At 44.9% G+C, this 60948-nt stretch overlaps 1 protein-coding gene across 1 annotated transcript; it reads right to left on the reverse strand.

The window, feature by feature from the left end:
* Positions 1-3871: 3871 nt before the first annotated feature.
* Positions 3872-59294, reverse strand: GLT8D2 (glycosyltransferase 8 domain containing 2). The gene is made up of 11 exons (XM_040344253.1): positions 59142-59294; positions 58991-59043; positions 54022-54063; positions 53831-53923; positions 43005-43170; positions 41154-41271; positions 38253-38337; positions 27736-27848; positions 17680-17846; positions 14437-14549; positions 3872-4370 (listed from the first exon to the last, which is right to left on the reverse strand). Exons 3-11 carry the CDS (start codon positions 54038-54040, stop codon positions 4204-4206), a joined length of 1041 nt encoding a protein of 346 aa, XP_040200187.1. The 5' UTR covers positions 54041-54063; positions 58991-59043; positions 59142-59294; the 3' UTR covers positions 3872-4203.
* Between the last annotated feature and the right edge of the window lie 1654 nt (positions 59295-60948).

Consider the following 60948-nt stretch of genomic DNA (forward strand, 5'->3'; position numbering starts at 1 on the left):
CATACACACGATCGGAATTTCCAACAAGAACTTTTGTTGTCGGAAAAATTGAGAACCAGCTCTTAAACATTTGTTGTCGGAAATTCAGGGGATCTGCAATTAGCGGACCTTCGGATGTTGCAAAACTACAAGACCCATCATGCCTCTGCCTCTGGGTGTCATGCTTGTGGCTGTCCAGTCTTGCTATGCTTCGTGGTACCTGTAGTTCTGCAACAGCTGGAGGTCTGCTAATTGCATATCACTGCTTTAAAGGTTCATTCCATTTCCTGATCAATAGGTGGGTAAAATTTGACATTAATTTTTGGACCACGGTGACGACAACATTCAAGGGGGCAGGACGGAAAACTTTTCTTTAATGAATATCTAACAGTTGATGTAGCGTTTGTTCAGTTAAAGCGGAGGTCTGCCAAGTCAGCAGCTACAAATACTGCAGCTGCTGACTTTTAAAATAAGGACACTTACCTGTCCAGTGCGCCCGTGATGTCGGCACCCGAGGCCATCCTTTGGTCCTCGGATGCTGCTGCTGCTGCCATCTTCGGTAAGGGAATTAGAAAGTGAATGCCACTGGTCCCTGCTGTCTTCTGGGACCTGTGTGTCTCCCAGAAGACAGTGGGGGGGGGCACCAGACGTGGCGTAGACGGCAGCAGATAATGCAGGGGTCTATGCCCGAAAGTGGGTGCAAATACCTGTCTCCCTCCCCCTGAAAGGTGCCAAATGTGACACCGGATGGGAGGGGACAATCCAGAAAGCAGAGGTTCCATTTTTGTGTAGACCTCCGCTTTAAGTCCATTTGTTAAGTGTTAAAAACGCACTACATTTTGAACTACTTTAAACGACATTCATCAAGCCACTGAGAATGTACTGAAAATTTTCATACCAATTTTAGTACAAATGTTTTGTTTACAAATCTATCTAGTGTATAGCCACAGTACACTGAAGCAGAGGGCAGTTCCTTAATGTATGGCCAACAGAAGCTTGATAATAAATCTGATATATTCTATTATAAAGTTTGTTTTGGATAACTTTCAAAGCTCGCTGTTGTGCTGGAAGCCATCTTTCTGTCTTTTCCACTCATATCTTAACCCAATGACTTTTAAATGTGCTCCCTGAAAACGAGAAATGTCCATATTTTGCATATATTTCTGTGCATGTGTGCATGTATGTATCTGTGACTTTTTATCTGAACATAGAAAACAAAAAAAGCAATAAGAATTATAAAGACTAGTTAAAAAAAACAGCAGTTTATGTATTTACCTCTTACCTCTTAGTCATTTTTCCATTCATTTCAGATTTATGTTTCTTTCATGTATTATTAACTATGTATTATTGTAAAAGCTGTTTTCAGAATATGTTGGTGTGTTATAAATATTTCTTCTTATTAAAGAATAAAAACCACTATTGGTGAAAAATGCTTTAATTTTTTTTTTTTTTAAAACAAATTGATGTGTCAGTTAAGTTATGAATAATCTTTAATACTGGAGAAAAAATGCTGCAAACAAGGTATGTGGAGCAGATAGAATCAGCACTATGGCAGTAGTTTAGAAAGGATTAGAGTGGGTTTACATCCACTTTAATATTACACATACACACACTTCATGCTTCCCGCTTTATGGAGATGCTGATTTCATTTTCCAGCAGGACTTGGTGCCTACCCACACTGCCAAACAAGTTTAATCTAGTTTAAAGCGGATCTCCACTCTAAAGTGAAGTCGCGCTGATCGGCACCCTCCCCCCCTCCGGTGTCACATTTGACACCTTTCAGGGGGGAGGGGGGTGCAGATACCTGTCTACAGACAGGTATCTGCACCCACTTCCGGCCCTAAGATACAGGCAAAATACGGGTTTTTCCCTTGCTTCCCGTCCGTCCCCCGTTGTATGCTGGGAACACTCGGCTCCCAGCACACAGCGGGAGCCAATCGGCTCCATATATATCAAATATATGTGTTTCACTTTTTTAATTGAATTCCTGAAATAAATTACCTTTCCGATGATATTCTAATTTTATGAGATGCAACTATACATTTTTACATAGGTCCAGCGTGGGTCAATGTAACTATGTAAAAATATACCATGCCTGGATTAATCTTTAAATACCTAAAAAAAAAAAGATTAGATTAGGCAAATATGCCTTGAAATTTTCACGTTACTGTCTCTCCTCCAATAACAGGCTCAAAACTTTGGCCTACACATTATGAATCGGTCTCCAACGGCAAACCACATATTGAGAAACTCGCGCTGTATAACAGTCGATACCGATATTTGCTTTTCCATATAAATTGACCCCTCAGTCATAAAGTGCACCTTTAAAAATACATTTGGTCAGAAATTCCTCCTGAAAAACAGGTGCATTTCCTGGTATGTGAGGGTGCCTAGGCATTCATGTACCAACAGACCATTGGCTGTATGATGTCTAAGGTACAGCTGCTTCTAACTGCTAGGCCAGTGAGATTTGTGATGTCAAAAGAACCAAGATGGCCACCTTCACACATAGAGACAGTGTTAAACCAGGCAGTGGAAGCTGTGCCTCAAAATGAGATATACAAGGATTAGTCCCCAGAATTCCCTTTGGGCTTCCTGCAGCTGATCTTTTCCCAATTTCTGACTTACCATTCCTTATTCTGTTCTGTGTCTCTTTATGGAGGAGGCCATCTTGTTAGAGGCAAGGCTTTGCTTCCTCATGTCAGAGCCTCCAGCAAAGAGAACATTGAACACAGTTGCAACAGTACCAAACCTTACTCCAAATCTCCCGAGATTAACAAAGGTTTAGAATCATCTTCAAACAGCATAAATGTGGGAGTAATCTTTCATAGGTAAGCCTGTATATTTATAAAAATGTAGGGCTGACTATTCAATTTCATATTTGAGCCCAATCATAACTGGTAACACTTTCACTATTTATGATAGCCCAGTAGAATACAGTATCTACCTCCCCTATACTAGTCACAGTATTTTTTTGCCAACTGAACTAAACTTGTGTTTCCACTAAACCTCAGAAACTATTAGCAAGAGTATAGAGTTGCAGCTAGAGATGCACTATATTGTCAAAACTATTGCAACGCCTGCCCTTTACATGCACATGAACTTTATTGGCATCCCAGTCTTATGCTGGCCATACACTATACGAAAAATCGGGCGAAATTCGGTCATTTAGACAGTTCGTTCGTTTTTCGGACAAAGAATGGGCACAACATCGATAATCAATGGGACGTTTTTGAGCCGAAAAAACAAAGTTTGGAATTTTTTTGACGAACAAACGATAAATTCAAAGGTTAATGTGTTTCCTGTCCGAACTGTCTGCTCTAGGTATATGTAAAAAAAAGCACCAATTTGTTTATTTTATTTATGTCCTCTGAACGATTTATTGGTCATTACATGATGGCACCATTGTTTAACACTCACGGTCGAATGTTTGTTTTTTCAAAAATTGGTTTGGCCGATTTTTCGTATAGTGTATGGCCAGCATTAGTCCGTAGGGTTCAATATTACGTTGGCCCACTCTTTGCAGCTATAACAGCTTCAACTCTTCTGGGAAGGCTGTCCACAAGGTTTAGGAGTGTGTCTATGGGAATGTTTGACCGTTCTTCCAGAAGTGCATTTGTGAGGTCAGGTATGATGTTGGACAAGAAGGCCTGGAACGCAGTCTCTGCTCTAATTTATCCCAAAGGTGTTCTATCGGGTTCAGGTCAGGACTCTGTGCAGGCCAGTCAGGACTCTGTGCAGGCCGCTGCTCTGCGTGTCCATTCAGACATGGAGACGTTGCTCGGCCCCATCCCCTCTCTCTCTCTCCTCATTGACTCACTGGCTGTGATTGACAGCAGCAGGAGTATCTCAGCCAATGAGGAGGGAGAGTCCCCCAAAAAAGTGAATGATCACATGCACATTGCTGGATCAAGGGGGAGCTCAGGTAAGTATTTGAGGGGCCTGCTGCACACAGAAGGTTGGTGGGCCTGCCACTTACCCAGACCTATATTGTGGATAAGAATCTTTGATGTTTCTTTGATTTTGCATATTTCCAGGTCAGTGATTTATAAAGGGCAGAAGACATTTTGTTAGGATAACAGCCAGCTAACTATAGCATTTTCAGAAGGGGATCTGCAATGGCAGTCTCTCTCATGACAGGTGTACTTTAAGCAGCACAGGTACTCTTTATTGTCCTCAGCAATATACCAGCTAGTAAACAACCTTGGGGAAGTCAGCTGTGGGTCACAGTTTGTGGATCTGGAACTTTCCTGTGGGGTCTGGAATGAACCATCTCTCCCAGAGTTTGCTGTGTGAGCTTGGGATTTGCCAAGGTTTGTATCTTCCATTCCAGTGAAGTAGCTTGGCATCACCAAGGACACTCTCAGATATCTGATCATCTGGACTCCATCCTGCAAAAAAAAAAAAAAAACATACTGCTACTAAAGAAACAGCAGTCCATTGGAAGGAAGATTTTATAACACTTATAAATCACATGATAATTGGAGCTCCTCTTTAAGCTCATAACTGGAGTACAGCCTTAAAAGAGTAGTATGGGTGTTTTTTTTTCCTCAATTACCTAGGTGGATGCAGCATTGGTCCCCCCCGGCGCCTCTACACTGAAAACCGAGCGATCGAACATCACTGATCACTTGGTTTTCACAGCTTGATGAGCAGAGAGCTGTAGACTGTTAGTCACAGCTCTCTGCTCTTCTCCTTCATCGCTCACTGGAGCAATGAGCTGTGGAGGGGGCGAAGCGGCCCTCTCAGGCTTTCAGCGGCTTGCAATCCGGGTGTCAATCCAGGCAACTGGCGGATCCAGAATCGGTGGTCGGGATGACGCGGTGCCTGGACTGTTTGAGTGTGTGTTTTTTTTTTAGTTTTCCATTCTATGTGGATTAAACAAGATGTGTCTTTTTTTCAACCAGACTAACTTTGTAACTATGCAACTATATATTAGGGTGGCAGTATCGATTAGATTGTGAATATTGTTACAATTATTTTGCTATGAGGCCAGATTTCCTTTGAGATGAAAAAATCAGGAGATATCCATTACCATTTACTTTCAGAAGAAAGTCCAATTTGTCCTGAAGACACAAAGTAATTGCAATATGTACAGTTTTATTAACATATGTAAAAGTTGTAAAATTTTGTTCAGGCATTAGGATTTGTTTACCCACCATAAAGGGGTAAATAATATGTATTTAAAATTAAATTGATTGATTCCATGTTTTCATTAACCCCTGCCCGCTGACTGCACACATATTTGCGGCTTCATTGAAGTGGGATTTTTTCCCGTGATGCAGCATATAAGCATATCTCTTCTAGTGCTGGAAATGCGCCGCACAGCGCGCTCCCAGCACAGAGACGTACTAACAATCAGGACCTGGTACACCTGATTCCGGGGCACCTGATCAATCTGATAGCCTCTGATTGGCTATAACAGTCGGCCTTTTGACTGGGATCAAGTGTAGAATTTGTTCTTATTAGTGTCCAGTAGGGGTGCTTTGCTGTCATTCTGGCCCTTTGGTAGGAATGGCTGGCTGTATAGTATCCTCACTGGTATGATGGGGCCATTAGGTTTCCTCCTCCCCTGAAACTGGGGGGGGGGGAGGGGGTCTCTCTTCGGGAGAGCCCCTCGACCTAGTACTCAGTGGTCAGCTTCGTCTGGCCATGAGGAGAGGGGTCCACCAGGCCTTTTGGCTAGATGGACCAAGTTCATAAAACCTTGTCCCTGTCAGGAGTCTTGCGCCTCAGGGGTTTAGAGTAAGGTCCTACCCCCTTCTGGGGGTGTACAAGAGCACACCCTTAAGTGCACTTTTTTGTTCTTTTTGTTTTTCCCACCACCGCGGATTTAAAAAAAAGTGATCAGTCAATGTGAGCCCACCCCTGTGTTTACTACCTCTTCTGAATGGAGTGGAGATATGTTGTAACTTCCTCTCCTTGCAGGAGATGAAGATGTAAATAAAAAAAATGTGTAAAAAAAATAAAAGAAAATAAACAATCAAAAAAAAAAAAAAATGGTGAGAATGGTGAGTTTTTGAAGTTGTACATTTATCCCACAATTGTTTTGGAAATTAAGATTTTTTTTTTTTAAATTGTCATATGAATTTATTTCCCACACATGGCATAAGCATACTTGCAATTACACCTCAAAATATAGTCAGCTACTCCTGAGTATGGGGATACCACATGTGTAAGACTACCTATAACATTTTTAAAGGCCCACATTTTGGAAAGCAAATGCCCATTCATGGTTTTAGTAGTGCAGTTGTCAGCAGACGATGATTGGGACTGGTGTCTCGCATAGTCAGTACAAAGGACTGGTGACGGCAGCAAGCAGGAACATGGTCCATACAGTGCAGGCAGCAGGCTGAAATGCAGGAAGCAGGCAGGAACATGGTCCATAAATAGTGCATGTTCCTAGCAGCAGGCAGACTCTTTGACAGTTAAGGTGGCAGGCAGAGTCATGGTTGGCCAGAGTCAGATGGCAGGAGACAGAAAAATCAGGCTTAGGGACTTGGTCAGGTAAGACCTGCATACAGGGGTAGAGGCTTCTTTCCACCCAAATGTCTTTGAAGCCTCCGGTCAGCAGACCCTAATCCGAGAATTACAAAACCTGAAGAAAATCGGAAACTTAATTTTAATTCAATTATTCTGGAGCACCCCTCAAATACATGAGACCCCTGTTATCTTGAATCCCGGTGGCAGCGCAAAAGAACTCTTCAGGTGACAGGCAAAAAGCATGGTCGATTAACAGTCCGTTCACGTGAAGACAGAAACATGGTTGATAGTTCAGAAGGCAGGCAGAGGCATGGTCAATGAACAGTCCAGGTCATACAAGGAAATAGCAGATAGCGGACATTGGAAAAATATCTTCACTTCATGTATTCTTCACTAATAGTGTAGTGATGTATGGTAGATATGGAAGTACTCTCCAATACAGAGTCCTGACTGGGAAAGACATTGGGGACAGAAGTATCGGGTGTCACAGCGAATTCCGTTATCACAACATCTTCTTTGGGGTTTGGGGAGGATATCGGGGAAAAGTCTTTCATAAAGTCTGATCACTGAATTAAAGTGAATTTGTTCAGGGGCGTGGCCCTCTGTATAGAGAAGGGTTGTAACAATGTCCTCTTGGTATTTCATATCCACCCCCCCTCCCACCTTGAATTGGTCGTGTATGCATTTTGGTTTCTGGATGGGACCCTTTCTTGTTCGTAGAGTTGGGCAAACAGTTCGAGCTGAGCAAAACTTCAGGCCGAACATCACCTGTTTGCCCGCTCGGCAAACACCCACATTTTCGGGTCGGGGGGGGGGGGGGGTTCGTCAGGATGTTCAGTGCATTCTAAGCCTTGATTGTCAAAGCTTTGCCCAATCAGGGCACAGTGAATAGCTGGATAATAAAAAAAAAAACATTGGCAGGAATAGAATTTTTGTTTTTTAAAAACGGCATGGGAGTCCCTCCAAAAATCCATGCCAGACCCTTGTCCAAACATGTAGCCAGGCAAGCCAGGAAAGAGGGGGGACGGGTAAGTGCCCCCTCCCTCCTGAACTATAACAGGCCACATGCCCTTAACATCGGGAGGGTGCTTTGGGGAGGGGGGCTTTGCATGTTGATGGGAACAAGGGTCTCATCCCCACAACCCTGGGCTGTGGTTGTGGGGGTCTGCGGACAAAGGCTTATCGGAATCTAGAAGCCCGCTTTAGCATCGGGGCCCCCAGATCCTGCCCACCCATATTGTACCCCTACTCATTCACCAAAAAATAAATACATAAAAACACACACACACCCCAAAGCCTCTTTTCCCCATCTCTTACCAACAACCCTGAGCTGTGGTTGTGGGGGTTTGTGGACAGGGGGCTTATCAGCATCCGCAAGCCCCCTTTAACCTATGTGAATGAGTATGGGTACATAGTACTCCTACCTATTCACCAAAAAAGTGTCAAAAATAAATAAACACACATTTTTTGACCATTTATTTTCCTAAAAAAAAAAAAAAAAAAAACCCTGATGTAGATCCATTGTTAATCACAACACCACCGTCGGATCTGAATTAAGAAAAAAAAGCTCTGCCTGTGACGAAGGATAACCGCCTGCTACCTGCTCTGCCGCTTGACCGCTCTATAAAGGTAAGGGGCTGGGCCACCTGGTGGCACTGTCTGTCTGGAGTGCAAAACCCCTTGTGCATTACCACCATACAATTTAATAAATTCCAAAAAAAAATGGATACTCACAAACATAAAAGATCAACAGGCTTGTAATTTACAGGTGAAACTTGAACAATTAGAATATCATGCAAAAGTTAATTTATTTCACTAATGCAGCTTAAAAGGTGAAACTACTATACAAGATGGACTCATTACATGCAAAGCAAGATAGTTCAAGCCGTGATTTGTCATAATTGTGATGATTATGGCTTACAGCTCATGAAAACCCCAAGTCCACAATCTCAGACAATTTGAATATTACATGCAATCAATAAAACAAGGATTGTACATAGAACAATATCAGACCTCTGGAAAGTATAAGCATGCATATGTACTCAGTACTTGGTTTGGGCCCCTTTTGCAGCAATTACTGCCTCAATGCGGCGTGGCATGGAAGTGATCAGCCTGTGGCACTGCTGAGGTGTTATGGAAGATCAGGATGCTTCAATAGTGACCTTCAGCTACTCTGCATTGTTCAGTCTCATTTCTCTCATCTTTCTCTTGGCAATATGGGGTTCAGGTCAGGCAAGTTTGCTGGACAATCAAGCACAGTAATCCCACAGTCATTGAACCAGGTTTTGGTGCTTTTGGCAGTGTGGGCAGGTGCCAAGTCCTGCTGGAAAATTAAGTCAGCATCCCCATACAGGGAGTGCAGAATTATTAGGCAAATGAGTATTTTGACCACATCATCCTCTTTATGCATGTTGTCTTACTCCAAGCTGTATAGGCTCGAAAGCCTACTACCAATTAAGCATATTAGGTGATGTGCATCTCTGTAATGAGAAGGTGTGTGGTCTTATGACATCAACACCCTATATCAGGTGTGCATAATTATTAGGCAACTTCCTTTCCTTTGGATAAAATGGGTCAAAAGAAGGACTTGACAGGCTCAGAAAAGTCAAAAATAGTGAGATATCTTGCAGAGGGATGCAGCACTCTTAAAATTGCAAAGCTTCTGAAGCGTGATCATCGAACAATCAAGCGTTTCATTCAAAATAGTCAACAGGGTCGCAAGAAGCGTGTGGAAAAACCAAGGCGCAAAATAACTGCCCATGAACTGAGAAAAGTCAAGCGTGCAGCTGCCAAGATGCCACTTGCCACCAGTTTGGCCATATTTCAGAGCTACAACATCACTGGAGTGCCCAAAAGCACAAGGTGTGCAATACTCAGAGACATGGCCAAGGTAAGAAAGGCTGAAAGACGACCACCACTGAACAAGACACACAAGCTGAAACGTCAAGACTGGGCCTAGAAATATCTCAAGACTGATTTTTCTAAGGTTTTATGGACTGATGAAATGAGTGTGAGTCTTGATGGGCCAGATGGATGGGCCCGTGGCTGGATTGGTAAAGGGCAGAGAGCTCCAGTCCGACTCAGACGCCAGCAAGGTGGAGGTGGAGTACTGGTTTGGGCTGGTATCATCAAAGATGAGCTTGTGGGGCCTTTTCGGGTTGAGGATGGAGTCAAGCTCAACTCCCAGTCCTCCTGCCAGTTTCTGGAAGACACCTTCTTCAAGCAGTGGTACAGGAAGAAGTCTGCATCCTTCAAGAAAAACATGATTTTCATGCAGGACAATGCTCCATCACACGCGTCCAAGTACTCCACAGCGTGGCTGGCAAGAAAGGGTATAAAAGAAGAAAAACTAATGACATGGCCTCCTTGTTCACCTGATCTGAACCCCATTGAGAACCTGTGGTCCATCATCAAATGTGCGATTTACAAGGAGGGAAAACAGTACACCTCTCTGAACAGTGTCTGGGAGGCTGTGGTCGCTGCTGCACGCAATGTTGATGGTGAACAGATCAAAACACTGACAGAATCCATGGATGGCAGGCTTTTGAGTGTCCTTGCAAAGAAAGGTGGCTATATTGGTCACTGATTTGTTTTTGTTTTGTTTTTGAATGTCAGAAATGTATATTTGTGAATGTTGAGATGTTATATTGGTTTCACTGGTAAAAATAAATAATTGAAATGGGTATATATTTTTTTTTTGTTAAGTTGCCTAATATTTATGCACAGTAATAGTCACCTGCACACACAGATATCCCCCTAAAATAGCTAAAACTAAAAACAAACTAAAAATTACTTCCAAAAATATTCAGCTTTGATATTAATGAGTTTTTTGGGTTCATTGAGAACATGGTTGTTGTTCAATAATAAAATTAATCCTCAAAAATACAACTTGCCTAATAATTCTGCACTGCCTGTAGAGCTCGTCTGTGAAAGGAAGCATGAAGTGCTCCAAAATCTCCTGATAGACGGCTGCGTTGACCCCCGGACTTAATGAAGCACAGTGGCCCAACACCAGCAGACAGGGCCGCCATCAGGGGGGTACAGGCAGTACAACTGTAAGGGGCCCGGAGGTCCCCAGGGGCCCGGATGGCAACCCCCTTTTTTTTAGGGGTCCGGAGGTTCCCAGGGGCCCGGAGGCCCACAGGGCCCCAGATGGCAACCCCCCTTTTTTTTATTTATTTTTTATAAAAAAATATATATATTTTTTAATATATTTTTATTTTATTTTTTATTAAAGGGGCAAATTTGTATTATTTTTTTTAGGAGTCCGGAGGTCCCCAGGGGCCTGGAGATCCCCAGGGCCTTGGATGATAACCCCCCTTTTTTATAAAAAAAATATATTTTTTTTATATATTTTTTTATTTATATATATATATATATATATATATATATATATATATATATATATTAGTGCTGTCAAACGATTAAAATTTTTAATCGCGATTAATCGCATTAATGTCATAGTTAACTCACGATTAATCGCTCTAATTTATGACGAATTTCCCCACAAATATCGCACAATTCTGCAAGTGATTATAATTTATTATCGCTGTTTTCTAGCTGATCTAAAACCATTTTTGACATAAAGGGACACTTTTGGACAATCTACAGTTTTTCAGGCAGAAAGAATAGTTTTTATTTTATAAAAGAACATGTAGGGCACTGGGCAGACCACTAGGGACAAGGGGGGTGTGTATTTTTTACATACAGTACTGTAATCTATAAGATTACAGTATACTGTGTGTATTGTGTTTGTTTACTTTTTTAAATTTGGCGCCGTTCTCCGCTCCCGTGCGTTGTAACGTCGCAGGGAACGGAGCTCGGCGGCACACAGGCACTGTGAATCGAGCGAGGAGGACCCGCCAAGCGAGGAGGACCCGCCAAGCAAGGAGGACCCGCCAAGCAAGGAGGACCCGCCAAGCAAGGAGGACCCGCTCGATCACACAGCGGGGTGGCATCGCTGGATCCAGGGACAAGGTGAGTAACTTGTCTGTGAATCCAGCGAAAAGGTAAGCCGCGCCGCGCCGCTGCACACTCTGCATGTCCACCCGAGGGCTCCTGCGTTAATCGCGCGACAAAAATATTGACGGCGTTAACATGGGTTTGCGTTAACGCCGTTAATATCGCGTTAAACGCACAGCCCTAATATATATATATATATATATATATATATATATATATATATATATATATATATATATATATATATTATTATTATTAAAGGGCCCAGAGGGCACCGCATATATTATTATTATTTTATATTATTTTATTTATTTTTTAATATATATATATATATATATATTTTTATTAAAGGGCTCAGAGGTCCCCAGGGCCCCATGTGGCAAACCCCCTTTTTTTTATTATTTTTTTATTAAAGGGCCCAGAGGTCCCCAGGGCCCTGAATGGCAACCCCCCCTTTTTTTATAAATGTTTATTTTTATTTTTTTATATTTTTTTACTTTTTTATTTTTTATTAAAGGGCCCAGAGGTTTCTTTTTTTTTATTAAAGGGCCCAGAGGTCCCGGATGGCAACCCCCCTTTTTTTGTAATTTCTTTTTCTAAAAAAAAAATGTGTATGTATATATATATATATGTATTTTTTTAAAGGGCCCAGAGGTCCCCAGGGCCCCAGATGGCAACCCCCCTTTTTAAAAATAAATACATTTAAATATATTTATATTTTTTCTTTTTTTCTTTTTATTAAAGGGCCCAGCCAGAGGTCCCCAGATGGCCTTTTTTATATATATTTTTCTTTATTTCGTATTTTTTTGTAAAGCCCCCCCCCCGCTTCTCAATTCGTGGCAGCCTCAATTTTAGGCGGCAGCAACCCCCCCCCCCCCCCGGTTATCTTCTCCAGGGGGCCCATGCCTGAAGCTGTGTAAGGGGCCCCATAATTCCTGATGGCAGCCCTGCCAGCAGATGACATGGCTCCCCAAATCACCACAGACTGTGGAAACTTCACACTGGACTTCAAGCATCTTGCAGTGTGTGCCCTTTCCATTCTTCCTCCATACTCTGGGTTCTTCGTTTCCAAATGAGATGCAAAATTTGCTCTCATCAGAAAAGAGGACTTTGGACCACTGAGCAACAGACCAGGTCTGTTTTTCTTTAGCCAGGTAAGACGCTTCTGACGTTGTTTGTTGTTCAGGAGTGGCTTGACAAGAGGAATACGACATTTGAAGCCCATGTCCAGGATCCGTCTGTGTGTGGTGCCTCTTGATGCACTGACTCCAGCCTCAGTCCATTCCTTGTGAAAGTCCCCAACACTTTTGAATGGCCTTTTCCTGACAATCCTCTCCAGGCTGCGGTCATCCCTGCTGCTTGGGCACCTTTTTTCTTCCACATTTTTCCCTTCCACATAACTTTCTATTAATGTGCTTTGATACAGCACTTTGGGAACATCCAACTTCTTTTGCAATTACCTTTTGAGGCTTTCCCTCCTTATGGAGGGTGTCAATGATGGTTTTCTGCACAACTGTCAGGTCAGCAGCCTTTCCCATGATTGTGATTCCTACTGAACCAGACTGAGAGACCATTTAAAGGCTCAGGAACCCTTTGCAGGTGTTATGGCTTAATTAGCTGATTAGAGTGGGACACTTTGAGCCTAGAATATTGCACCTTTTCACAATATTCTAATTTTCTGACATTGTGGATTTGGGGTTTTCATGAGCTGTAAGCCATAATCATCACAATTATGACAAATCACGGCTTGCTTTGCATGTAATGAGTCTCTCTCATATACTGTATTAAACATGGAACTAGGTTTGGGACTTTGAATGAGGCATGTGGATAACACATGCCTCCATCCCTGAAAATTGAAAGAGAGAAAGGGTTGGGACTTTAAATGAGATGTGTGTTGATGCAAACAGTATGTATAAGTAAATAAATAAAGTTGTATAGCGTAATAACCAGGCTCAAACTTACCAACCAAATTGCAAGCCAAATTCAACTGTCTAACTTAGTATGTTAAAATCAGAGGATTGGTTGCACACATTTGCAAATATATGGATAAGCCAGACTCAGCTTACAAGGCTCTCTGCATTCCTGTGGTCCTAGCTAAACTTTTCTAGATTTCTCAGTGGAGGCATACAAGTGCTAATGAGTAGATGGAGAGCAGGTGACTAGGGGTGTGTGTCACCAGCCAACCTCCATCTAAAAAAGGTGTGGCAATAAAGAGCACTGGAAAAAACGCATAAGGGTAAATGTATAAGCATCAAAATCGCATCTCCATCCCTATTGGTAAACATGGAACTAGGTTTGGGACTAGTTTCACCTTAAGTTGCATTAGTGAAGTAAATGAACTGGGCCATTGTATTTTAGTATATAGCCACTGTTCATTTGGTTATACATAATTTTTGGTAATTTGCAAACACATATAAATTCTCATATATTTGTGTTTTTTCTATAACAATTAGCACGGTTTGCACAGATAATTTTTTCACCTGTGGGGGAAGCGCAGATTGCCCACGCTTCACAAGTAATACAACTAGGTCTTGTCTTGCCTTCAGCTCAGATTGGAAAGTAAAGGAAAAGCAGCAAACTGATGTTCTCACCTCCAGGTCACTCTCCTCTCCCTTCCTATCAGCATGCGTCTTGTTAGCATATAAGCACTGGAGCACAACAGACTGGCCCCTGTTGCTGCACTTCCCTCCCCAACCTGAGCTTTGCTGTACAGGGAATATCAAGAGGTCAAATTCAGGTATTTACACTCGTTGCTTTAAAAAAAAAAAAAATCTGCCTGGAGTTCCGCTTTAAAAGGTGATTGCACCCTCTGGCGTCACATTGTTTTAAGGGTGCGAATTACAAGAGGGGATGAACAAAATTACAAATATTCGGGTGGGTAGCATAGTTCATCTATGTTTAAAATTGAGCAGATAGGTTTAAATTCTATTTTAATGTTATTGAATTTTGTATAAAAGTTACATCATTTACCTAAATAGTATTCCTGCATAATGAAAGTGAGAGTATACTCACCCAGATGTCTGATGTGCCAGTTTGGAGTGATTGGGGAATATTTATCGTGGAAAACGATAAGCATGGGTGGAGTAGCGACACCTCCTCCAACAGTACTGCTGTATAGATTCTCTCTGAAAGAAAGCATTATTATTATTAGTGTTGCTAATAAACTGTCTGGCGATTGATCTTTTTCACACTCACTACAAAGTACATTTATAAAGCAGTGAAATGTGACATTCACCAAACATTCACTGCACGGTATCCTCCGGGGGCATGTGTTTTAAACAAATGTGATTTGTTCAATTTAAATGTAAATTGTAGCGCTATAAAAGAAACTATCAAAATCCAAAATCACTGTGGTACATTTGCCTTTCACCTACCATATTCTCAATAACTATCATAACACTTCTGCAGATTGACCAATCACTTTATAAAGAAATCTGTGCGCAAAATTCGCCACTAGATGTTGGAGACTCACCAGATAGGAGGACCTCGCATGTATAAAGGTCAATACTCAGTTGTGTCAATAAAGAAAATGCAGGACTCCTATGTCATCTGGCTTCCCAGTGATAGGCAGCTCTGATGGGCACAAATAGGCTGCACTGGTTGCCCCTGATGAGGCCACACTGATGGCCACTAAGAAGCTGCACTGTTGGGCACTGGTAAGGAAGCACTGATTCAAGCACTGATGGGCACTGATAAGGCTGCACTGATGGGCAGCACCAATGGGCACTAATAGGCTGCACTGGTTGCCCCTGATAAAGGCTGCACTGATTGCCACTAAGGAGCTGCACTGTTGGGCACTAATGAGGCTGTACTGATAAGGCAACACTGATTCGGGCACTGATGGGGCTGCACTGATGAGGCTGCACTCATGGGCACTGATAAGGCTGCACTGATGACACTGCACTCATGGGCACTGATAAGGCTGCACTGGTTGTCACTGATAAGGCTGTACTATTGAGCACTGATAGACAGCACTGCTGGGCACTAATAGGCTGCACTGATGGCCACGAATGAGGCTATGCTGCACTGATAAGGAAGCACTGATATGGGCACTGATGGGGCTGCACTGAGGGGCACCGATGGGCTGCATTGATGTGCACTGATAAGGCTGAACTATTGGGCACTGATGAGGTGGCACTCTTAAGCTGCACTGATAGGGCTGAACTAATAAGGCAGCACTGATGGGCACTGATAGGCTGCACTGATGGCCACTTATGAGGCCACTTGATACCCACTTTTAATGTACAGAGTGGAAGAGGTGGAGCTCTAAGAGGAAAGGTGGAGCCTAAATAAGAAGGGGTATAGTTTACAGATGGGGTTGATCTTTAACAGGAAATGGGTGTGGCCTTGACAGGAATGGGTGGGCCATATTTTAATTAGGGGGTACATGTGTTTAGTCAGGCCTAGGGCAGCACAAAACCTAAATACACCACTGCTTCCCACCTCTCTTGATCCATAAGGATAAAGGGTACCAGTTGTGGTCGCTCCAGTGGCGATCACTGCAGTGGGGGCTGCTCCATTAGGGGTTTCATAAATCGACCGACCGAACTTGGGGGGGTCAGATGGTTTGTTTGCTGCCCCTCCCAAAATTGGAGCACCAGCCGCCACTGAAGGGTACTCTCCCAGAACAAAAAATAGAAAGAGAGGCTCCAAATGATGCCAATTAAAACATGCATTGCACTGTGTTCATAGTCCATTAAAAATAAATACGCTGCCTTAACATAACACATGACACATAACACACTTAAAGAAAAACTAAACTCAGGACACTGTGCCTAAAAAGGTAGACAGAGGACAAAGGACTAGTCACTAGTACTGACTGTGGTCTCTCTAAAGCTGATCTTTTCCTATTACTGCCCATGCCTTGTTCTGCACTGTGTCTGTATGGAGGCAGCAATTTTGGTAGAGTAAAGAATAGTGTGCACAGTAGTGACATCACCAAATCTCACTTCAAATCTCCTGAATCTAGCCATCAGAGGCAGCAGTGCCTTAGATCTCACATTGAATATATACTGTACATTTACATGCTACTAGAAGTGACACTGACCCTTACCAAAAACAGTCAGAAAAGATCAGTAGGGGAAAAAAGTGTCAGTGGCGTCCACCTGTAAAACCCTTCCTGTTTTGGAGGTCGTCTCATTTTTGCTCATCTAATGCACCTGTTGTTACTTTCATTAACACCAAAGCAGCTGAATCTGATAACAATCCCCTCTGCTATTTAACTGGCCAAATCAATATTCCAGGAGTTATATTGACTTGATGCTATACTCTGATTAAAAAGTGTTTAAATGTTGTTATTGACATGACATGTATTAAAGCTCAACTCTGGGAAACCTAAATATGATCCCTTGCAGTGGAGCCGTTCGGGCACTGCATGTATTGATTGCTCATTTAGGACTAGGCGACATAGAAAAGAAGATCTACTTATCTGGTCCTCTGCTCCTCCGCACTGATAGACAAATTCCCACAACATCTTCTTCTGCATTCTCCAGTGCTCTAAGGTCCTGATGTCTTCAAGACCGATGCAGGTTCCACCGATGTCCTAATGATGATGAAGAACAGTCCAACCACAGAGCACGGGGTGGAGCTGTCTACCAGGGGGGCAGAGGTTTAAGTAAGTGCTTCTCCTCTTCCCTAGACTAAATGAGCATTTAACCCATGCAGTGTGGGCAGGGCTGGACTGGGACAGAAATTTGGCCCTGGACTTCATCCAGACTGTCCCACTTTGATAGGTCTCTCCCCTGCCGGCCGGACAACTCCCGCACCCCCCCCCCCCCCCTGGCCACCCAAGCCCCCATTCCCCCTTCACTAGCCACTAGCCGTTCTACTTTATTAGAGTAGAAGGGCTGGTACTGCTCCCCTTATAGGCAGTACCAGTGGGGAAGCTAGACATTATTTCACCCGGGGCAAAGAATCAGTTCGGCCCCCCCCCCCCCATGGGACAAGATTAGGTAGAAGTGAGAAACTCCCAGGCCATAGCTGTTGAGCCAGCTGTCTGTGCCCTCCCCCCATGATCCTCTGTCGTCCCCCCTGCTCCTCTGTTCCCCCCAGGTGAGCGCTGCAGGGAGGGAAAGACAGAGGAGTGGAGGGGGGCGGCAGTCCGTTGTCACTGAAGCTGGCCCACTGAGCCATCGGCCCACCGGGAAACTTCCTGTAGTCCCAATGGCCAGTCCATCCCTGAGTGTGGGCACATTCCCACTTCAAGGGATAATTTTCCCAAAGTTGGGGCTTTTTGGCATGCATTAGGTGACTTACTCCACATTTTTCTTCATCCATTTTTCCAGTTTCTTTGTGATGTGCTGTTGCCTCCACTCAGTCATGTTGGCTACAAATACTCCTGGGTTAAAGGAACAAGTGCTAGGGCTTATGCCCAGCTTCTGAATAGACTTCTTCCTGTAGTCTAGAAATCCCATTAAACTGTTCTGCAAGAGAAGACACATGACTAATGACCACTGTGCTTTGGCAAACAAACACCATTTATGTTTTGTTGGGTATCTTTGTCTAAAGCCTAAAGTGGTTAAATACTTCTGCTGCCCATGTACCTCCAGACCTATTGATAAATCCGAAACTCAGGCAACTAATTAAAACAACATTTTTTTTTTTTTTTTTTAGGGCTCCACGTTAATGGCATTTTGTAAAAAAGGTTTAACACAAATCAATAAAATCTGACACCCGTTAGTCGTAAATTGTTTGTGTCATTCCTCAAGGTACCACTTTTTCTGGACAGCTTGGCCTGGTAAAGGAATGGTCGGATCACAATGTGAAAATAAAGAGACAAATAGAAACAAATGGAGCCACCACATCTAGCAATTGGTAAGCTACAATATACAGGGCTCCCAACTGTCCCTGATTTCGAGGGACTGTCCCTGATTTGGAACAAAGTCCCTCTGTCCCTCTTTCCTCCTCATTTGTCGCTCATTTTGGTCTGACCTATATAGTTGTATATAAAATGCACTTCTTTCTTTCAAAAGGTGTTTCCCAGTGCTAAACCTTTCATCCAAACCATTCTGCATTTGTAAATTTTAAAAATCAATATAAAGGAATAGTAGTGGTAAAAAGTCCCTTGTGGATTTAATTTACCTTTTTTTGGGGGGTTAATTCTCCTTTATGTTCTATGCCTACATACCTTTGCTAGTAGGTGTTCCTCATTCCCATCTCAAAATGTTGGGAGGTATGAATATGTGGTGTCCCAGTACAGGTATTTGTTGTAGTCCCTGTCAGATTGAGGCTCTCGGCTTGTGGGATCTCCCCTGCAGGGACTCAGATAGTTATGATGTGATTTATATACTGTTATGGTTGATAATACGTTTATTAGGTGTGTATAGCTTTAAGAGGTTTAGTCAACCATCTCATGTTAAGTCAGTGTATTAGAGTCAGGAGGATTAAATGCTAGATAAGACCTTATTGTGTTATGTTATCCTACAAGGCAGTCTCTATGACCCACAGCTCTCAACCAATGAGCTTCAGCCTCATCAGGCCCTTATAAGGGATTGTACTTCCTGTTTAAGCCAGTCTAATGCTTCCCTCAGTTCCTGGCAGAGCAGAGCAACACACAGTCAGAAAAGCAGTGCAGGCCTGAAGCCTCCAGGATAAAATACAGCAAAGAGTGGAGTATCCCTAAACATTACAGAACCAGTACTTCAGCTCATTTATCGGATCAATCCGTTATTCCGGCGAAAAGCCTCAAGTCTACAGACACTTCAGTAAGTGTATCTATTTTTCAGCCTAGTTAAGCATAGGCCCTGAATTACTATCCGGCTTTTGCAGCCGAGTATATACAGTATATGATCAACTAAGCTCAAGCATTATCAGCTGTGTGATCCAGAGACTGCCTGCAGAACATTTTGACACTCTGTTTAAAGCTGTGAAGATTTTGACACCTGCCTTCATGCCAGTAAAGCCTTTGTTGTTTTAACCCCCTGTTGTGGACTGTGTTATTACCATCCTAACTAGCGGGGATACGGAGGCCCCCGGAGCTGTAGTTTCCCGGGGTATACCAAGACTACAGTGGCGTCACGTGACAGAGAGGGTTAATACCATCTGGCCCTCACTAAGGGTTAATACCACCTGACCCTGGGCTCCTAGCCCCAAGAACCAAGTAGCTAACCATCAAGCACATGTGTGTGGCCGTGGGACTCACCCTCCCTGGTCACCACATCGTTTTCTGGCGTCACGAACAGGATACGGGTGTACGCCTTAACCATTCAGCCACTAAAGCAAGTCCCCCCCCCCCCCCCAGAATCTGAACTGTGTCATTGAAAGTAATTTACTCAGCGAGGCGCATATACAAGTGGTGGGGGAGGTGAAGGAAAGACTGTTAGCTGCCATTGTTAAGTGGAGAAAGTCTGTACCTGAAGGGGTTAAATTGTTTCCAGCATTTCCCGCGCGCGGGAGCGGTCGCAGCTCTGCCCAGTCAAGCCCCAGCGGTGACGCCTCTTCAGTGTGCAAGCCGGAACTAGAGAATCCACTCTGTGTTGCACGGAGGAAACAATTGCTGACCGGACCAAAAAAAAAAAAAGGAAGTTACCGGGCGCAGCCATAGCAACGTGTCCGGCAATAAAAGACAGCGCACTCAAAGACGTCGCACTCAAAGACAGCGCACTCAACGACATCGCACTCAAAGACAGCGCTCTCAAAGTTTCTTAAAGTGACAGCGCACTCAAAGACAGCGCTCTCAAAGTTTCTTAAAGTGACAGCGCACTCAAACAAGGCTACAACATGTCAGCCCCAAGATCACCAGATGCAGGTGATGTACCAGACCCTCTTGCGGCTCCTGCACAAGCTACCCCTCCGGGATCACCTTCAGTGCGACGTCATGACAGTGGGGCCCCCCCATTCTACCTGGGGAAACCTGTGTTGCCTAACTACAGAGGGGATCCCTTTTCCCTCAAGGATTTCCAGGAGAGCTTCCAAAGCATTTTCTCTCTCTACTCTCTCCCCCCTAACCAACAGGTGCTGTTGCTCTTGGGACAGTTGCAGGGACCTGCACGTGAGGAAGTCCGTACCTGGCCCACTTCTGAGAAGACTACAGTAGATCAGATCTTCGAGGGATTACATCAGGTATTTGAGTCCCACTCACCCTCAGAGGTCCGCCTCAGGCTGTACGAGAGGCGACAAAAGCCGGGGGAAACACTAAGGGCATATGCAGTAGCCTTGCAGAATGCCCTGGAGGCAGTCCAGAAACTGGACAATATCACCCCTGACCAGGGTAACAAACTATTGATGGATAGATTCATAGAAGGGGTCCAAAATAAATGGGACAAGGCGCAATTAAAGATGTTAGCTGTACAGAACCCCAATATGTCTTTCTCTGCCTTTAAGCGCCTAGCCCTTCAAGTTATAGAGCAGGGGGCAAGCCCTGAGGAGCATCCTGACCCTAAAACGAAACCCATGGGTGCGGCGGCGTGCCCTGCACCACTGTTACCACCAGCCCCCGCACCCGTGGCTGTCACCCCGGCCTCCACTACAATTACTGAGATTCAAGAGGTTAGACAAGATATTGCCCAGCTTACCCAAGTGGTAAAGGAGTTGGCTAATCACACCACTCGGGTACTTAGAGAGCCTCCAGAGACTAAGAGACCTACTCCTGCCCCTCCTCCCCGTTATAGCGGGCCTCGCTCGGGACCATCTAGTAGGCCTTACTGTGATTTCTGTGACAAACCCGGTCATTGGAAGATGCAATGCTGGGCTTTAAACGGGCGTCCCCTGAGGTCGAGGACCGGCCCTCAGGAAAACGAATCACAGGTCCAGCAGAAGAGCCAATTTACTCAGGACAGTCCTTATACATTGCATCCTGCCCCTATGTAAATGTTACCATAGATGGTGTCCAACTGCAGGCCCTGATTGATACAGGCTCGCAGGTGTCTACCATCTCTAAGGGCCTATTCTATAGGTACTGGAATGTCGATTCATTGTGTGAACCAGATGATATGGATTTTAGTGTCCTGGCAGGGGACGGGAAACCAATTCCCAGACATGGGTACTGGGAGCCCACTATTCAGCTGAGAGGTCACACACTTAGAGGTCAAGGTATAATTGTCACTAATGTCACGGTACCAGGGGCCACAGAGTTTATATTGGGGATGAATATAATGAGACATTGCTTCAGTGATATTTTGGATGCCTTGCATGCCTCTCTCCCCCACATGTCTTCCTCAGGTCAGAGGACTGCGCAACACCATCTCAAAATTCTAAAAGCAGAACAGAAGTTCGCGAACCGGAGAGGAGAAATCGGTAAAGTTCGGATCCAAGACATGAGGCCCGTGACCCTGCAGCCGAACACAGAGACAATTTTGTGGTGTCGGGCGCGCCCTGGTGTAAGGAATCAGGACTATCAGGCCTTACTGGAGCCCATACAATCTGAAGATTTTCCTTTGGTCCGAGCTGCAAGGAGCCTAGTGACGGTGGTGAATGGACGGGTCCCAGTCCGCCTAGTTAATTTGTCCGGCATAGCCACCACCCTACCAAAGTACACTCCAGTGGCCCAACTTGTTTTCTTGGACTCCAGTGACATACTCTCTTCACGGAAGGCGGCCCAACAGCTGAGTGCCCAAACCGTGTCAGGGGCTACCGAAAATTCTCCAGAACCTTGGTGGCGCCAACTGCAAATAGGAGGATCTCTCACCCCACCAGAACAAGTCGAAGGGGTCATCGAGGTGGTGAAGGAGTGCCAGAGTGCCTTCAGCAAACACCCAACCGATTTTGGAAAAACCTCCATGATTAAGCATCGAATCCTGACCGGCGATAAACCCCCCATCAAGGAAAGGCATCGGCCTGTGGCACCAGGCATGTACCAAACCGTCAAGAAACTGTTAACCGACATGAAGGAGGCAGATGTAATACAAGAGAGCCAGAGTCCCTGGGCAGCACCCATGGTGTTAGTTAAGAAGAAGGATGGGACCATCCGTTTCTGTGTTGATTACAGGAAGTTGAACGACATCACCCATAAAGACGCATACCCTCTCCCCCGGATTGAGGAGTCACTCACCGCGTTGGGTTCTGCGGCCTACTTCTCTACATTGGATCTGACCAGCGGATACTGGCAGGTGCCCATGGCCGTCGAAGACAGGGAGAAAACAGCCTTTGTCACCCCCATGGGTCTTTTCGAATTTAAAAGTATGCCCTTTGGGCTGTGCAATGCCCCAGCTACCTTTCAACGGCTGATGGAGAGATGTCTGGGACACCTTAACTTCCAGAGTGTCCTACTCTACCTGGATGACGTGATTGTGTATTCCAAATCCTATCAGGAACATTTGACTCACCTGTCCGACGTCTTCCAAGTACTGATCCAGCATGGTCTGAAAGTCAAACCCTCCAAGTGCCACCTACTCAAGCCACAAGTACATTACCTGGGCCACGTCGTCAGTGCCGAAGGGGTCCAACCTGATCCAGCTAAAGTCGAAGTTGTCAAGAATTGGCCTATCCCACGCACCGTTAAGGATATTCGGAGCTTCTTAGGATTTTCAGGATATTACCGCCGCTTTATTCCTCATTTTGCACAAATTGCAGAGCCATTGACCTCTCTCCTGCGAGGCACGGCGAAGGGGAACTATAATGGCAAGCTGCCTGTGGAATGGGCCAAAGAGCAAGAGGTGGCCTTCCAGGCTCTAAAACATCTATTGACAGAGCCTCCCATCCTGGCCTATCCGGATTATACTCAGCCTTTCCGACTGTATACAGATGCCAGCTTCGAAGGACTCGGAGCAGTGTTGTCCCAGATGCAGGGAAAACAAGAGAGGGTGATAGCTTACGCCAGCCGGAATCTGCGAGGGGCTGAGAAGAATGATTCTAACTACAGTTCCTTCAAGTTAGAGCTCCTGGCCCTCGTGTGGGCAGTCACCGAAAAATTTAAGGACTATTTGTCAGCCACCTCATTCACGGTCTACACCGATAACAACCCCCTGGCTCACCTGAACACCGCTAAACTAGGTGCCCTTGAGCAAAGATGGGCCTCCAGACTGGCCAACTATGACTTCTCTATTAAGTACCAAAGTGGCAAGTCTAATATTAATGCGGATGTGCTATCACGCATGGCTCCTGGCGAAGATCCCCCAGTGGAGGACAAGTGGGAAGATGTGGAGATGCCTCCCTTCTATCAAAGATTCGTGAATCAGGATGTGGTCGTCACCCGTGAGGGGAGTGAATCTGGGTCTAAAGCAATCCAGGAAGACCTGTATACCTGGAGGACCCTACAGGAAGAAAGTCAGACTATGGGAGATCTGCAGGAGTATTTATTGACCAGGAGAGTACCTCCCCGGTTACGACGGGGCCAGAATGACTACGAATTGAAGCGATTGTGGCGTCAGAGGAAAAGACTATTTGTGCACAAAGGAATGGTGTACAGGAACTTCTTGGACCCAGTGTCGGGTGAAAGGCTACACCAAATTCTGATCCCTCGGAGAGATGCCGCCATGGTATTGAATGCCTACCACGACCAGTCAGGACACTTTGGGGTCCATAAAACAGAAGCCACCATCCGACGCCGGTTCTACTGGATTGGAATGAGGAGCGACGTTGAAAAGTGGTGCAGTGAGTGTGCAGTCTGCAATATCACCAAGAATGGTCACAAGAATGCGCGAGCACCCCTCCATTCCATTCAGAGCGAGAGGCCCAACCAATTGGTCGCCTTGGATCATGTCAAGCTGTCACCTACCCGGTCCGGGTATTCATATGCTCTCACCATGGTGGATCACTATTCCAAGTGGGTAGTGGTTGTGCCAGTCAAAGACTTAACAGCCCAGACGACAGCCCAGAAGTTCTACACCCATTGGGTACAGATACTTGGATGTCCTGAAACTGTCTTGTCCGACCGAGGTCCGGCCTTTGAGGCCCAACTGTTTCAAGAATTGTGCCAGTTCCATGCTTGTAAGAAACTCAGGACCACTGCCTATCATCCGCAAGGGAATGGACTCTGTGAGAGGATCAACCAGGTGTTTATCCACATGCTGAGAGCGGCTTCTGTATCCCGACCTGAAGAGTGGCCTCAACTAATGCCTGAATTGTTGGAAATCTACAACAATACTATCCACTGTTCCACTGGTTATACTCCATTTTACCTCATGATGGGCCGACACGGTCAACTGCCTAAAGACAGGGTCTTTGGACTTCAAGCACCTTTCAACCACTCCCCTCAAGCCTCTTCGGAGTGGGTCTCGGAACATCAGAAAAGGATTCAGGAAGCGAGAGAGATAGTCAACAAAAAGATGGGCGAGGCACACTATAGGCAGCAACAGGACTACAACCGCCATGCCTCTGCCCAGCCGTTGCAAGTTGGTGATAAAGTCTGGCTGAAGAAGCATCCTAGAACCCATAAGTTGGACTCCCTTTGGGAAACTGAACCATACACAGTGATTTCCATCCCTTACCCGGACTCTGATGTCTACTCAGTTCAAAAAGCCGGATATGAACCACAAGTTGTCCACCGAAACCGGATCAAGCTGTGTCACAAAGGGAACCTGCCTGTGTTGGTGCCTCCTTCTGCACCACCAAGTCTTCCACCTCCAGTTCAGCCAGCACAAGTGCGGCCCACCAAGCCAGTTGAGCCTGAGAGGCCACTCCTGATGTTCGAAGATGATCCTTTCTTCCCTTCTGACCAAAACGTCTTCTTTGGTTATGTGCCAATCAGTTCCATTCCATCAACCTCAGTCTTGGCACCAGAAGCTCCAGAGTTTACTCCAGCCATCCGCTCACCTGCTGCAGTCCCATCAGAACCTTCTAATGTGGGAGAAAGCTCCATAAGTCAAGAGCCATCACAGGCCCCCATTGTCCAAGATGAAGGTGCAGCTGTCAGTCCAGAAGAAGCAAGTGTTCAAGGAGAAAACAGTGCTCCAGAAAGCTCAGAAATGGTGTTGCGTAGATCCGCCAGACCTAATTTCGGATATCCCCCAGCAAGATATAGGGATTAATCCATTAATTATACCTACAATATATGTAGATAGACTACATACACCTCAGTTAGTATACATCTCAAGTATACATCATTACTAACTAATATGTCACTAGTTACCTACTTACCTTATTTAGTGTATAGGAACATACCTGGCCAGTAAGTCTCCTATCCCTCACTTAAGCACTACAAAAAGAAAAGGGTATCCTATAAGAAATGTCTAATTATGTACTTCAGACATAGAATAAAAATGTCTAGCAAATATTAAAGTGTGTTCTGGGGAGAAGAGCTAATAGCCTAAGGGCCCCAGTAGCCAAGGCATTGGGTAGAAAGCCTCCGGCAGCCCAATCCAAAACCTGCTCAGTCTTGAAAGTGTGATCTAACAATAATATACTGTTCAAAACTGAGTGATAATGTTTAACAGATATGTATTCTGTCTGGGACCCAGATAACCACTTACCCTGCACAAAATAATGATCTCACTTTATCTAATAAGCCTGCAAGGGACGTTTATGTGTATAATGCCTCAGGACTTATCATATGATCCTGTTCTTATATGTTTATTTTTCCCAAAGAACCTGGAACGGACATTGGTGTACAAATGCCTCAGGACTTCTAGTGGCCCCAAGGTCACCTCATTCCTCAATCCATCAGTGCCTTAATCGTCGAGGACGACTTCTGTTTAGTGGTGGGGTTTGTGGTGTCCCAGTACAGGTATTTGTTGTAGTCCCTGTCAGATTGAGGCTCTCGGCTTGTGGGATCTCCCCTGCAGGGACTCAGATAGTTATGATGTGATTTATATACTGTTATGGTTGATAATACGTTTATTAGGTGTGTATAGCTTTAAGAGGTTTAGTCAACCATCTCATGTTAAGTCAGTGTATTAGAGTCAGGAGGATTAAATGCTAGATAAGACCTTATTGTGTTATGTTATCCTACAAGGCAGTCTCTATGACCCACAGCTCTCAACCAATGAGCTTCAGCCTCATCAGGCCCTTATAAGGGATTGTACTTCCTGTTTAAGCCAGTCTAATGCTTCCCTCAGTTCCTGGCAGAGCAGAGCAACACACAGTCAGAAAAGCAGTGCAGGCCTGAAGCCTCCAGGATAAAATACAGCAAAGAGTGGAGTATCCCTAAACATTACAGAACCAGTACTTCAGCTCATTTATCGGATCAATCCGTTATTCCGGCGAAAAGCCTCAAGTCTACAGACACTTCAGTAAGTGTATCTATTTTTCAGCCTAGTTAAGCATAGGCCCTGAATTACTATCCGGCTTTTGCAGCCGAGTATATACAGTATATGATCAACTAAGCTCAAGCATTATCAGCTGTGTGATCCAGAGACTGCCTGCAGAACATTTTGACACTCTGTTTAAAGCTGTGAAGATTTTGACACCTGCCTTCATGCCAGTAAAGCCTTTGTTGTTTTAACCCCCTGTTGTGGACTGTGTTATTACCATCCTAACTAGCGGGGATACGGAGGCCCCCGGAGCTGTAGTTTCCCGGGGTATACCAAGACTACAGTGGCGTCACGTGACAGAGAGGGTTAATACCATCTGGCCCTCACTAAGGGTTAATACCACCTGACCCTGGGCTCCTAGCCCCAAGAACCAAGTAGCTAACCATCAAGCACATGTGTGTGGCCGTGGGACTCACCCTCCCTGGTCACCACAAATATATTGCATTTTTTTTTTTTGCGGGGGGTACTGCATTAAGGGAGTTTTGGATAGGTAAAGTATCCACCACTCATATTAGCCCAACCTCCAGGTCTGAATTAAAAAGTTTATCACAGTGATGCCTAGTACACACGACTGGGATTCCCGAGGGGAAAAGGTCTGTCGGAAATCCCGAGTGGTAAACCGAGAACCTGCTCTCTACTTTTCCCCCTGTACAGATGATCGGTTTTCTCGTCGGGAAAACTCAGATGAGAGCTTTTCATCGGGAATCCCGACCGTGTTTATGCTCCATCTGAGTTTTTCCCCACAGGAAAACTGCCCAAAATGTCAGTTTCTGCTACACGGCGGGTTCGGCAGTTTTCCCTTCTGAAGAACTGCGAGGGAGCATACACACGGCCGGGATTCCCAGCCAAAAGCTCTCCTCGCAGTTTTCCCATCGGAAAACCCGATGTGTACATACATCAGACCATCAGGCCACTTCAGCTGTGAACCGATGGAAATGCCCCGTCGGACCATTCTCATCGGTTTGGAACGACCGTGCATACGCGGCCTAAATGGCACTTTCAAAACATGCTGAAACTATCACTGGATTAGCCAACGACAATGTGTACCCACCCTTAGCAGTTATGTAATACATGACAGAAGGAGTTTTTCAACAGCAGAAGGAATGCACTATTAACAGGATCATATAGGAAGAAAATAAGTTAGATCCTTTTAAAGAACTGTGAATTTTGGACATTGACCTAGTACCTGTATTCCTATTTTCATGGCAATTTCTCGTAGTGATGGTAAGTCACAATCATCAGAAAATGCAGCAACATGCCCCCTTGATAATTTTGTGTCATAAAGTTCTTGAATATCACCTGTGAATGATGAAAACAAAAATAGTTGAGTATATTTTAAGGGAGGATTTGCAAGCAAAGTATTTAAACTAATTCTAAAAAAAATGTAAAGTCTTTTCAAGGGTGATTTTTTATTTATTTTTGTTTAGATGAAAGATTCGATCTTCCGCAATGAAAAGGGAAAATGTATTATCATACTTACCGTAATTTTCCTTTCCTGATGGACTCCATGGCAGCCTACGTGTGGGTTAATCCCGCCTCCTCTCCAATGTGATAGGACCCCATACCCATAAAAGTTAACTCACCAATAGTCTCAGTGTTCCGTAACTATCCCGACTCCATAATTTCAGGGTGGGAACTTCGTCTGCCATGGAGTCCATCAGGAAAGGAAAATTACGGTAAGTATGATAATAAATTTTCCCTTTTCCTGACTGACTCCATGGCAGCCTACGTGTGGGAAATAACTAGCCAAACACACGGGTGGGTATGCTGAACAGAAATATATTTTAATTTGTCCCGTCAGCCGACAAGACTGATAAACCAAAATTCACAGAAGAAAGTGCTGCAGGTTCAACACAGTAATGGGACATAAAGGTGTTTATAGAAGACCAGGAGGCCGCTCTACAAATGACGTCTGGCGCCACATGACGGGCTGCTGCCCAGGAAGCTGCCATCCCTCTGGTGGAGTGAGCTGTTACCACCTGCGGAGGAGCCAAGCCCTTTGCACAATAAGCCTGTTGTATCGTCTGGACGATCCAGGATGCGATTGTTCTTGAAGATGCTTTTTTCCCTTTGTTCTTGCCTGAATGCAGGATGAACAGGTGATCAGAACGTCTGAATGTAGATGTAACTTGAAGATATTCAGTGAGTATCTTGCCCATGTCCAGAGGGTGAGTCTCGTCAGAATCTGGGGTTTTAAAGGTAGGGAGAACTACTTCCTGATTCTCATGGAAAACCGACGAGACCTTCGGTTTGGAGCCCAGCATAGGTATCAGAACCACTCTGTCTGGAAAAAAGGTGAGAAACGGCTCCTTGTGACCCAGAAAACCGATCTCAGACACTCTCTTGGCCGAGGTGATGGCGACCAGAAAGGCTACTTTGGCTGAAAAGTTCTTCAACGAGGACGGGGAGGGCCCCGACATACTAAGTCCATTCAGGAAGTCAAGTACTAGCGGGAGATCTCATTTGGGAATCTTGGCTTCCTCAGAGGTCTCAGTCTTGAAGCTCCACAAAAAAACTGTTTGATTAGTGGATGAGCTGCCCAAGGAATTCCAGAGAAGGCTGATAGTGCTGAGATTTGAACTCTTAGTGAGCTTACAGACAAGGGAAGGTCTAGCCCTGATTGAAGAAAGCTTAGGATGTTTTGGATTTCTGGGTTCTTGAAAGAACTGCCTGTGGTTAAAGAAAATTCCACAAATTTAGACCATATTCTACCATACACTTTATTTGTGCTTACTTTCCTTGAGCTCATAAGGGTAGAGATCACCCGAGAGGCGCAGCCAAGGGATTCTAGCCTTTCCCTCTCAAGAACCAGACCGCTAGTTTCATTTGAGCCGGACAGGGATGGAGGAGTGTCCCTTGGGAGAGAAGGTCTGGTCTGAATGGTATTAGAATTGGGTCCTAAAGACTCAGCTGGACCAGAAGAGGGAACCATGGCCTGTTCGGCCAGTATGGAGCCACCATTGTAATTTCTACTTCTTCCGCTAGAAGTCTCTTCAGGAATTTCAGAATTATTGGGATCGGGGGAAAGGCGTACGCCCTCTGAAACCACCACCGATCCGTTAGGGCATCCGTCCCGATTGCTTGGCTGTAGTAACCCCTCGTGTAGAATTTCTTCAATTTGGCATTGTTCGGGGAAGCAAAGAGATCCACTTGGGGATTGACTCCCAGGGACAAGATCCAACGGAAGGACTGATCGTGGAGAGACCATTCGTTGACGTCCACCTGAGTTCGTGACAGGAAATCCGCTTGGGAGTTCTGAATGCCTGGAATGAAAACAGCCGTCAGGTTGACCAGGTTCATTTGGGCCCATTTCATAATGGGCTTGACTTCCTGAAGAAGGGAAGAGCTCCGAGTCCCGCCTTGTCTCTTGACATATGATACTGCTGTGGTGTTGTCCATCCTTAGTATTACTGACTTTCCCTTCAGAAGTTGTGAAAAGGACTGTAGGGCACACCAGGCCGCTCGAAGCTCCAGGGTGTTCGAGCCTGGATTGTGGATGCGAGCGTCCCACCTGCCTTGCGCCATGCTTGTGCCGCACAGGGCCCCCCAACCGGAGCCACTGGCATCTGTCGTCACTGTGACCCAAGAAACTGGAGCGATAGAGTGACAATTCAGCAGATTCTTCGGTTGAAGCCACCAGAAGAGGCTGCCCCTCATTGACGTTGAAATGTGGATCCGTTGACTCATGCTCCCTGACCTCCACTGCCTGAGAAAGCCGGATTGGAAGGGACGTAGCCTCCATAGCGCCCATTTCACCATTGGTGTTGTGGATACCATTGTCCCAATGATCTTCAAGCATTGATGAGCTCTTAGATGGCGAGTACTCAAGGCCCGGGAAATCCTCTCCTGAATTACCGGAATCTTCTCTACTGGTAGAGAGATGGTCTTCCTTACCGTGTCGAATTGAGCCCCTAGATAGGTTAGACACTGAGTTGGCTCTAGATGGCTTTTTGCCAGGTTCAGGAGCCACCAGAATTCGAACAAGGTCGAGATGACCTGATCCCTCTGTGCCAAGAGAAGAGTTTTGTCTTGGGACAGGACCAGGAGGTCGTCCAGATAATGATACAAACAAATCTTCTTCAGCCTGATGAGAGCTACCAGTGCCAAAAGAACTTTGGTGAAGACCCGTGGGGATGTTGTTAGGCCGAAGGGTAGGCACACGAACTGAAGGTGTTCCTGGTTGACATAGAACCTGAGGTACTTGTGCAGCTCTGCTGCTACTGGGACGTGGAAATAGGCATCCTTTAGGTCCATGGAAATCATCCAGTCACCCGGCTGTATTGCTTGTTGGATGGTTGATAGAGTTTCCATTTTGAACTTTTTGTGTGTTATAAATTTGTTAAAATATGTCAAGTCTATGACTGGGCGCCAGGTACCGTTCTTCTTCTGCACTAAGAAGAGAGGGGAGTACACCCCAAGAAACTGTTCGTCTTTTGGGACGTGTATCACCGCCCCTTGAATCTTGAAACTTTGGACAGGGAGGACTGGAAAAGGACCATGCGTGTCCTGAGGTCACGGTCTTGATGACCCAAAAGTCCTTGATTGAGGCCGCCCAGACGTGCCGATAAAGGAGTAGACGAGCTCCCACACGATCCGCTTGGGCGGGCGTTGTCTCAAAAAGATTTCCCCTTGTCGCGTCCAGTTGACGCCTGAGTAGTTGAAGTAGGTTTGCGGTAGGAACCTCTACCTCTGCTCCAATTCCTTCTGTAGTTTCCGCCAGGTCTGTAAGCGCGAGCTTCCCTAGCGCGGTCCGGGCTGTATCGCCGAAATTGAGGTATTTTTCTTCCTGTTTGGCGCTTGTCCTGAGGAAGGAAACCAGACTTGCCACCCGTGGCTTTGGAGATGGCATCATCCAGCTTGTTGCCAAACAGGGTTGACCCTTCGAAGGGAATCTTGCACCAGTTCTGCTTCGATGATGGGTCAGCAACCCAGGGGCGTAGCCAGAGGGCCCTTTTCGCGGTCACAGAAGAAAGCATAATCCTAGCTAATAGGCGGATTAGGTCAACAGAGGCTTCACCCAGGAATGCGACCGCCAGTTTTAGCTCTGCAGTGGCTGAGTTCTTGGCTAGTTCTTCAGAGACGCCTTTGAGGAAAGAATCAACGTTTTCCGTCCAGGCTTCCATGGCCTTTGATAACGCCACTAAGGCTAGAGCCGGTCTGCACGCTGTGCCTGCTAGGCCATAAATTCTTCTAAGGTCCTGGTCCATTCTTCTGTCCAGGCCATCCTTGAAAGAGACGGAGTCAGCAATAGGTAGTGTGACGTGTTTAGCTAGTCTCGTTACTGCCGCATCTACTAGAGGAACATTCTCCAGATATTTGACCTCTTCCTGTTTGAAGGGATAGAGCCTTGAGGCTTTGTTAGCCATGGAAGATTTTTTTTCACCTTGCTCCATTCCTCTTCAAAGATACCCTTCAGTTCAGTCAGGAACGGGAACGTAGGGCGTTCTTTCCCCAAGCGCTTAAAATATTTTTTCTGCTTGGCTGGAGAAGCGGGTTGTTCCTCCCATAAGAGAGCCTCTTTAATCGCTTTGACGAGTGGCGTCACCTGCGCGAAGTCAAATTCTAAGCCTTCTTCGTCACTCTCTAGGTCACCCTCAGGAAAAGCCGGAGTGGAGGCTTGAGGCCGGGAAGGACCTGGATCTTCGAGGATCTCCAAGTTTGGAGAAACAGACCCGTCAGTGTTGGTCTGAATCTGCGTGTGGGGCATATTCTCTCTTAGAGTTCGTTGAACCACACGTTCCACCAGAGACCCGATACGATGACCTTCAGTCTCTTTTTCCCTGACCGCATGGGCGTAGCATCGATCGCACAATGACTTGCCCTCAGGGACACGAGTGTCACATCCCCAGCAGGCTCTGCGATCAGAGCGACTATCATGGCGGTGGGAACGGTGTCTTGAGGAGGAATGTGAGCTTCTCCTCCGGTGGGAAGAAGTAGATGGAGATCTACGCTTGGACCTCGACTTTGAAGAAGAAGAAGTGCGTTGCGGTCTGGCAAGGTCTTCCGGTTCTGGATTGGAAGGGCTAAATAAAAAACATTTAGGGAGGAAACTGTCAACACACATGAAAATGTGACTAGCAGCCCCTAACCCGAACCCTTTCCCGCACATACCTTGTGCGTGAGGGCTGGCCGCCTGTAGATGGTGACTGGTCCATAATTCCCGGACCTGCGTGTAAAGGGTGACGCTAATTCGGAACCAAAAAGGAACCTATGGTGCCGAACAATACAAAAGAACATGAGTATACTGCCCCTTTAAGAGTAAGAAATTCTTATTTCATCTGTGTGTTTTTTTTTTTTTTAAATAAATAAATAAATAAATAAATAAATAGAACCAATTAAATAAAATGAATGCATACAAATAAATTAAATTTAGAATTAAAATAGAACATAAATGAACAATCAATTGGAATAGACAATGTAATGTAGTAAGTACACAGCAAGGCAATGGTAAAATCAATTTAGCCAGAAGCAAAGGATTTCTCACTGACCTGACAGCTTTAGCAGAGTAGCACAGACGGTCAATCAGCTGCTCGCCTGTAGGGAAACCCAATGTACACAGGCCAGCAGCTGATTTTAAAAGGCCCGCCGGTGACGTCACACGTCCTCCACGTACGCGCCTGCGCAGTGGACCGCGAACCCACGGCGCCTGCGCGGCCGCCGCGGGAACCGACGGACTGCGCATGCGCGACCAAGCCTCGCTCCGGGAGTGGGTACAGCGCATTGCGCGGGGCTCAGGCGATGGGGAACCAGGAAGCCACAGGCGTGCTGGAACGCAGAAGCGTTCCAGCCGCCACATACAAACGATAGACAACATATATAAACAAATAGGCGACTGCCATGGAGGTAAAAGTAAAGATGGACCTTGCCAGCCGAATCCTGTCTTCAGCACACGCCACAGCACACAACCAGATATGCTGGGCAAGCTCTCCACCCGCCCATGGCTGGGATCCGAGCTGCACCGCTTTAAAGTGTGCTCTTTTCATTCCTTGAAATATGACCTTGATCCATGGAGGAGGAAAAAAAAGGAACACTGAGACTATTGGTGAGTTAACTTTTATGGGTATGGGGTCCTATCACATTGGAGAGGAGGCGGGATTAACCCACACGTAGGCTGCCATGGAGTCAGTCAGGAAAGAATTTATTTGCCGAAGGCACAGAACCTGGAATGAAGACTAAGCGAAGATGGGAGCGCCTGGGACCTGCCAGATCGATCATAGCGCAGTGCTGGATGGCACGGTTTGACAGATAATGCCACGTACACACGATCGGAATTTCCGACAAGAAAACCATGGATTTTGGCCTGAATGTTGGCTCAATCTTGTGTCGCATGCACGCAGTCACACAAATGTTGTCGGAAATTCCGACCATCAAGAACGCGGTGACGTACAACACTACGACGAGCCGAGAAAAAATAAGTTCAATGATTCTGAGCATGCATAGGATTTTTGCGCGTCGGAATTGCATACAGATGATTGGAATTTCCAACAAGAACTTTTGCCGTCTGAAAATTTGAGAACAAGCTCTCAAATTTTTGCTGTCGGAAACTCTGACAGAAAATGTCCGATGGTGCCTACACACGGTCGGAATTTCCGACCAAAAGCTCACATCGAACTTTTCTTGTCGGAAATTAAGATTGTGTGTACGCGGCATTAGTGTGCCTAAATACGCTAAGACAAAACAGAATGGCGCACGAGAGGCTACCGAAACACACTCATTAAAATCAGCCAAATGGCTACCCACACTCATATAAAGATCAATAGGCATGTAATAGTATAATACTGTGGTGACTCAGCAAGTCCCCAGGTCCCCGGTGGATGGTGGTGTGTAGATGTTATTGCCATTTAGATCTGATGAAGAAGTGGATACTTTGAAACGTTATCTCCATGTTCTGATGTCACTTCCAATGCGACTCCGAGTACATTCCATGCTGGTTCCGAGACAACGAGATGGATGTTCCTCTCCTCTCGTGTTAACATCTACACACCACTATCCATCGGGGACCCGCTGAGTGACCACAGTAATATACTAATATGCGTATTGATCTTTTATATAAGTGTGAGTAAAAGTGTGAGTAGCCATTTGGCTAATTTTAATCAAATATACCATTTGTTGCATCTTCTGCTGCACTTAGTTTTTGGCTATTCTACCATTGCCATAATATGCTAATATGCTGTGCACACTAGCACATTATGGCATAACCCACCTGGGGGCCCCAAAAAAGAAGAAACGACAGCAAACTTAAAATTTTATCTTTTCTCAGTTTAAACATTTGATGGTTTCTATTTTTAATTGTGAATGAAATATAGGTATGTGAGATTTGCAAATCATTGCATTCTGTGTTTTTTTTTATTTATTATTAATTGGTGTTGTATACGTGTTGATGTTTTGTTTCTGTCTAAAGTTTGTAATTTTATACAATATACAGTATTTCCATAGTGTCAACCATTTTTGCTATTTACATATGCTGGCTCTTTTGCAGTGCTAGACAGTGGTTGTTCTTGTGTTGAATGGGATAATTTAGGTGGTTATTCTTCAAACTTCTTTACTTAACACAACAACAAAAATATACAATAGAAAGCATAAAAATTACTTAATTGTAAACACTGGGCCAGATTCAAGAAGCAATTGCGCCTGTGTAACCATAGGTTACACAGCGCAATTGCTTACTTGCTCCGGCGTAGCGAATGCTCCTGATTCAGGAACATTGCTACGCCGACTGCAGCCTAAAATCTGCGTGGCATAAGGCTCTTATGCCACGCAGATTTTAGGCTGCATTCTTGCGTTGGCCGCTAGGGGGCGCTCCCATTGTGATCTGTGTATAGTATGCAAATTGCATACTAACACCGATTCACAACGTTGCGCGAGCCCTGCGTACGCAAATTACGTAGTTTTTTGCGGACGTCGGGTTTCGCGTAAGGTTACACATCCTAATAGCAGGCGCAGCCAATGCTATAGGATACCCACGTTCCCGCGTTGCGATATTTAAAATCTACGTTGTTTGCGTAAGTGAATCGTGAATGGCGCTGGACGCCATTCACGTTCACTTTGAAGCAAATGACGTCCTTGCGACGTCATTTGCCGCAATGCACGTCGGGAAAGTTTCCCGACGGAGCATGCGCTCTACGCTCGGCGCGGGAGCGCGCCTAATATAAATGATTCCCGCCCCTGGCGGAATCATTTACATTGCGCACGCTTACGCCGGGCAATTTTGCCGGCACGCCCTTGCAATTTACGGAGCTACTGCTCCGTGAATCGAGGGCAGCGCAAAATATTTGCGGGGGCGCAGGGCAAAATCGTTGCCCTGTGCCTCCGCAAATAAAGCGCAAATGTACCTGAATCTGGGCCCTTGCAATTATGCTTTATACAATCTCTTTAAGAGAAGCTGCTATGATCACAATTTCCATTTTTTTTTATTTCAGAAACGTACTGGAACAAGCAAGTATTATCCTTAGCATGCAATGACGCTTGCGTTACTTATGCAACTCATGTTTTTATTTTAATTTTTATAAGTATTTTATTGTACTTTCAAACGCACATCAACATTCCAAAATAAATCTTATATATAGCAGCACATACTGTATGTAGATGGGTGTATACGTTGGTAAGGCATAGAATTAGGTAAGGTGACAACACATATAAACAGGCTTAATAAAAAGGTAGGGTTTCCTCTAGAAAAGTATGGGGTGCATGCAGTAGATTTGGATATGGTCCCATGTCGTCCCATGTAAAATGTCCTTGTTTGCATCCAGTGTGTTAGGCTTGGAGATAAGAAATAAGTAGCTTGAACCATTTGTAGATGGGAGGGACAAGTAGGGTTTTTGGCAACCGTGTGTAATTCCTTTGGCCTGAGTGTCCAGTGAGGTTTGGTAGGCTTGCGCCCTTATAGATGCTTGAAGCACCAGGTGTGTATTGGGGGTTGGGTTGGGAAAGTGATTGTTATAGATATGAGAAGGGGGGAAATGAAAGAGTGAACGTGGGTGCTACATAGAACCAGGATTGTATAGCGAAATGGGGTAAAAAAAAAAGGGGTAGGGATGTGACATGAGGGTATATGAAGATGGACCTCTGCTAAAGGTTCATTTTTTATTTTCTAAATAGGTTCCTTTAAGCTAGTGCATTGTTGGTTCACTTACCTTTTCCTTTGATTTCCCTTCTAAAGGTTTTTTTTCTTTGTTTGAATTTCTCACTTCCTGTTCCTCCTCAGTAAGCTTGCCCCCATCATCTGAGCCGTTCTGGCTGGGGGTTAGTCAGCCAGGACAGCTTACTGAGGAGTAACAGGAAGTGAGAAATTCAAAACGAAAAAGAAAACAAAGAAAAAAAACATTTAGAAGGGAAATCAAAGGAAAAGGTAAGTGAACGAACAATGCACTAGCTTAAAGGAACCTATTTAGAAAATAAACAACGGCTAGATTCAGGTAGACTTACGGCGGGCGTATCAGTAGATACGGCGTCGTAAGTCCGAATCCGTGCCGTTGTATATTTAAGCGTATTCTCAAATTGAGATACGCTTAAATGTTGCTAAGATACGACCGGCGTAAGTCTCCTACGTCGTCGTATCTTAGCTGTCTATTTACGCTGGCCGCTAGGGGCGTGTACGCTGATTTACGCCTAGAATATGTAAATCAGCAAGATACGTCTATTCACGAACGTACGTACGGCCGTCGCAGTAAAGATACGCCGTTTACGTAAGGTGTTTTCAGGCATAAAGATAAACCACCAAAAACATGGCGCAGCCAATGTTAAGTATGGACGTCGGACAGCCATCGAATTTTTCACGTTTTACGTCGTTTGCGTAACTCGTCCGTGAATGGGGCTGGACGTAAGTTACGTCTACGTCGAAAGCATAGACTTTTTGCGACGTGATTTTGAGCATGCGCACTGGGATACTTTCACGGACGGCGCATGCGCCGTTCGTTCGAAGCGTCATTTACGTGAGGTCATGATTAATTTACATAAAACACGCCCACCTCTTCCACATTTGAATTATGCCGCCGCAACTTACGGAGCAAGTGCTTTGTGAATACTGCACTTGCCCATCTAAATTGCTGCGGCGTAGCGTAAATAACATACGCTACGCCTGCGGAAAGTTAAGCCGCCGTACGTGAATCTAGCCACAAACCTTTGCAACCCCTTTAAGGCCCCATACACACGAGAGGATTTATCCGCGGATACGGTCCAGCGGACCGTATCCGCGGATAAATCCTCTCGAGGATTTCAGCAGATTTCTATGCGATGGCGTGTACACACCATCGCATTGAAATCCGCGCCGAAATCCTCTGGCGATGACGTGTCGCGCCGTCGCCGCGATTATGACGCGGCGACGGGCGCGACGCTGTCATATAAGGAATTCCACGCATGCGTCAAATCATTACGACGCGTGCGGGGAATCCCTTTGGACGGATGGATCCGGTGAGTCTGTACAGACGAGCGGATCCATCCGTGGGATCCGATTCCAGCAGATAGATATTCTGTGCATGTCGACAAATATTTATCTGCTGGAATTCGGAAATATCCACGGATAAATATCCGCCGGAGTGTACACACCTTAGAATCTATCCACTGAAACCCATTCGATGGGATTTATCTGCGGATAGATTCTATGGTGTGTACGGGGCCTTAGACATTAAACTGATGTTTTAGATGCCAAATAAAAGTCAATAATTCACATGATCTTTACGTTATTAATATTAAAAAGAAACCCACCTAATACAATGATATCATCATCCAGATAAATGACTTTCTCGTGTTCCTGGGTGAGCAGTGGCAGGTAGAAACGCACAAAGTTCAGCTTTGTGAAAAAAATAAAACAAAATCCATAAATTAGGAAACCATAAAACTGCTAATAATATTACAGTTTTTACAAACATATCACAGCTCCAATTAGGCTTATCAATTAAACTTTTTGTAATAGGAGCCTTTGAGTATTTATTGCTTCGTAAGGTAGCAAGTCTGAAATCCTCTCTCTTTAAGCACTACAGCCTCCAGCAGTCTTTACATCTAAAACACTCCTGGGTGAATGCATGGTTGCCTGCCACACATAAAATGCTTCTTCTCTTTGGCCCCTAATGCCTAGTACTCAGGATTAGAAAATTGTATGTATTTTTTTGTTTTCTCAGAAAAGAAAAAACTTTCTATAAATAAAGATTAAAAATAAAACGGACGATCATTCGTCCTATATTCTCACTGTGTGTACAAGGCTTTAGCCACTACTATATGCTGCAGTGATACCATTTAGGGCTCAAGTCCTATGGGAATGCGTGGGAATGGAGTTCCTGCACTTTTTTCACAGCAGGAACTCAGTTCCCTTTGCAGGACTAGAGCAGCCGAGAGCATCCGAGCCGCCCGAGCCAATCCTTCACTAAGCGGCGATGCCCAGCTCGAGTCACTGTCAGGGGCAGGCGAACCTTAGTAATCCTTTATGTTACTGGCCGCTTCCTCTATATGGATTCATAGGGTAGTGTGCGGGTATTCCGTCACTTTCTCGATGCCGCAATGTCTCCTGGGAGCTTTTGTCATTGTTCCCAAGAGACATTGCGGAGGTCTGCCGCGAGTTATCGCGGGATTTAGAAAGAAGTTGCTTCTTTTCTCAAAAAAAAAACAAAACCATACGGTTTAGTAATTATGCATATGAGTATGTCATTTTTTTTTTTTTTTGGTGGGGGAGTGCATCTTGGGTGGGAGTTCCCACACTTTTTTCCCCAGGACTTGACCCCTGATACCATTACTGTATCATGTAGTGATGTAAGAGCATCAACACTCCTGTGGTCTGTAATGCTTGAAGACAGCAGATTTTCGAACGGTCGCCTGCTGGAGAGGAAAGTATTCAGAGGCTTCTATTGCATTGAACATTTTTGAGTGGCTTTAAAGTGAAATAATGTAATGGCCGCTAAATACACCAAATTATCAGTGACAAAAAAAACCTGTTCCAAAATATCCACATTAAAATAAAGTGATCCAATGGGTGTCTGCAGGTTACCTAAAGAAATACAGGGTAACCATGTGTTCATTTGCTCTCTGTCTTCCCATGTATGAGTCTCTTCCAAAAATAAGTCAAAAAGTGGGGTAAAGTCTAGCCAAAAGATTGTATGACATGACCTTATCCTATACTATTTGTAGTTTCCCCGCTGTCAGAATACAATAGGGCAGAGGGAGGGATTGCCCCACCCACATTGAGTGTGTGGATACAGGGATCAAGTTATTTTCTTTCATTCAACACGCTGGTTGAACAAAAAAAAAAGAGGCTCAGGAGGAGTCGCGGTACTATGCAATGTTAGTACTGCAACCTCCCCTGCTTTTGTGTTTTGACAAGGGGGATAGCCCCCCCACCAGGACACTCCGGGCAGTGCTCTCACCGATTGGCTGAGAGCGCTGATCAGGAGCTGACTGACAGACCTTTTTCATTGGATACCGGCTGCAGTACACACAGGCTGAATGTCGGCTAGTTTCTATTGAAACAGCCGATACCGCCTGACATTTGGCCCGTATGTACTAGGCTTTAGGCTGAACAATATGCAATCTGATTGTACAATCTTCTTTAGACCCACCAAAAAGTATGTATTGGAAGGGTCCACCTAACTATCTACTGATTGATTGGATAGTTCAAGTAGGATCTATTACCTATTAGTTTGGTAGATGTAAATTTGATTGTACAATGATTGTACATTCAGACTGTAACGTGTATGGCGACCCTTATAGCTCGTACACACAATCCAAAAATCAGATGACAGAACGTCCGTTTTTTTTGCATGCTAGTCCCATATCGAAAATAGAGAGGTTACTTAAGGTACGAAAATTCTCGTACGACAGAATAAAAAATTAGGAGTGATGTCATAATGTTGTAATGTATTTTCGGACGACAACTGTACTTATTAAATGGAAAATCGTACGATCTGGTATCATACGAGAATTTTTGTGTTTGACCGATCGGATAATATCGAATGAACTGACGTAATCTGCTCTCGAAAGCTCTGTACCAACAATCCGATTATCGTACAATCGTTTTGAATGTGGTATTTTTCGTCCGATTTTTGGATTGTGTGTACGGGCCATTCATCTGTTACACTTGACTATTACAGCAAAATAAAACACATTTGTAATAAATTTAAGGTCTAGCACACCTGCCATATAGAAAAATTGCAAGCATTCACCATTTGTATGCAATACGTGTTTCTATTTCATACATCATATGTACTTAAGGCTACTTTCACACTGAGGCCTTTGCACAATAAAAATAGCGCTGTCAAACGCCTTGAAAGTGCCTCTCTGTTCAATCCAATGTGAAAGCCCGAGGGCTTTCACACTGGAGCGGTGCGCTAGCCGCATCTTTGCAGCGCTGTGAGAGCAGTGTATACACTGCTCCTAAAGTGCCCCTGCCCATTGAAACCAAGGGTCAGCGCCTCCAAACCGCTGGCAAAGCGCTGCTGCAGCAGTGCTTTGTAGGCGGTTTTAACCCTTTTTCGGCCGCTAGTGGGGTTCAAAAGCACCCCTTTAGCAGCCGAAAAGTGCAGCAAAAATTACGGTAAAGCACCCCGCAACGCTCCAGTGTGAAAGTAGCCTTAACTAAGAGAAAATTGGCAGTGTAATGCATTTGGTGTATCGGCTTACTGGTTGAAGAAGTTCTGGGAAAGCTGTATCAGGGCGAATTTTTCCTTTAAGGACCATTGGGTTAAATTCTACAATCTTAAATCTAATATCAGACAGCTGAGTGCCTTCAATCCATTTCCTAAAACAAAATCAAAATTGTCACAATTAAAAAATAACTGAGCCTGAGGACTATATAGCATACAAAAGCTTGTTTGTAGGCTCAATACCTAAAGTTTTAGGCCTCATTCACATGGGTGTACTTGTGTACTTGTGGCATGTGATGGCCACATTTTTCTGCATGGGATGCACAGGTGCATCCGCGAGTATGCAGTCCCATTTATGTTCACTGGGATGCAGCAGTTGCAGGGACATGGAGGCTGTGCCCAATTAGATATCCACGTGGGTGTGTGTCCCTAAATGCAGACAGTGTGGGACATGCACCTGTCCTGCACCCACATGAATGTCAAACTAAGAAGCAGTGGCTGTGTCTGGGATACATGGAACACCTGTGCATTAGCATATTTCAGCCTTTCAAAGGCTTTGACAGTCTGCAGCTGGTGGTGGGAGCATGAAAATGCTGGGATTGGACGCACAGGGGCTAAACACCCAATGTGCATGTTGATTGTTGACTAAGGGCCAGATTCACAAAAGGGATACGACGGCGTTTCTCCTGATACACCGTCGTATCTCTGTTTCTATCTATGCGACTGATTCATAGAATCAGTTACGCATAGATATCCCTAAGATCCGACAGGTGTAATAGTTTTACACTGTCGGATCTTAGGATGCAGTACCGCGGCCGCCGCTGGGGGGAGTTTGCGTCGTAAACCAATGTCGGGTATGCAAATTAGGAGTTACGGCGGATCCACGACGGTTTTTCGCGTTCACTACGTCGCCGCTAGTCTAGTTTCCCGTCGCAAAGTTACACTTTTTTTTTGGTGCCTTAACTTTAGTCAGCAAGTGTATGTATTGTATGGCCGTCGTTCCCGCGTCGAAATTCAAAATTTAACGTCGTTTGCGTAAGCCTTCCGGGAATACGGAAGTACGCTACGCGCGTCGCCGTTCAAAAAAATGACGTCACGGCGCGCAAAGCACGGTGGGAGTTAGGAAACGGAGCATGCGCAGTAGGTCCGGCGCGGGAGAGCGCCTAATTTAAATGGCACACGCCCATTTGAATTGGCCCGCCTTGCGCCGGAGACCGCGGGCGTAGTTTTCATCGCAAGTGCTTGCTGAATCAGGCACTTGCGATGAAAAATTGAGGCGGTGTAACTTATCTAGGATAAGTTACTCCGCCGCGATTCTACGTGAATCTGGCCCAAAGGATCTTTCTTTTAATCATATGACTGTAATTTTCAAACATTTTAGTCCGAGGAACGATCGTACGATTTTCTTATTGTGTGTAAACAACTTTTGACAGCTGATACCGATCTTCCGAATGAAAATTTACGAAAGAGATAAACAGGTAACAGAACAAACATTTTTTGTTTAATGTGTATCATTTTTGTATGATCTTCAGGTGAGAAATATCAGATAGGAAACACTACGCATGATCAGACAAAGCCCTTGTCTTATGAAAATTTTGGTTATTTCTATTTCTCGGTTCCAACTTGCTGTGAAACATCGAGGAAAACCGGTTGAACATTTTCTTGTAGTGTGTACCTGTCTTAAAGTAAGCTACTACTGCAGAACAAACATTGGCTGTCCTCCATAGTCACCAATCAGTTTCTTATGTGTTTCTAATCTGCTAAAGTAAACTGGCATTTAGATGGTTGCTAGGGCAACATCAGTACTTTGTGTTTGCTTTTATAAATGTGACCCACTGTATTTGTTTATCGCTGTTTATTTTATAGTCTGATATAGATGGGTACTTACTTGATATGAACTAAACTGTTTCTTAGACCAATAATATAAAAGAGCACATTGGCATTAGTGTTGCTGTATATGCTATTAATTGCAGCAATAGTGCCCCCTATCCGGCCTGAAGGTGCACAAATGACAACAGGAATGACGTCCTCCTCTTCCACTTCCATTTCAGGATCTGGTAATAAAAAACATGAATATTAGAAATCATTTTATGTAACCAGTTACAGTGGGAGACTAGCTAATATAAAAATTTACAATTTTAATTGACACCCAACAAAATATGTTCCTAATTCTACACCTTTCTGTTTCATTAAAAATGTATTTAAATGTTTCATTAAATGTATTTAAAGCGGAGTTCCACCCAAAAATGGAACTTCCGCTTTTCAGAACCCTCCCCCCCTCCGGTGTCACATTTGGCACCTTTCAGGGGGGGTGCAGATACCTGTCTAAGGTATTTGCACCAACTCCCAGGCATAGACTCCTGTGGGAGTCACGCCAATCCCCCCCCCCCCCCCCCGCTGTCTCCTGGGAAACACACTGGACCAGTGAGGACAGGCCGCGCCGCTCGCACATGTGCAGTAGGGAACTGTGCAGTGAAACCGCAACGCTTCACTTCCTGATTCACTCACCGAGGATGGCGGCGGGGGCAGCCGAGTGATGAGGGATTACTCGGCCTCGGCTGCCAACGTTGCAGGCGCGCTGGACAGGTAAGTGTCCATTTTTTAAAAGTCAGCAGCTGCAGTACAGTATTTGTAGCTGCTGACTTTAAAAAAAAAATTTGGGTGGACCTCCGCTTTAAAGCGGAGTTCCACTCATTTTTCTGTTTGTTAAAAGTCAGCAGCTACACTTTTTGTAGCTGCTGACTTTTAATAAACACACACTTACCTGTCCCATGATCCAGCGATGCAGCCGCCCAAAGCTTCGCTTCTCTTCCTCTCCTCTCCATGGCACCGGAATTGCAAGCATGGGCACCCGGGTGTGACAGCTTGTGGATTCACAGCCGTATGCGTCCTGAATGGCCGAGCAATCTTCTAGGAGCAATCTTCTGGGACCTGTGATGTGTCCCAGAAGATTGCAGGGAGGGAGGGGGAGAGGAGGAGTCGCCTGGGTGGTGTGAGCGGTAGTAGGAGCTGTGTACCTGTCAAAACTAGGTAACCACTCCCCCTCAAAAAGAATTACATGCCAAATGGGGCATGTCAGGGGTGAACAGTCCTTATAGCGTAAGTTCCACTTTTGGGTGGAACTCCGCTTTAAGGATTTAAAAACATATATGACAGCAAGCACAATTCTAAGAAAGGAGGGTGCATACACAAGATCAGTGTACGATACAATAATAGCCTGGGATCGAGGAAGCCATGACTATATTTTCTCCAATAGAAAATCACATAAAACTTAATTGTGATTGTGACGGTATTGGTATGATATCCCCGTCAAGCATTCCCTCCTCTCCATACAAGAACATCACAGGATCCCCCACACATGAGTCAAGACTGGATGCTGGAACCAAGACACTTTATTGACACAAAAACTCAGCTTATATGTGGTTACAACCTGTTAGGAACGCCCCCCCTCACACAGTGGGGTTTCCCATACAGATTATAGGAGACAAGTCGGAGCCGACCATGCAGACACGTTTCTTTAGATAAAGACATCAGTGGAGTTAATTAATACACTGAAGCAATCAGAATAATTAACATACTACTTCTCTAATCATTTAGCCTGATGATACAATACTCATCTTTTAAGGGTAAACACAGATCTTCTTCACACAACACAATAGATCAATTAACCTTTAGAATAGTGAGGGGACATTAGCACGTCAATAACCTGTCAGAGGAATGAGTCACACATGAAATTCCTTTCTACCTCTACCCATATGGCTAGCAGGGAGCAGTAAACTGAGACATATAGGCAAATGTATCACAATGGCCCCCCTTTTGCTCCCTGCTCCGGCAAACCCGGTTGGACCTTCCCTGGTCCAGTAGGGTTGACGGGTTCAGAGCTTTTAGTCCGAGGTTAACTCCGTTTGGCATGACTGACCTCCCTTGGCAACTGCTTCAGACTCAGGTATGTCACCGGGTCGTCAGATCACACGCCGGTCAGTCCCCAAGTCTTTGTGCGATCTGCAAAGTCACCAGAAGTCAGTGTGAAGACAGCGAATGGGTCTGTGCGCCGCCGTCTAGGTGTCCCGCTATGGTAGGGGGCAGGTTATGGCTCTGAAGTGACAATCACAGGAGATTCATAAAAAGAAAAAGTTATATTTGTTGAAATGCTGTAGCACTGGTGCTCAGAGTCCGGGGGGGGGGAGGGGAATCAGGGCCCCATAAGGTCAGCCACCCCCTGCTCCCTCCGCAGCCGCCAGTTCTCCTCTTGGAGCTTCTCCAGCTCCATCTCCAGTTCATGGAGCCTGGGGGGGTCAGCCTGCTGTGACCTCAGGTGGTTGTTTTCCTCCTCCATGCGGCTTATGCACTCCTCCAGCTCCATGTACTCACGGATCAGCTCCTGCTTGCTCATGTCCTGCAGGCTCTCCACATGGTCCTTCATCATCAGGAACTGGGTGGTGGTGTAAGGGGCCACCGGTGGGCCCTTGGCGAACATCTCGGCCCGCATCTGGGACGCCCGCTGCGACTCCCTCTCCTCCAGTCGCTTCTTCTCCTCCCTGGTCAGCTTGTTATACGGCTTCCAGGACCTCTTCTTCTTGAAGGGTGGCCGGCGGTGCCTCTTTCTGCCCAGCTCCCTCCAGGGCCCCTCCGGCTCAGGGCTGGAGCCCATGACCAGCTGACAATGGTGTTCCCTGTTGTCCGTAATAGCAGATTGTACCATGAGGGCTTCGTAAGGGGTGCCCAATGGTTCTTCCCGACCCAGCTCCTGGGGATCCCAAGCCGAGTCTACACAATGGGCTGCTGCTGGTGGGCGGTACCCAGGTTGAGACCAATTTGACCTGGTGTTGTCATTCATGGGGCAATTCTGCTTGAAGTGACCCAGCTGTTTGCACCGGAAGCAGCGTTGTTCGTTGCCCTCCTGGCGTGGATAGCGAGGGCTAGATGTCACCGGTCTGTTAGGAGGTTGGTATCTAGCGGCTGGTGGGTGTGAGGGCACCGTTGGTCGTGGAGGTTGTACCCGTGGTGTGACCTGGTTCGTCTTGCGAGTATCTGCATATTCATCCGCCAACTTAGCGGCCTCTGGTAGAGTCATGGGCCTGCGATCTCTCACCCAATCCTTGACGTCCGTCTGGATGTGATTGTAAAATTGCTCCAGGAGCATTAGTTGCAAAATGTCCTCTGCGGTGGTGGCCTGGCTGCTGTTAGCCCAGTTAGAGGCCGACCGGGACAACTGGCATGCCCATTCCGCATAAGAGTCTTTCGTGGTTTTGCGTGAGTCCCTGAACTTCTGTCGGTGGGACTCTGGGGTTACTGCATAACGAGCCAGGAGCACTTCTTTAACCCGGGCGTAGCTATGGATATCCTGATCTGGCACGGTCCGGAAAGCATCAGAAGCTTTGCCTGACAGTTTGCCTGACAATATTGCAACCCACTCTCCTCTAGCTATTCGGTGCAGGTTACATTGTCGCTCAAAATCCGCCAGGTAGTTATCAATCTCACAGTCCTTTTCATCAAAAGCTTTAAAAGCGCTAAACGGAATCTTCCTTGCGTCTGCTGTGCTGTACTCACTGTTTGGAGAATGTGCGGCTGCTGGTTGGACTGCTGCCAGTTTTAACTGTAGCTCTGCATCTCTTATTTGTTTAGCCTCCTGTAGTTCTGCGTTTACTAACAGGTCCATCACTTTCAGCACCACATCCGGCGTTGGGTTCGGGCCGAACCAAGCTAGCTTCTCTCTCATTAGCTTGTTGGCTGGCGATTCCTCCTCCTGAATCACTGGTGTCTCCATCTCTTGTACTGCTGGCGTTGCTGCAATCCCGTCCTCCTGGTCTAGCTCCATTGATTCTGCTATGATGACCCGCTCGGTTTTGTTGCTAGCAATCCTTCCACGAACTTCCAGTAGTTCTTCCAGTGTCTGCTTGGAATCCCGGGTGTAAAGGAGAGTAGAAGGGAAAATCCCACTGCTACCAACCAATTGTGACGGTATTGGTATGATATCCCCGTCAAGCATTCCCTCCTCTCCATACAAGAACATCACAGGATCCCCCACACATGAGTCAAGACTGGATGCTGGAACCAAGACACTTTATTGACACAAAAACTCAGCTTATATGTGGTTACAACCTGTTAGGAACGCCCCCCCTCACACAGTGGGGTTTCCCATACAGATTATAGGAGACAAGTCGGAGCCGACCATGCAGACACGTTTCTTTAGATAAAGACATCAGTGGGGTTAATTAATACACTGAAGCAATCAGAATAATTAACATACTACTTCTCTAATCATTTAGCCTGATGATACAATACTCATCTTTTAAGGGTAAACACAGATCTTCTTCACACAACACAATAGATCAATTAACCTTTAGAATAGTGAGGGGACATTAGCACGTCAATAACCTGTCAGAGGAATGAGTCACACATGAAATTCCTTTCTACCTCTACCCATATGGCTAGCAGGGAGCAGTAAACTGAGACATATAGGCAAATGTATCACAGTGATGTAGTGATCAATTAAAGGGAAAAGAGAAGAAAGATAGAAGGAGGACAGTCTGGGGAGGCAGGGTAGGTAAGAGGTAGGGGAGGGGGGTCTGCCAGGGGTGCATATTGTATATCACTTATTGACTAGGTGGGGTGGCCTAGCTGGCTAGATGAAATAGTCAGTGATCAAAAGTGAGTAGATAAGTCCCTAGGTACAGTAAGTAATGTTTAATCCATTTAAATGTATACAGTGTGTTGTTGAGAATCGTAGACATCTTATCACTCGAGATGCCATGGGGGATCAATTTACTAAAACTGGTGCACACAGAATCTGGTTGTAGCAGAATTCCAGTCAAATAGGAACCTCAAGGCCAAAGATAACTGACATCCTTCTTTAAGTGGTGGGTAGTGGGTACAAAGGTGGTAAAAGTCATTGGACGCCAGACACTTCTTTGATGTAAAAGAGGTTTTATTTCTTTGACAGTCCTTTTTATATTTTGTAGGGGAAAGGGGGCTAGGGTCAGGACACCCTTAAGTAGTAGCAATTTCAAATGGCAGACTCTGAATATCCAATAGGAGAACAGCTGAATAGGGAAAGGCCCCAGCAAGGTGCCACTTCTGCATGTGCAGGATTGCTGTCTCCTATGTCAACAGTACTTAAACAGTTCCTAACTCAAAGTAACAGTTCTCTCAGCTGTACTACAACTTCTCCTTGTAGTTCTTTAGCCCCTTGAGCTGCTGGTCTCTCACTGGACCCTCTGATTCACTAACTCTGAATCCTGTGAGCTCCTCAAGGCTTTTGCGGTGGTCACCCACGGATGCCTTCAAGCTTCACCCCTGCTGACCGGCTCGTTCCCTAGCTTGACACACAAGGCTGCTCTGCAAGCTTCACCTCCGCTGGTTGAGTCCCTGACTTGATCACCGCCTGAAGTTTCCTGATTCTCCACTGTGCATGTTCAGTAATACTGCTCCGGTACTTGCTTCAGTTACTCACTGTGGTCTCTGGTAAAGGCGATTGGTCCCTTCTTGGCGACAGCTTCCCTTCTACCTCCAACCACTCCGGCCAGGAGAACCGTCACTTTTGGTTGGAATGCAAGCCACAGTCCTAACCCTGTGCTGCTGCCCTCTTAATCTGGATAGGCCCTTACACAGCCTGGCAGCCTGATGGCCCCAGGATAAGCCAAATCTCCGGCCTAGCAGCCCGGGGCAGATGACACCTGTCCACCCAGATGGCAGTCTGGGTGGCACACAAGAACCTGGATCACTTGACATCACCTGAATATTTAGGCTCTCCCAGCAGGCCAAGGGATTCAACAAAATTTCTGCCCATTGGCTGAGATACCCCATATACCCATAATCTGACCTTGAGTTGTCCTCCTCAATCTAATACTACCTTGTGGCAGAAGAGGAAAGTACGACCAGACCAAACTTAGGGAGAAGTCAATGGATCCCTAGTAATTAACTACAGTAGCTACTCCTGACAAGGAATTTGGTGAGGAGCTCCCTGACTAAACCCCAGGGCGCTACTTTGTGAAGCTGCACATAGTAACCAATTTTCATTTGAATTTTCTTGTGGCCATCGAATTTGAGTGACCAGACATATTGAACATTTTTTGAAAAACTAATCAATTTCTGATCGTTGATAGGAGAATCGCGGAAGAAATATAATTGAAAAAGAAATGTGCATGAGCTGTGACCTGGAAAGTAAAGAAGATTCCCAGCCAAGAGAATTTTTTTTCTGTAGCAACATGAGGTGAAATTGAAGGCTTGGTTGGTTGAATTTCAAAATCAATGGTGGCACCATCGGATCACAAAACACACAACATTTCTGAATGTCAAAAGAAAATTAGTTGGGAGTTTGACCCATGTATGGCCTGCATAACTTCAGCTTGTTCAATTAAGCTTTGCCAATATAACCTAGAAGCTGATTTGTTACTATGCACAGCTGCACCAGATTCTGTGTGCACCCGTTTTAGTAAATCTCCCCCATGTCATTTTATTTATTACCTGTTCTACCAAGGGAGTGGAGTACCATAAAGCTTTGGCTAGAACTTATTTTGTAAAAAGTAAAGTAAGGTATTTGTACAGTGCCTGGGATTCAGATTTAGTATGGGATTTAAAGATGAATTCCGGGCAGGGTATATTGGTATATGGTATATATCAGGCGTGGTATATATCCAGCTTGAACCAATGTAACTATTTATACCATACCTGACTGATGCCCCTGGAAACTGTAAATCACTGAAGTAGACACCGCTTAAGTCAGGGGTCCTCAAACTTTTTAAACAGGGGGCCGGTTCACTGTCCCTCAGATCGTTAGAGGGCCGGACTATAAAAAAAAAAAACTATGAACAATTTCCTAAGCCCCCCCCCCTCACCATTGCAAGCCCCTCACGATCATTGCAACCCTCCCCCTTCATCATTATAAGCCCCCCCTCACAATCATTAATTGCAAACCGATCATGATCATTGCAAGCCCCCCCACCTCACCATCATCATTACATCATCATCATCATCCCCTCATTGCAAGCCCCCCCTCGCCATCATCATTGTAAGCCCCTCATTACAAGCCCCCCCTCACAATCATTAATTGCAAGCCCCCCCAATCATCATTACATCATCATCAGCCCCTCATTGCAAGCCCCGCTCACCATCATCAGCCCCTCATTGCAACCCCCCTCACCATTGCAAGAACTCCCCTCACCTTCATCATCAGCCCCTCATTGCAACCCCCCCCTCACCATTGCAAGCCCCTCATTGCAAGCCCCCCCACCTTCATCATCAGCCCCTCATTGCAAGCCCCCCCACCATTTTCATAATTTCATCGTCATCAGCCCCCCCCCCACCATTTTCATCATCATCAGCCCCCCCCCCACCATCATCATCATCATTATTATTACATCATTATCAGCCCCCCCCACCATCATCATCACATCAATATCAGCCCCCCTCACCATTGCAAGCCCCCCCCTCCCTCCCTCCCTAACCATCGTAAGCCCCTCACACTCACAGCACTTTCTCCTTACTGTGCCACTGCTCACTCAACTGCTATGACGGTCCCGCTGTGCTCACAGTGTTGGTAACAGTTCTGGCGCATTGTGATAAATGTCCCGCCCTCCTCCTCCTAGACCAGCTCGTCTGATAGACAGAACACTGGCTCTATCACACAAGCTAGTCTAGGAGGAGGAGGGCGGGACATTTATCACAGCGCGCCCGAACTGTTAACGCTGTCATCTCCGTGACACAGCGGGATCGCTGTGTTACAACCTGCCGTGTAACCGGCGTTGCCTGTCAGGGTCAAGTGTGCCGGTTACAAGTCCTCCGTGGGCCGCATGTGGCCCGCGGGCCATAGTTTGAGGACCCCTGGCTTAAGTGATCTCCATTTACTGTACTTCTGAGTCCCTTGCTAAGAGGCTGACCTATTGCATTGTAAGCACAGGAGGTTGGCTGCTCGGCAGGAATGCGTTTTGGAGAATGCTTTGCATTTTCCGAATTAATGCAAATCATTCTCTAATTGACCAAGCTGGAGATCAAGATGTCACTGCCTCGTCTCCCCACCTTTGTGCTGGACATGGAGGAATGCAATGGAAAGCAGCAACTTTTTAAAAACGGTCCTTTGCAATGTGCTGGGGGCAGGGCCGATCCGCCCTACAGGCTCACTATGCAAGCCGCTTAGGGCCCCACAACTTTAATGTGACATGTAATTTTGCTTAGTGCCCCAGGGAGGTCAGGATCGGCACTGGCTGGGGGTGAGAGAAAGCATGTGTTTTTTTGGGGGGGAAAAATGCAGAAAGGTGAACTTACTCTTTAACCACATCCCGACCACGCACTGTAGCTTAACATAGTTACAGCACATGCCAATCAGTGGGTGTTGGCCAGTACAACAGTCCAATTTAGCCCTTGAGACTTTTTCTTGAACACAGGCATGTGACTTAGCTTCTCTTAAGTGTCTTAACACAAAGCAAACCTAACGTGAAACAACCATCACCCAACATTTTCCATTTATTCTTGTTATCCCAGTTGCTGATCTTCAATAGCCAGATATATAACTTGAATTTGACCGCCACCTAGTTTTGGCAAAAATTCAATCCAGGTTGTACAACAGGTGAAAACAGTTCTCAGACAAATAGATTGTCTTCTCACTTGTAGAAATGCAGGTTTGGCACTAGGGCCGTTTGAAGGAATTTGGGGGCCCCCAAGCACCCTCCCCCCGCATGCAAAGCCTACGTTAACGCTACACTAAGTTTTTTTTCTATTCTTGCCTCCCGTTCTTCCCTGTAGGCTGCCACTGTAGCGTTGCCAAGCTCCTCTTCCCCCTGCCTCTTCCCCAGTCCCCTATCAGATAGTGCCGGATACCGCGCGTGGTACAGGAGATTCAGTTTCCTGTCTTCCCGGCCGGACTGAAAGGAAGTGAGCACTCAGTGTGCAATTCCTGTCAGTCTGGCCGGGAACAGGAAACTGAATCTCCTATACCACGCGCGGTACCCGGTCAGACTGACAGGACTCCAGGTGGAAGGAAGAGGAGCTCGGCCACGATACAGCCTGGGAAGGGGAAGTTGGGGGCCCCAGGCCAGCTCGGGGCCCCAAGCAATTGTTTGTTTTGCCTGTCCTGTAGCGACAGGCCTGTTTGGCACCTTACAGTGGATGTAAACCCACTCTCATCCTTTCTAAACTACTGCCATAGTGCTGATCTATAAGGATATACATGCCTCCTGCATGTATCCTTACCTGTGAAATGTTTCCCCTCTGTCTGTTATAAGAACTGAAAAAATGCAGATTCTGTGGGTGGATCTGTTGTCTGGAGCTCAGTAGGTGGAGTCGTGATGTCAGTAGACTCCCCGCCCTCCTCTACACTCCCCTTGTCAACATGCATTTTCTCATGTGTATTCCTTACACTAAATTCTGCTATGATCACTAACATCCAGTCAAAACCCAGAAAAGTAACCACATGACTTCAGAAAAGGAGTGGGGGTGGGAATTAAGAAATAATGCCTGTCTCCAGGCTAGTGCATGAGATATGTAAATAACCTGTCACAGCAATGGGGCGGAACGGACTAAGGTTTTTCTCTGTAAGTCCGTTTTATTTCACTAAACAATAAAAGAGGATTGCTCAGAGCTGGATTAACTTTGTGTGGCAAGACTGGGCACAGATGATAGGAAATCTTATACTGTACATTGTGACATCAAAAAAATAAATAAATAAAATTCGGGTTTACATCCACTTTAACCATCTTTATATAAGCATCAATAATAGTAAGGCCTCATTCACACTATGGTGCAGAGACATTAGTTTTTCTGTACTTGTTCTTCAAGGACTTAAAGAAAACAATGGTTCTCTATGTTCCCTGTTCACACCACAACATGCAGATTTTTTCAGCGCATGAAATCGGCAACATGTATGCAGTTTTCTGCACAATCAAAAAAAATTACATGGATTTAACATTGGTTTGAACAGGGTACATAACTGACGTGCATGAAAACTGATGTAAACATGCATAAAAACTCACTGAAACGCACATGAAAAATGATGTAAACTGATGTGAAACTGATGTACACTCATGTCTCTGCAAGTGAAATCTACTCAGTTTTCCGCCTGTCCATTTTTACCCTGTTGGAGAGTATAGGACTTTCAAGGTGCTGTTCACTATTAAAACTATGTCACAACTATTTTAGTTAAAAAAAGTAAACAGTGATACATTTGCTCCATACAATTGTTCCACACTTTATGTTCTACATGTTTCGCCTTACAGCTTCCTCAGGAACATGTGTGGATATTCTTTTCTAACGGGAAATAGAAGGTCTCTGCAATCATCCAGGTGCAGCCATATATGTTGGTATAGATTAAAATAAAATTCCTTTAAATGTCTTATTTGAAAGCACTCAATATGAATTTGTAGTTCTATTTACATTTATTCATTAGAAAAGAATATCGACGCATGTTCCTGAGGAAGCCGTAAGGTGAAACATGCAGAAAAATGTATCACTTTATACTTTTTTTCTATGTAATAATAAAAAACTTTTTTAACTAAAATAGTTGTGGCATAGTTTTAATAGTGAACAGCACCTTGAAAGTCCCATACTCCCCAACAGGGTTTCTTTTTTTGTTTTTTATTGAACATTTTCTGCTCAGAGCATCCTGACAGTTAAGAGCCTTTGTATAACCTAAACTTTACTGATCCAGATATCTCCAACACTATGTTGTATAACAATATATTTATATTATAGGTGACTTGAAAATTGCATGCATTTTTTTACCTTCATCTTTCGTGATAGTAGGCACCTTATAGATGGTGCTATACCATATGCCACAAATTGTCAACACAAGTAGAAGCAGCAGTATTTGATTAACTGCAAAAGCATAAAAATATTTTGGTTACATAAACAGAGAAAATCACAGTTTGTCTGAATCATATATTTACATGGGGTTACAACAATTGGATACTTACGTTTCCTTAGAATAGCCATAAAGTTGAATGTTGTAGAAGCACCTACAAAATATAAAGCACATTTAAAAGCATGCGATAGTATTCAGAAACTGCTATTCTCATATATGATAATAAAAAGTAACAAAAAATGTAGGATTCGAGGACCAGTTCACACCAGATGCAGTTCTGTGCGCTTTTTTTCTGCACAAAATGCTTGCACAGTGTTTTCCATACATTCCAATGTTTCTAGTTCACACCATGTAGTCAGTTTCCGGTCAGTTTCTACAACGGAAACTGATCGGAAACTGACTTCATGGTGTGAACTAGAGCCATTCGAATTCATGGAAAACAATGTGCATGCATTTTTAGTGCAAAAAAAGCGCACAGAACTGCACCTGGTGTGAACTGGCAATCAGTAGAATCAGGTAGCCCATAGACACCAACTATGGCTGCCTCCCTATCCATCTGGCTTTGGCTGAATTTGGCTATGCCAGTAAGCAGACAGCCCAGGCTAGCGAGTCATGACCGTTTAGATTTTCTGGGCTGACTGCTATTGTCAATACAAGATTAGGCTCCTATCGTCTACTAGGTGCATAACACAAGCAGATTTGGGCAATACCAGAAGGCACATCTATGCTATTGTAGCACCCTCCTAGGTAGATGCTGGGATAGCTAGGTAAGTGTTAGTGTGTGTTTTTGATAAGTACATTTAGTTGCCACACTGTAGTCAGTGTGGCTGTACTTTTGGGCAAGATAAAAGCATAGTTTTTACTCAGTGAGCTGTGATTATTTAGCTAGGTCTGCTCCATGTGCTCCGCTGCTGTCAGTCTGCCTGATAGCTTCTTCTGTATCCAGGTAACTTGAGAAGTTTCTGGATGATAGGTGTGGAGCTTTGAAGATGGCAGCATTAATTATTGAGGCAGCCCTAGCTTGGCCCTGGCTCTGATGGCAGGCTGCAAGACTGCATATATTCTGAGAGCACACAGAGCTGAGGGTCTTTCCCCAGAGTCCAACCTGGGGTGGCACACTGCCCTCGTAAGTAGATGCTGCTGTTGGTGAGGTCTCAGGTGAGAGAACCAAGAGGAGGAATGCTGAGACGCAGGTGCTAAGGAGAAGCTGACTGAGGGGAGCTGTCTGCCAAAGATCTGTTTGGTATCACTGGAACGTGTCGCTTGGAAGATTGGAAGGAGGCTATCATTTGTCCTTGGGCCTTGTGAGTACAGACACTGAGAGATCTTGGGTACCTGGTGCTCTAGCTACCCCTCTGGTGACTTATAATCAACTGTGGGTCTTCTAGGGGACACTGGCTGGTGTCCTGAAGAGCTTTGTCTAGATAATCCCACCACTTAACTTAACCCTATCCAAGTTTAAAAAAAACAACAACAACAGGGCAGAAGTTTGGGAAGACCTGGACAGTAATCCTGCGATCTCTGGCGCTAAACTAGTTTGAAGTTCCCTGTAGGTAAATGTATTGGGACTACAGAACACTGGGACACAGAACACTGGGACCACATCCCCACTCCCAATCTCCATTAACAATTTTTTTCTTCTAAATAGCTTCCTTTACCTTAGTGCAGTCCTCCTTCACTTACCTCATCCTTCAGTTTTGCTTCTAAATGTCCTTATTTCTTCTGAGAAATCCTCACTTCCTGTTCTTCTGTCTGTAACTCCACACAGTAATGCAAGGCTTTCTCCCTGGTGTGGAGTGTCATGCTCGCCCCCTCCCTTGGAGTACAGGAGAGTGGGGACGCTCTCTACGTTGCAGATAGAGAAAGGAGCTGTGTGTTAGTGGACATCCTGACTCTCCTGTAATCCAAGGGAGGGGGCGAGCATGACACTCCACACCAGGGAGATAGCAGTGTGGAGTTACAGACAGAAGAACAGAAAGTGAGCATTTCTCAGAAGAAATAAGGACATTTAAAAGCAAAATCGAAGGATGAGGTAAGTGAAAGAGGACTGCACTAAGGTAAAAGGAAGCTATTTAGAAAAAAACAAATTGTACCTTTACAACCCCTTTAACAAAATGCTTTCAATAGTATATTTACCACAGGAGGGTTTCTTAAAGAAAAAATAACAGGTCTGTGAGAGCCAGAATTATTACTGGTTGGTAGGTGATCAAATACTTATACAATAAAATGCAAATTAATTACTTAAAAATCATACAATGTGATTTTTGTTTTAGATTTCGTCTCTCATGCCACGTACACACGATCATTTTTCGGCATGAAAAAAACGTTGTTTTTTAGTATGTCCAAAAAACAAAGTTTTTCCGACATTTACGACATTGCCCGCACACCATCATTTTTTAAAAATGCTGAAAAAAGCGCGCTGACGTACAACACATACAACGGCACTCTAAAGGGGAAGTTCTATTCGCCTTTGGGATGCTTTAGCTGATTCCGTGTTATTAAAAGACGATTCACGCTTTTATGTCGGTTACAGCGTGATGAATGTGCTTACTCCATTATGAACGGTAGCACTCCCGTCTCATAACTTGCTCCTGAGCATGCGCGGATTTAAAACGTCGTTTTAGCCCACACACGATCATTTTTTACAACCCGAATAACAATTTTTTTTTTTCAGAAGCCGAAAAACGATGTGAAGCCCATCGTTTTTTTCATGCCGAAAAACGATACACGGCATCACAGTTGAAGAGTACCTATGATAAAAATTACAGACCTCTACATGCTTTGTAAGTAGGAAAACCTGCAAAATCTACAGGGTATCAAATACTTGTTCTCCCCACTGTAGATGTTATCACAACGTAGGTTTGGCATGGTATTTTGTCCTTACCCTGGCTAACCCAGATACATGATTATTCCTGTCTGTGACTCTGCTGAGGATATCTTAGCTGTCTGTCCTTGTGACAGTAACACAAGAAATGTGTATAATGCCCCGTACACACGACCGGGATTCCCAGCGGTAAAAAGTCAGCCGGGAATCCCGGGGGGAAAACCTAGAACCTGCTTGGTAAGTTTCCCTGTGTACACACCAGAGGTTTTCCCGTCTGGAAAACTGCGGTGAGAGCTTTGGCCGGGAATCCCGGCCGTGTGTATGCTCCACCGCAGTGTTTTCCATAGGGAAACTGCCAGGAAAAAGACCGCTGGGAATCGCGGCAGGAAAATAGAGAACATGTTCTAATTTTTCCCGCGCCTATTCGCAACAGCCATGGAGCATACACACGACCAGTTTTCCTGGCCAAAAGCTGTCATGGCAGTTTTTCTGATGGAAAACTTGTCGTGTGTACGAGGCATTACAGATGGCAATGAGACAGGACTTTTTAGTCCAGATAGAGTTTCTAGCCCTTCCCTACTCAGTCCAAAACAAAATATAATGGTCGCATTTGGATTAAAGTTGAACTCCAGGATAAGCAAATGTTTTCTAAATATAAGAGACAATATAATTTTTTTTTAGTGTGCTTTGTGTATTTCCTCCAGATCAGTTCAATAATCCAGTGTGAAACTTTGCCCCTATGCAGGAGCTTCCTGTAATGAAGACCGGTCGCTGCTGCTCTTTTTCCTTGTGCAGGGTGACCGGTCTTGTGTCCGCCCCCTTCTGTAGCTTATTACAGGCAGCATGCTGGGCCCGCCCCCACAGCTCTGTTCTCTGCACAGGCCATGTACAGCACAGTGATTTGACACAATGATAGTTGTTATTTTACCAAGCAATACCTGGATTTGCAAATGAATTTGGTGCACACATAGCAGATTTATATCTTTTGTGGCTTCTAATACGTTTAAATTAAAGTTTTTGGGGCAGATCCACATACATCTGCGCCGCTGTAACTTACTTTGCTTTGGTTTGAATCCACAACGAATCCGCGCCATAAGTTACGGTGGCGTAGTGTATCTCTCGCGGCGTAAGGGCGCGGAATTCAAATGGCTGTGATAGGGGCGTGTTTTATGTTAATACGTCGTGACCCGACGTAATCAACGTTTTTTTTTAACTGCGCATGCGCCGTCCCTGGGGGTATCCCAGTGCGCATGCTCGAAATTAAACTGGAAGCAGCCAATGCTTACGACGGTGACGTCATTCTACGCAAATTCCTATTCGTGAACGACTAACGCAAAAGACGCAAAAAATTCAAAATTGTACGCGGGAAAAACGTTGGATGGTTTTTCCGGCGGAATTCCGCTCAAGCTTGGCTTGCATACACACGGTCACACAAAAGTTCTCTGAACTTTCGACCGTCAAGAACGCGGTGACGTACAACCCAACGATGAGCTGAGAAAATGAAGTTCAATGCTTACAAACATGCGTCAAATTGTTTCCGAGCATGCATCAAAGTGTTTCCGAGCATGCGTCGGAATTTTGTGCGTCGGAATTGCTACAGACGACCGGATTTTACAATAGGAATTTTTTCCGTCTGAAAATTTGAGAACCAGCTCTCAATCTTTTGCTGGCGGAAATTCCGACAGCAAAAGTTTGATGGAGCATACACACGATCGGAATTTCCATTCAAAAGCTCACATCGGACTTTTGCTGGCAGAATTTCCGATCGTGTGTACGGGGCATTAGTGCTTTTCACTTAGGAGTTAACTTCTCTATAGTAAGCGTAATGAAAAAAAAAGAACTATGACTTTTAGCGGTATTTAGTACCGCTAAATGAGACACGTCCCACGTTTAAACAACAGACGTGGTAAATACAGTCATTCGAGTGCTGAGAAGGTTAAGGCAGCTAGCAGACTATGACAAAACGTGATTGTTATTTCCTGTGCCTGGAGACATAAAAGCTTCAATCCAAATTTAATAGCATGCGATCGAGGCCGTTTAGGAACTAAAAATATAAAAAAGTCTTCTTATAACGGTTCTTTTGTTCTGAGTAAGCTGTGCTGCTATTTGCACAAACACTATAGTTTCTTTATGACTTTTCTTTACAACTATGACACATTTATATTAAAAATACGCCATGTAAGCAATGACTTGCAGTCTGTTATAGTTACATTTAGTAATAAAACATTGGGTATTATACCAGGTAAGTTTTACATACCAAGGCAAGAGTGCTTCAGGCCGAGTTCTCAACAGACATTTCAGGGGAGTGGACTAGAAAAACGAAGAAAAAAAAAGACATCCACATTAGTCTGTAATTGTTATCAGTAAGCCAAGCTAAGCGTTTTCCTCATCTGTAAATGAAGGTGTACCAGGATAATACAGGCATTGACTGCAACCCACAGGTTTTCCTTTGTCCCATCCAGTGTGATAAACTCCTCTGTAAAATGAAATGCTACATTTGCTCGCAGAGACAGAAAGAAATGAGTTCCAGATGGGAGTCTTTCCAACATCTGTAAATCTCTCCAGTGTTCTGCAGAGACTGGAAATTACTCTGCAGCTAGAAAGCCAAACAGGCTGTACTGTATATACAAAATGAGTAAAAAGGTGCAGCGCAATGAATTGCAAGCTGGACACCGAAAAGGTAAATCACAACACCTCAGACATGAATATAAAATAGTAAAAAGGTGCAGCGCAATGAGAATTGCAAGCTGGACACCGAAAAGGTAAATCACAACACCTCAGACATGAATATAAAATAGTAAAAAGGTGCAGCGCAATGAGAATTGCAAGCTGGACACCAGAAAGGTAAATCACAACACCTCAGACATGAATATAAAATAGTAAAAAGGTGCAGCGCAATGAGAATTGCAAGCTGGACACCAGAAAGGTAAATCACAACACCTCAGACATGAATATAAAATATGGTATATGTGGGGGTTAGGCCCTCATTAAGTGTAACTTAATATATAAAACTGCTAAGTATTAAATATACTAAGTATGTCTATAAATTCCAAATCTACCAGTCCCTAGACAAAAATATATAACAAAGTGCTAGTAAATGCAAATGTTGAATATACATATACATATGTGACCAATGAAGGAATTCAATAACAATCCTTCCTTGGAGTGTTCCACTCAGTATAAGACACAATGGTGTAAATAAATTAAACTGGAAATCCCAATCAACATAGAACAATCCATAAAAGAAAAAGTCCATAGAAGTTTCTGTGCCACCAGAATCGGATGAACAATGTGCCGTTCCACCTTCACTAAAAATATGAACACCTGAAGTGATCTATAAATGGATGGCTCCTTACCAGATGGAGTTGACCCCTTAGGGCTCTTTCACACGTCCGTTCCGGTCGTCCGTTTTTTGGACGTCCGTTAACGGACCGCAATGCTTCCCTATGGGTTAACGTCCGTTAGCGGATGAGCATCCGCTAACGTCCGTTAGCATCCGTCTGCGTTAAGTTCCGTTTTTTTGGACGGAAGAAAACCCTATTTTTCTTCCGTCAAAAAAACGGAACGGACGAAAAACGGACGTTAGCGGATGATCCGTTTACCATCCGATCCGCTAACATCCGTTTTTCATCAAAATATGTAAAAAGCCCCCCCAAAAAAAAAAAAAAAAAAAAAACGGATGAAAAAATGGATGGAAAAATGGATGGAAAAACTGATGAAAAACTGACGGAAAACTGACGGAAAACTGATGAAAAACGGACGAAAAACGGACGAAAAACTGATGGAAAAACGGATCAACTGATGAAAAAAAAACTGATCTAAAAAACTGAGCTGACGTGTGAAAGAGCCCTTAATTGATATCAAGAAAGGAGCCCTACATATACTACTGTTTATAATCAATTGATTATTTGGGGAGCAGCTGACATTTATATTTAACTTTTAATTTTTAATTTTGGCACAAGATATTTTTCTTTTCAATGAATTTAAAATAGTAAAAAGGTGCAGCGCAATGACTGTACTGTCTTTACAAATAACCTGTTGGGGACAACAGCAGTCACAGACTGTACACAGAAACATTTTATTCAGTCATAAGGACATCATTTTTTTTTATCTGTATAGTTAAAGTGTTAACCCCCCAGTGTTAACTGGCTGATGATTGGCCAAGCATGCACTATGACCCGCATGCTTGGCCATGTGTCATTTTTTGGGTAGATA

This window comes from Rana temporaria, chromosome 3 (genome assembly GCF_905171775.1).
Source record: "Rana temporaria chromosome 3, aRanTem1.1, whole genome shotgun sequence".
Taxonomy (NCBI): domain Eukaryota; kingdom Metazoa; phylum Chordata; class Amphibia; order Anura; family Ranidae; genus Rana; species Rana temporaria.

Excerpts from the sequence above, each read along its gene's own strand:
- GLT8D2 (XM_040344253.1), bottom strand. Across the intron at positions 43,171-53,830 it reads TACTATCACGAAAGATGAAG|ATCCTGAAATGGAAGTGGAA; the intron begins GTAAAAAAATGC and ends TTTTATTACCAG. Across the intron at positions 17,847-27,735 it reads CCATGAAAATAGGAATACAG|AACAGTTTAATGGGATTTCT; the intron begins GTACTAGGTCAA and ends CTTCTCTTGCAG.